Source organism: Glycine max, chromosome 14, assembly GCF_000004515.6.
Source record: "Glycine max cultivar Williams 82 chromosome 14, Glycine_max_v4.0, whole genome shotgun sequence".
Lineage (NCBI taxonomy): Eukaryota > Viridiplantae > Streptophyta > Magnoliopsida > Fabales > Fabaceae > Glycine > Glycine max.
In genome coordinates this window covers 45639801-45711889 of record NC_038250.2, presented here as the reverse complement: position 1 = coordinate 45711889, position 72089 = coordinate 45639801, and the positions used below count along the sequence as shown (strand labels likewise).

Here is a 72089-nt window from a genome sequence, read left to right as displayed (position 1 = left end):
AACTTAAATGTCTTATTGATTGTTCATGGATACTGATTGTTATGTTTTCTCCTGCAACATCTTTTATGACCCTTGACTTGAAACCTATAGAATACAAATATTGGGATAATTAGGGAAACTATCTGAAATTAGTTTTTGAATTTTAACATTGTGTCTGCTGGTCTATTGATGCGTGTATTTCTTATTTCTCTACTCCTGTTATTGTAATGTCTTTCAAGTACTACTTTAGTTTAAATCATGATCACACTATGGCTTTTAAGAAGTGGTTTCTAATATCCTTTTAAATTTTGAAAAGGGAAGAAAAGTTGGAAATAGTATCAACCATGTTTTTTATGTTTAATGTGAGGATTATTAAGTATTGATAATGAGATAGAATCAGACCTTAGTTGGTGATAGGAATTATTTGAACTTGATCTTGTAGACCATGATATTGCCGGTATGTGTGAAGAAATCATTTTTAAATGTCTTTCATTTAGTGAGAAAATAAGAGTCCTTATGTGTTAGGAGCTATTGTTAGTTGAAATTGTTAATAATTACATCACAAGACCATGCAAACATCAGTTGGAGTCTTTGGTGGTGAAGCATACACTGATGGGATTAGTGAACCTCTTATGATGGAAAATGTCAGATACAGTGATCATCCTGCAGTTTCTAGTCTGAACTGCCCTCTATTCATAGCAGTGGAGCTTTGCCGAGAGCAAATAGTACGTAATTTTGTAATGATGACGAACAAATGTTACATGATAAGTATTGTTTTGCTTTGGAGTTTGGATGACTGAATCAACTAATTTACATGAATCTTTCCCTTGGTTTCTTAAACTCTCCTAGTTCCTAAAATTCTTGAGATGGCCCTGCATCTGTATACTGTCATCTTGAGCTGTAACACTGCTAAAGTAAACTGATATAAGTAACGTGTTCCAGTCTCATTTTTGTGCATTATTTGTCTGTGACCTTAACGGAATTAACTTCAAATCGTTGTTGTATCAGCTTTCTGTGGGCTTAGAATGGCTATAAGACAATACTTGCTAGTCCAAACATTGCCCAGTACTGTTCTTTCTCACATTGTGATTATTACATGTTTAACTGAGATATCTGAATCCTTTTAAACTGTCCAAAGTTGGTTGGTGCATTGTAGTATGCTGTGGGTATAGCTTCTTTTGAATTATTTTATATTTTGCTGTTTGCACTGCATAAGCTTTTTCAATATCCCTTTCTCTTCACTAAACAATTATTAGAGGCTACTTGTTTATGTACGTGTGTGTGTGTCCTATGAACTTGTAGCTAGCGACAAGATTAAATTAACATGAGGAGGAACAAAATTTGAATATCTCCCTTTGTGGTGTGTGACTCAAAATCACAATTGGCACAAGTGAGAAGGCTTTAAAGTGGTGTTGTCATAACTGTTTTCAGTTATTATAACTGAATTGGTTTTGGCATCAAAGTATAGTCTTTGTTCCTAGGACTAGCTTTTAGAGTGTATATATACTCTTGATCATGTAATATAGAAAGAGAGTTTTAGAGACTACAAAACAGAGGACTAACAGAAAATTCAGAGAGTTCATAAAGGAGGTAGTGAGCTAGGTGATTGAGAGAGATAGAGAAACCAAGAAAGATCAAAGCTAGTTGCTGCTTGTATTGAACTTGTAATTTCATGATCAATGTGATGATGATGAGCTGCACTTTCCCGTGGATGTAGGCACATTGCCGAACCACATAGATCTTTGGGTCTTGCTCTGCTGTGCTTGTTTGCTGTGTTTTCTTGTTTGTTTTTTTTTTATCTTGTGCAGGTTTAAGAGTAGCAAAACTTATACAAAGAACCAGCAAGTGGCGTTGTCTGTGGGAACTGGGAAGCTTGGAGTGGTGAACCACCTGATTATTTGGGATTAAAGGTGTTTGGATCGCTGACCTTTGCTCATGTTAAACAAGGAAAGCTGGATGCAAGGGCTGTAAAGTGTGTGTTCATTGGCTATCCTGAAGGAGTTAAAGGGTACAAGCTGTGAAAATTTGAACCTGGTGAGACAAGATGCATCATCAGCAGGGATGTAACCTTTGATGAGAGCAGAATGACAATGCTAAATAAGGAGCAGAAGGATAATAGCTAAAGTGGTGAGAGTACCAATTTTGAGGTGGAGCATTCTGAGATTTTAGATCATGGCAGTGGAGATGCTATTGATCTCACTGATCAAGGAGAAACTGGAGATAATGAAGAGCTGGCTACTCAGCATGACTTGTCCAATTATCAATTGACTAGAGATAGAGAAAAAAGGGTGATAAAGCCCACAAAGAGGTATGGTCATGCTGATATTATCTGCTATGCCTTGAGTGTTCTTGAGGAGATTCAAAATTCAGAACCAAAGATCTGGAGGGAAGCAATTAAAAGTGAAGACAACCAGCTATGGCTTCAGGCAATGAGTGAAGAAATGGAATCTTTGAGAAAGAACAAGACCTAGATACTTGTGGATCAACCCAAGAAGCAGAAGGCTGTTGGATGTAAGTGGATTTTCAAGACGAAAGAAGGCATTTCAGGAGTAGAAAGGCCTAGATTCAAGGAAAGATTGGTAGCAAAAGGCTTTACACAGGTTGAAGGAATTGATTACAGTGAGATTTTTTCACCAGTTGTGAAGCATTGTTCAATTAGAATCATACTTGGTCTGGTAAATCAGTATGATTTGGAACTTGAACAGCTAGATGTTAAAACAACTTTTCTCCATGGAAATCTGAAGGAAACCATTTACATGAACCAGCCTGAAGGTTTTGAAGAAGGGGAGAACAAGGTGTTCTTGCTGAAAAAATCTTTGTATGGACTGAAACAAAGCCCTCGAATATAGTACCTAAAATTTGATAAGCTGTGTATATATCCTGAAAAATGGGAAAGTGTGTGTTTTTTACCTTCTCTTGTATGTGGATGACACCCTCATAGCGAGTGCTAATAAAGAAGAGATTGGGAAACTCAAAGAAAGCTTGAACACAAAATTTGAGATGAAAGATCTAGGGTCAGCTAGAAGGATACTCGGGATTGATATTCATAGGGATAGGGCAAAGGGTGAACTATTCTTGTCCCAAAGCAATTACCTCAAGAAAGTGGTGGAAAGGTTAAGGATGCATCTAAGCAAACTTGTTAGCACACCACTTGGCCATCATACAAAGTTATATGTTATTCAAGCACCAGAAACAGCTGAAGAAAGGTCTAAAATGGATCAAACACCCTATGTCAGTGGTGTTGGAAGCATAATGTATGGAATGGTTTGCAGCAGACCTAACTTGGCTCATGTTGTAAGTATTATAAGCAGATTCATGGGAGATCCTGGCAGTGCACATTGGGAAGCTGTGAAGTGGACACTAAGGTATCTAAATGGATCTTTGAAAGCTGGATTAAGGTACAAGCAAACAACACACGAGGCAGCAATCACAGGCTATGTAGATGCAGATTTTGCAGGAAATGTAGACACAAGGAAATCCTTAATAGGATATGTGTTTACTTTGTTTGGTACAACAATCAGTTGGAAAGCAAATCAACAATCAGTTGTTGTTCTTTAAACAACTGAAGCAGAATACATGGCCCTAGCTGAAGGAGTGAAGGAAGCAATCTGGCTTAAAGGTATGGTAAATGAACTTGGAATAGCATAGTCATGTGTCACAATTCATTGTGACAGTCAAAGTGTCATTCACTTAGCAAATCATCAAATGTACCATGAGAGGACAAAGTACATAGATGTGAAACTACACTTCATCAGAGATGTGATTGAATCTGAGAAGGTGAAGGTGGAGAATGTTTCAACAGAAGAAAACCCGGCTGGTATGTTCACAAAGTCCCTCTCTAGTGTCAAGTTCAAGCACTGCCTAGACTTGATCAATTTCGAAGATGCCTAAAGCAGATTGGTAGAAATGCAGCCCTGAATCACAAGGTAGACACTTGCTGATTTGGAGTCAAGGTGGAGATTTGTGGTGTGTGACTCAAAATCACAATTGGCACAAGTGAGAAGGCTTTAAAGTGGTGTTGTCATAACTGTTTTCAGTTATTATAACTGAATTGGTTTTGGCACCAAAGTATAGCCTTTGTTCCTAGGACTAGCTTTTAGAGTGTATATATACTCTTGATCATGTAAAGCAGAAAGAGAGTTTTATAGACTATAAAACAGACGAGTAGCAGAAAATTCAGAGAGTTCATAAAGGAGGTAGTGAGCTAGGTGATTGAGAGAGGTTTTGAAAAGAGAAAACAAGAAAGATCAAAGCTAGCTGTTGTTTGTATTGAACTTGTAATTTCATGATCAATATGATGATGATGATGAGCTGCACTTTCCCATGGATGTAGGCACATTGCCGAACCACGTAAATCTTTGGGTCTTGCTCTATTGTGCTTGTTTGTTTTTTTTATCTTGTGCAGGTTTAAGAGTAACAGAACTTATACAAAGAACCAACACCCTCCTATTGTTTTAAATTTCATTAGCTATAAAATGAATATGCTTTTATGTAATGCTTTATTTTTTTAATGTAGGGAGTTCATCCTGTTGATAAGAGAAGAACTGTCAGCGAGTACCGAAATATTTTTCCAGCAATTGATTTTTCACTGGTAAGTGATTCTTTTACTGTCATCTCATAATATGGTCTAGCAGCTACTGTAATCAAGTTTGTTCTAATGAACTGGTTGCCAGAAGATAACTAGAATTTGGTTGAATGAGATTCATTCTTAATATAAAATCTGTTTAAATTGAAAGTGATGAGGACATTTCATGGGAAGCTGATGTCAAAGAAAAGACAAATGAAGTTTCTACAAGGGGCATGAAGTTTTTGGAATGGTGAGTGATATTAAATAATATTATCTATATTTCTTGCCAATGACTATGCATATTTAGCATGTAGAAAAATCATGTTAAACAAAAAAGTAGGCATAGCCAAAGAGGCCTGAGCATACTGAAATTAAGCTTCATATTTGCATAAATTGAAGTTCAAAAAGAAAAACTTTAATGGATTTAATCACTTCAAGTTTTTGCACATATTTTTGCCGGTGTTTTTGCATTGCATTTGAAGCACTAATTTCCGGTTTCTGTGGCTTTAGATTCTAAAAAATGTAAGGTAACTTTGACAATAATGCCATTTAGACTATGCCTTGCAAATGTTATCTAGTGGCCGAATGGCTACAGCCAAAGATCTGACATATTTTCCCCAAATATTGCTGTTGGTCAGGTTATGGACATGTAAAGAGAAGGTGATATTGAAATTTTAAAGGATCCTTATAAAATACCAATATAAGCACCAGGAACACATTACGTTAGATTGTCAAGAAGAGTTTTAGCAATATTTACATTCATAATAATTGATCAAACAAATGTCGTGGAATCTGAATCTGTACATGATTTTTGATCTATGTATTCTTTTTAGGATATATTACAAAAATAATTAATATTATTATCTTATAATATTAACCTACATTTATTATTAGAATTAGGATCTGTTACAAAAATAATTAATATAATTATCTTATAATATTAGTTCACATTAATTATTAAAATAGAAAATTTCAACTGGAGATAATTGTTTTTACCCACATCAGTTTTCTTTTTAATAGGCTCCGTGCTTTTGGAAATGATTGTCACCCAGATGTAAAGAGTGAAGCACACAGTAAACATTTCTCCTGAAAGATTGCCTTGTATAATGCTTGAAATTATAAATAATGAGATTATTAGTATTTGGACTTAACCTCAAAAGCTGCTTTTTGAAAATGTCTCCCGAACACTAAGGATCAATCTCAACGAATCCTTCAAGGTAAAAAAAAAAAAAAAAAACCTTCATGACTTCATCTTATGTTGTTTTACAATAGTTTAAATAAAGTACTCATAGATACCTTGTAACTTCTGATATCTTATCAGATCTTCAAATATGTACCTTTTTCTTCTGCATTTATTATTTAACTTGAATTTTCTGACTTCATCGTGAAGTTAATTTGACGATTACCTTCACCCTTATAGAATATTATTCTGTTACATAGAACAAATGGAAACAAGTCGAAAGACTTTGGATGTTCAGGAAAAACTCTTGTATGTAATAATAATATGGTGTAAATGTGCTAACTATAAACTAATTGTTGTGTTACTCTTTCATAAGACTAATTGACAAAATTTTGTTCTACAGCTTTGCTAATTGTGAGCTGCGTTCTATCGTCATCATTGATAGAGGGTGAGAATTTTACACTCAGAACACAACTTATATTCAATGTTATGCAGAAAATTCATTTGAGCTTTATTATATATGCAGTATGATTGGATCAAGTGAATCAACTACCAACTATTCTGCTGACTAAAAACATTCAGGGATTAGGCTGACCAAATAATAGCTCCTCCTCATGATCATTGGTCGTATATTGGAATTTTCATTGGTACAATAGGGTTATTTCTTAATTAGGCAAGGGTTCAATTTTTTGTTTTACCCAAACACACTACATCCATAGGAGCAGTTTCAAAATTCCTGTTAGTAGCATAAAGTAGATTGGAAACATATGTAGCTGCCAAATTTTAAATGGTAAAAAGGATGCCAACAATGATTATATATACCAAGTTTAGTTAATTCCAAATTCATGCATGAATTGACATTTGTCTTTCCACTTTAACCAAGTATATTATAAACATGTATTCTATGTTTGCCAGAGTAATGCTATGTAGTTGAGTTAATTAAATCAAATTTATCCTGTCTAGGAGCTGTGATGAGAATGAACAGAACAAGAGTTCAAATATCACTTTCATTTTCTCCACGTATCTTTATTTATTGATATCAAATTATCAATTTCACATACCACCACGGCCCACAGTGCCACGCATCACCACGCCATAAGCCATATCACTTGGTGAATGTATACACTTATATATGTATCAGGTTAGATGCAGGTATCCTATTTGACCTTATCGAATTATTTACTTATCTAGTTTACCATTCCTTTATTTATTTTGCTGAGAGGAACTATTGCATCAAGAACCAATTTGAGACTTCATCCATTTTAAATTTATGGTTATGACAGTTTTAAAATTTGAATCACATTAGACTGACTAGTTGTTTTGGGACTAATCATGTTAATTTAGACGATTTAAACCATTTTTAGAGTTTTTGGTTTATTTTATAAATTTAAAGGAAATGCAGACTGTGTTTATAAAGGTTATTTTTTAGAACAAAAGTTTTAGGATTTATAAATACTATGTTTTGCATCGTCAGATACTCTCTATGACAAAGTTTCGTCTTGTTCCAACGAACACCTTGTGTTTTTTGCTCATGTGCCTCAAAATTTTTTGTTTTGAAAAACATTTGCGAATAGATTTTCGAAATACAACTCATCACCCTTCTTGCGTTTTCGCTTTTGTCTTTACACTTTAATATTATCACTAAGTTTTTATCTCATCCTTTATGTTACAGTTTTACCATTTTTAGGTATTGAATAGAAAGGTGGTTGCGGATTAAACTAAAGGAAACTCCACATGAAATTGTGGTTGTCAATAATTTAAATTAATTTTATTTAATAAAAAAAATATTTGATTACATTTTTTATTTCTATGGTATTATAAATAATTGATTTTTCCATGAGTCTTTCGTTAAATCTTTAATACATTTTATTGACGTAATGTTAAATGAAGATGTAATAATTAATACATTAATTGAAATATATGTTAAAATAATTTAATTACATTTTTAGTTACTTATAATTTTAATGAAAAAAATTATAATTAAATCACATCAGAATATGTGATAGCATTAGATATGTCTATCTTTACATTATAGATATATCATCAATCTGTTACAAATGTCACATCAATATAATATGTTAAGTAAAAATTAGTTGGAAAATTAAAATAATATAATTGTAATATTTGAAGGATCTAATTCTTATAGTTGGGAGACCAAAATAATATAATTGTAATATTTCAAGGATCTAATTCTTATGATCACAATAGTGGAGAAATCAAATGTGAAATTAAAACTATTATTAGTAAAAATCTCTATGTCATCAACTTGAATTTGTACTTAAGATAGAAGTAATGATTTTGTTGTTGAGTGTTTATATGTAATATTAAAGTGTTCTTTGAGATATCTGATATTTGAAAAATATTTATAGTAAAAGTTATAAAAATTTCTTTAAAGCAAATTTCTTTAATAGCATGTCCAACTCCTTCCCGGTAAAGTAACATGCTATTTTCGTAGATTCTCAATAATTTTATATTAAAGTTAATCAGGAAGTTTCATAAATTACTATTATAATTTTTAATTAAGATACTACATATTGAAAATTGATAAAAATTATAATTTATATATATACATGTATTTTATTTCTTATTTTAGAATAGTCATATTTATAAATATGTAATATTTTTTAAAGATAACAAGGAGTTTACGAAATAGAAAATCTTTAATATCTATATTTTTATACTTCAGTTTCCATCTATCATAATCAACATGGATTAACATAAGTCGAATTTGTATCTTTTAATCAAGTGATTCAAAATTTAAATCATGATTGATCTTTGGATATAGAATAATTTGTGTTGAGAAAAGCATATTTATCTTCTATATGTTCATAATTCACAATGAAGATTTATCATTACTTTTGACAGAAACAATCTCGTACCAATACGATAATAAGAAAAAAAAAAAAGGTCAATCACTAGTATTTTTTTGAATATAATATTTCTAATTTTAAAAATTTAATAAGTTATATTCTGTTCGAACTAAAATATAAGCAAAATCCAATGTGTATTAGATTAAAATATAAATAAATTTTAACTAATTTTCTCCTATCTAATGATACTATCTCCAAAATAACTTTTATTTAATTAGAATTTTATTTCCAATAATTTTTTTTTGTCTTATGCAATTAATATAAATGATATTTAAAAAAATAAATTATTTTTTTTATTGAGAGTATGAAAATTAAATTATGTTAACTAATTTTTTTAATGAATGTGATTCGGTTTTTTTTTGTCTCTCTTATATTTCAGTTAAGACAGAGTATTAAGTTATCCCTTTCAAGCTATTCATAAAGTTGTTGAAAGAAACTCCCGCTCCTTCTACTATAAGTTCCTTATGAAAACACAAATGGCCCACTCTAATTCTATTCCATATCTTAAATTTCTTATTAAAAGACAGATTCTATTTTGAACTTTGTGACATGAGAGTTGTATTTGTGATGTGTGGCATGGAAGCATCTGAAGTGTCTGCTGAGAGTTGTTAGTTTTAGTTGTCTTCAGAGAATATCCACTAGAGCCTCCATGCCTTTTTATTATGTGGGAGCCTCTCTAGTGGAGAACAATTACGTTGTGTATGAAAAATGTAAACCACAAAGGCCCACTTATTAGGCATAAAAATTTTGTGTGGAAGGCAGCAATATTTTTTTATCCCTTAAGAAATCAAAGGCATGTGATAGATCGAGTTTACAATAATTCATCCAAATTATTCAATCAATTGAATTAAATTTTTTCGGTGAAAGTCAGCAAAATAATTTCCTAAAAATTTGTCAACAAAAAAAATGAATTCTAAGGAATCAAAATGTACCCAACTTTCTCATGAAACTTGATTATTAACTGTTTAAAAAGTTATATGAATCTCATTGAATAATTTGGATTTATTCTTTATTAGTGGAATTATAAGAAACTTCGATGATAATAAAAAACATAAAAAGCGTACTATTATTGTATTATTATGCGTTAATGACTTTTTTTTTTGTATAGATGCATTTTACGGCGATTATAAAAGAATTGGAAACTATTCCATCGAATTAATAAGTATAAAATTAATATTTTAACAAATAAAACTTGAAATTTATTATAAATCCCCTCGACGCAGCTCCATAATATCTAGTGGTTAAATGTTCGATGTATATTTGGTACAAGTACTTTTTGGGTTGTTTTTAAAAACTTCTATTTCTCTAAAAAAAATGATATTTTTTAGATTCAATCATTTACATATACAAAGTTACATTATTTAACTATTTTAATTATAATGTATTCAGTATATTATTTTAATGAATCAAATTGATACAAAAATAAAATTTATCTTATTTAAATTTATAAATAACAGTAATAATTATCAATTAAAAATGTAATTTATATTCTATATCTATAACTATTTACTATCATAAAACAAGGTCCTCCTTGAATACATGTTACCTTTTGGTGAAAAAAATTTCCTCCAAAAACTTTCTCTTTCATTTTGTCTCTTATTTCCACTTTTCTTTTGTAACTTTTTTGTTTTTTTTTTTTGTCTTCCTTTTTTATCATCTATCTATTCTATATAGGAAAAAAAATTATTACCTATCCTACTCAATTTTTTTTATTTCTTCATTTTCAATTATTTTCTTTTAACATTTATTATTTCCTTCTTTTTGTTTTCTTTTTTATTTTACATTTTTTTCTATCCTTTTTATTTCTTTTTGTGTTATTTTTTCTTTTAATGTTTTCTCTTTCATTTTTCCTTCCTATTTATCTATAATTTCTATAATAAAAAAATATATTTCTGAATTCAATATATATATATATATATATAATGTACTACATAAAACATTGTCCTCGTTGGACACAAGTAAACATTTTGTAAGAAGTTTTCCAGCAAACACTATCTTTCTATTCAACTTTTTCTTTTTACTTTTTGTATTTATTTTTCAGTTTTATTACTACTAGATATCTATTTTATATAGAAAAAAATGTTTTATTATCTATTTTACTATTTTTTGTCTTTTTTTTTAGATATTTTTTGAACATTTTTTCTTTTATGTTTTTTCTTTCTTTCTTTTCTTTCCTTTCCTCTATATTTCCTTCTCTCTTTTAATATATTTATTCCATTTTCATTTTCTATTTGTTATTTTTTAAGTTATTTTCTTTCTTTTTTATATTTTTCTTGTATTCTTTTTATGTCATTTTCTAAGCTTAAAATTAATTTTATTTATTCATTTCTGAGCTTAATTTTATTTATCCATTGGAATCGAAGAGAGTATCTCAAAACTAACAATAACTTCTATTATCTACCTATTATCTATGACTTTTATTATTTTTTATCAATAAAAGAAGATTTGGCTAGCAAACCATGTAATTTTCTTTAAAAAAATCCACCAAAACTTCTCTCTTTTCAATTTTTCTCTCTCTTAAAAAATAATGTTAATTTTTTTATAAATATACAAAAAATTGTTTTAAATTACTTACCAAATAATATCATAAATTAAATTAATTTTAATTTTAGTTATAATGTATAAACTACAAATAGTATAAAAATCAATATCTTTTTTAAAGTATAACTATTAAATAAATCAATGCTTTTATTTTTTTACATTTAAAATTCAAAAAAATATTTAAATTTAGCGTAAGTTAAATATTAAAAAAAAAACAATTCTCATGCAGTAAAAAAACTTTAATTTCTCATACTATTATATAAATATTTTAAATAAAATAAGAAATAATTGTGTGACGATAATGAAATATATTTTGTCTATTTAAATACTCATACTCTTTTTGTATGAGAACATAATATGTATACCTAACCTAAACGACGAGAAAGGGAGTGAGTACAAATTTTTATCCCTCATAGAGATTAGGGATGAGAATAGGAGTGAGAATGGAGGCGAGCAACAACATTTCAATCCTCATCTTGTCATGTTTTCATGTCTATTCATAAATATCACTTATATAATTATAAATTTGGATAAGACTAAAATACCTTTTAATATTTGAATTATTCATTTTTTGGTTATTTATTTTGTTAAGTGGCGATGAGGATGGATATAGAGAACAACATACATATCTCTGCCTTGTCCTATTGTCATGTTTATTTACTATCGTTACTTACATATTTTTTATTTTAAATAGTTATAGATTTAGATAAGATTTAAATATTTTTTAGTCTTGTATTTATTTTATTTTTGGATTTTAATTTTATTTTCTAAATTAAAATACTTTGATCCATTATTGCTATGTGTGTGCTGGCCACAAAAAGTATATAGTTTATACTTTTGTAAACAATATACTTACCACATAAATATTGATTCCTTTACAATAATGACCTTAATAAATTGAATGTGTATTAAATTATTTATTTCCTATTATACATGCAAAAGCATTGAGTCATCCGTGCAAAGACACGGGTGCTAGTTCAATTTAAATTTGAAGACCATCATAAGTAGTAATGTCATTTTAAAAACTCTAAGTTATGTGTGTAGATCACCGTGAAATGAGTCTTATTAACGAAGAAAAAATAGTTGAGAAAGAAGAAAAAGCTATACTATAAGAGTAAATTAATAGAATAAAAAAATAATCAATCAATGATAAATAAGAATAGAAAAAGTGTATTATTTTTTTTTAGGAATCAACGTATCAAGAAATTTATCACACTCATACATATCTCATTCAACTTAGCTAGATTACTTTGATAGAAAAAAGTGTATTGTTAATATGCATCAATGAATATAAAAGAATTAGAAACTATTCAATAAATTTAACAAGTATATAATAAATATTTTGATAAATAAAATGTAGAATTTATTATAATCCCGTTCGATGCACCTTTATTTAGAGTGTATATCTTGTATACGCGTTGCATCCACGTTCAACAAGAAAATTACAGTTTCCAAAGCAAAAACACCAAAACAAGTATATTGAGTGTGTGTTTGCGAAAACGTTGAATGGTACATAACAGATGTTCATTCTAAAGCTTCCCTCACATAGAGTTGTCTCGAAAAGTGTGAAATGTCATTGACGAATGTTGAAACGCTCATACAAACATTCTATGAAGCTTTGGTCTGAATGCGGTTGCGTTGGATTCAACTCCTATGCAAACACAATACTAGTGTTTAAATGTTCAATGTATGTTTCATGTAATCATACATTACATTTTGGGCTGTTTTACTGGTTTGATTTTTTCCTACCTAATGCTACAAATTTGAAGATCTCATATAAATTATTATTATTATTATTATTATTATTATTATTATTATTATTATTATATTTTACAAAATATGTGATAATATTTCTATGCTATTTTAAAACATGTATTTTTTATAATATTATGTTAATTTATTACTCTATATGACATAATATTAAAACATATATTTAATTTAAATATAATTAAATGGTGACCGGTGATTAATTCCTCCATTGATTCAATCTTCTATATTTACTTCTCTCTTCTTGAAACTGGATCCTTTCAGTGTATAAAAGACATGTGGTTCAATACATAAAGTGTGTATCCTCTCTTGTTCAGGATAGAGAGGTAGATATAAAGGAGAGATGAGAGTAATGTACTAATTTTTTTACTTAAAAAAAGTGTCCGACACTTCAAATATATTTATTTAATCTCATGATGCACGTTCTAATTCATGATGCAACAGTTGAAAAATTTAAATAATATTTACTTTAACATGCTATTATATTTACTTTTACATTATAAATTAGAATACATAATTTAGATTCAATACGTATGATACATAATTTAGATTCAATACGTATGTTTGTGATAAATAGTCAAAAATTTGGTGCGAACTCTCACATTCTTTACCGCTGTGGATTCGAATCTTCCTAATTTCACCTTTTTTGTTAGACAATTCTTTATAATGAGATCCTCTAATGCCTAAGACTAATTGAATAGCTATAATTGGGGGAAATTGTTTGTAGTTTAGGTTTATACATTAATTCTCTTGACTTAGGTGGGGCTTTGCTAACAAATGCAACATGTAATTGACACTATTTTTTTTATCAACATAAAATATATTGATGATGGAAGGGTACCATAACCATTATACAAGTAAACCAACATATACAGCATCTATCAATTAACATTGGTTAGACTCTATTTAAGGGCTTTATTGCAACCATGCATAAATAGAAAACTAACCAAGCCAACAAATCTGACATATCACAATAAGTTTATATCTAAAAAAAAACTAGTATCCTCCACCCTCCGAAACCAATATGTCATCTATCCTTCATTGATGTAATCCTACCCTCCAAGGATATTAGATAGAAGACTCCTAAAAGATTGGTCCAAAGATACAAGAGAAGGCGTTAGGGTTCTTATGAGTCTTAGGGTAAATTTCGAGCTCATGGGCTAAGTATGAACCCATTCATCTTTGTACATATTAGATTAAAGTTTTATTATTTTTCGACCTTGTATTTAGGGCTTCATAATGTAGGTAGGGTACTCTAGAAATGTAGGATTTTTCAGCCCTTGTATTTTAGGACACCTAGACTAGTTTTTGTATTAGGGGTAGTTTTGTAATTTCACATGCATTAAGTGAATATTTGATGTGTGTTGGGAAATAAATTTAATTGAATTGGGAGAAGCCCAATCCAATTAAATTTTAGAGGGGGAGGTGAACATTTGCTTGCTACACCCCATTGTCACATCATATAGTCATACTTTGTGCATGTCATTTATGTTTTACATGCCTCATGACACTTAAACACACTTAGTGGAGAATCTTGGATTTGATCTTGGATTAGTGGGCTAAACCATAACTAAAATTCACTAATCATAATTAGTGAAATTTTGGCTCCAAAATTTGTCTCCACAAATTCAATTTCAAATTCAAGTGAAATTTGAATAGAAATTCAAATTCAAGACACCCTTTGATCCACTTTATCCATCTCGCATTAAAACTCAATCTTCCCAACATATAGAGCAAGAATTCCAAATTTGCAAAATCATATGCTTTCTTGTAGTCCACCTTAAATACCAAACATTTCATCTTTTTTTCTCACCTCATCCACCACCTCATTGGTTGTCATAACATTATGAAGCAAATTCCTACCTCCCAAAAAAGTACTTTGGCGTTGATCAATAACACCTACAAAACTTTTGGAGTCTTTTGGCCAACAATTGGGCGATGATTTTATACATGCACCGCCACCAAGGATATAGGTCTATATTCACCTAACCCTTGGGGTTCATCCACCTTTGGAATGAAGGAGACGAAAGACGCATTGGTGCCTTTAGGAAACACACCATTAGCATAAAATCCTTGGACAAATCCGAGTATGTCACCTTTCAAAGTACCCCAAAAAGCTTTTAAGAAATTGAAGTTGCATCCGTTTGATCTCGGGCTTTTTGATCCTCCACTATCCCAAGTAGCCTCCTTAAATTCCAATTCCTCGAAAGGTGAAGTCAACATTAGGTTATCCTCCATAGAAATTCGAGAGAATTCAATCCCATCAAAGTTAAGCTTCACCTCCTCCCCCTCCATAAATCAGTTAAGGAAGAATTTTCTCACTTTCTCCTTAACAAGAGTAGGGTTCTCCTCCCAAACCCCATCAACAACCACCCCTCTAAGCATACTTTTCCTCCTTTTCAAGTTCACTACCGAATTAAAGAACTTTGAATTTGAGTCACCTTCCTTGATCCATTTCAATCTAGCTTTTTGTCTCAACAAAGACTCTCTATGCATGGCCACTTCCCACAAACTTTGTTGGATTATTATTCTATGAAGCCTTTCCTCCTTCACTAATCCTTGCTCCTCACCTTTTTTTTTTATCAAGATAGTTCATTTCCTTCTCAAGGTTTAGGTGCTTTTGATCAAGGTCATCAAAAGAAATTTTGTTCCATTCTTTTAGTTTCCCTTTCAATCCCTTTAATTTCTCCTTCAAGTTGAACGCTCCCCAACCCTCCACATGTAGTCCTCCCCAAGCTTCTTCCACAACACGTGCAATGTTATGGTCTTTGAAGTCAACAATCCAACACCCTAAAAGGCTTTGGTCCTCAATCTTGTGTGGATGTCTTCAATAATATTGGGCAATGATTGGAAAATTTTCGCTCCAAGATGAATAAAGTGCTTTTATTCCATGTGTCAAATCACTCCTTAGAGACCAATGCTTTATCCAACCTACTCATAGCTCTCTCATTAGAACCGAGTGAATTTCCTACCCATAATTGGAACTTCCTCTATCTCCACATCCAACGCAAAATTATTGAATTCTCTATATTGGCTTGCTCCATTATACAAATCACTTTCTCCTTTTCTTTCATTGAAATTTCTAGTGCTATTAAAATCTCCAATAAAACACCAAAGATCAATGAGGTTTCCTTGTTTTTAGCTTTCAACTCCTCCCATAGTCTTCTGTTGAGTGCAATGTCACATGGTGAATATACATTAACAAAATGATAGGCTAGCATGCCTCTTTCCAAATTCCATTGACACTTATATCTTGTCATACTTTGAGTGTCACTTCTTTCTATCACTTTTAATACATGATTTTGAAAGTATCTTAATTAAACATTTTTAATATTTTATTTCTTTGTTTTCTTTAAAGATATATTTCATATACTCTCCCATACTAGTTAAAAATCTCTCCCAAAGTCTAAGCCATCTCCATCATGAATTACCTTTCCTCTGTCTTTATTTGTATACTTAATTTTCTTAATCAAATATATCTTTTAATTTATCATCTTTTATCTTTTCTAAATTAAAATTCAATTTCATTTTAAAAAATAATAATTAAAAATAATCTTATATATGTTAAAATTTTAATTGTAGCATAAATCTAAAATATAAGGAATATATTTAATGATTAATTTTTTGTATATAAAAAATAGTTATTATATGGGATGTACAAACTAAAATATTAATATAATATATTTCTTTAAGGAACGGATTATATATAGTTTAATTAATTTTTGGCTCTTACCCTAAGACCACACCTGGTTTCGTGTATCTAGTATATATATTATACCATTGCTTTTAATGATTTGAATTATACTTCATAATTTTAAAATATAAACTGTAAAATATTAAATTTATTGTATATTATGACAAAATATTATCATTCAAATATGAAACGAATAATATGATAACATATTATTAAATGTAAACATAGTTTTTAAAATACTTAAAACTAAAGTCCTTTTATATTACGGTAAACAAATAGTTAAAATTAAAGTCCTTTTCTATTCGTGCTAGACCACTACAATATTACCGTGTGTAGTACATTATTAATATGTCGTTTTAATTTAATTACCTTAAGCGTGCAATATTTACGCATAGCTAGCATGGTTCTCTAATACTACAAAAGTATGAATGTGTTTCAGGGTAGCATTTCTATTAACAATAGTTCCTCTTAATTTGTATTAAAATACAACATCAACAAAATTTTCAATAAGGTAGCCTTATCTAACTGGATGGGGCCTGCTACATGTATGACGCCTTTTGGATCGACCAAGAACCAAATTTTCAATAAAACCATTTAGAATACAGAATTTTTTTTTATGGTTTCTTCTAATTTCTAAAGTTTTCTTAAGTCTTCTTTGCGTTGAATTATTATTATTATTATTCAATAAATAATGGATATTATTAGAAGTCTTTCATTTTTTTTTCTTTTTACTGTTAGAAAAACAGTCTTTCATATTTTCATTCATGAATCATGATGCATGAAAAATTTGTTTATCTTTATAACAATTATTCAAAAGTCATATATGATTAATTTTTACTGATTTAGAATATAAAAAATTTATACTGTTAATATATGCTTATTAAACTTTCATTTATTACTTAACTTTCTTTTTTATTTTTTTTTATAAAAAATCTATAATTTCTTAAATAGCTGACCTCTTATCCCACTGTCAATACAAATCTCTTATATTTTATTTTGTTGTTGTTTAATAGCAATGACATAACTCAAAGATTGACAATATGTGATATAATAAGGAAATTCATTTTTTGTGATATGCGAATTGAAATAAGCCTTACTTTAAATTATCTTAAATATGACTTTTAATACATGATAAATTATAATTCATTAAATGATAATATTTTTTATGGATAGATATCATAGTTCATAGATATCAAAGCCAAGTATCAATAAGTTATAATAAATCACGCATCCAATTCACTTTTTTCTAGTAATTAAATAATAATATAAAAAAATATTTTAAATTCATCTATGTGATCAATTAAAAAAGGTTGTGATTAAAGTAGATGGAGTGTTATTAAAATGTGAAAATAGTGATTTAAATGTTAATATATCATTGAAAATATTTAATTTCTTTAATCCTTTTGTTAACTTCTGTCTTGCATGCTTTGGAATGAATCACGGTGAAGGAATGTCATATATTATGTGGATATTTTCACAAATGCCGTTGATTTTGAAAGTAACCACTAACCTCATCTTAAAATAGCTAGTTTTTTTTCTATAAAAAAGATTTTAATTTTTATTAAATAAAATTGTTTCAAGATGTATAACTCATGAACATCATATTTATTTTGATTTTTTTTTCATTTTACTTGAAGTTACTCCGCCTTCAAAAATTTCCACCCCCGACGGCAAAGGATCAGAATGATTTCCTAGGTGGGGTTGTAAGAATCTAGTGTAACATAACCTATGATAATAAGATAAATCTAGTCATTAAAATTAATGGTCCTCGTGAACCACTTGTTAAGGTGCTAGTTATGTCATCATGACTTGTATGTATATCTTTGACATAACCAATGAATAATATTTTGGACGGAGAACAAAGATAGAAATCTTCACGAAACTTTTGAAGTTTAAAAAAAAATTAGAAACTAATTACAAACTTTGAATATATTTTAGAGATTTTAAACATATTTAACTATTTTAACTATAAATACGAAATTTTAATATTAATAATTTAAATTAATTTTATCAAAATTTTAAATCAAATACATTTTAAACTAATTTTTTACATGAGTATACAAAATAAGTCTTTCAATACATTTCTTAAATCTTTTATAGTTTTTTATTTTACGGAAACAAACTCAAGAAATTTTATTCATAATCAAATCAACCATACGTAATTCAACAATACATAGAGCACTTTGATCAAACGTAACTTAGATAAGATGGAGCCACCTTCCAAGAACATGAGCAACTCATTTAGTTTTTTATCGGTAAAAATTAAAATAATATCAAAAAATTTACAATAATTCATATCAATTGAACTAAATCCATTCAGAGAACTGATTTGTCTCCCCCACAAAACCTATCTTAAAGGATGAATTAGATAGGGATGGCTTGCGATTTCTGCCCACAACATTTTTATTGTCCAGGTACCTTTTTTCTTATGCATAGATACTAGGCTAATGAGTTAAAAATGAAAACGTTTTATTATATTGAAATTACAAATTAACTCGCATAGGATCATTATAACTTTGTCACAAAAAAAGACCATTATACCATAATTAGTATTGTCAAATTTAAATCTTTAAAATGCATTTATGCTGCAACTTAAAAGGATTTTTTATTTTATTTTCTAAATAAGTTTACTCCGCCTAAATAAAATGAATCAAATCTAAAATAAAACCTTTTTATTTTTTTTAATAAAAAGCACTCTATGTTTTTAGGTCATTAACTTATACACCTAATGTATTGGGTAGAAACGTATTATTATATCCGTAAAAAAGTATTATTATAGAATTTGCATTATCAGTGTAAGTTTTATTAATTAATTAATTAATTAAAAAATATTTTATTTTTAATATGCTTATTAAAAATTCATAAATTTATTATACACAATAATTTATAAATAGTAAAAATATAAAAAAAATATTATCATCTAATCATAAGTTAACTTATATGATAAATTTATTGACTTTTAAATTAATTATTACTTTAAAAGTCATACCATAATTGATTTTTGATGAAATAATAAAAAAAATTACACTATTGTATACACCTATTAAACTCAAACTAAATTATGTATTTTTACTTTTATATTATTAACTAATTAAATGATTTAAGATAATTATTAAAAACATAGCAAACTTATGACTTTAAAATTAAATAATAATATAAAAATTTTATATGTTGTATATCCGTACCAATCGAAGACACGTATAGATTTACAACAGCTTACTCATTATGCTAAACAAACTAAATTATATCTTTATATGATCATTTAATGACAAATCAACATAACTAAAGAAAAGAAATCAACATATATGATAAATTTGTTAATTTTTACTAACTTACCTTTTTTTTACTACTTTAATACAATTATTTTAAGGACTCATTTAATGGATGAAATATGATATGATCAAATAAAAAGGTATATGATTAGAGTATGATAAGTTATAACCTATTCAATATTTGGTGCACATTACAATAAAATAATATAATATAAAGACTTAAATATATTTTTAATCTTATAATATATATATTCATTTTATACTTTTAGTTCTCACAACTTTTGATTTTGGTCCTTATAAAATTTTATTTCAAAATTTTAGTCCTTATTACTATTCATTGTTGACTTGTCAACAATATATTAGAAAATAAACTTGACATTTCTTAAATATTAATAGAGAGTAGAATAAATATACTCTAAAGGAGACCAATATCAAAAGTTTACGACCTTATGGAACTAAATTATTTCATAAAAAATCCTAATATTTAAATTTTACAGTTTTACAAGGAATAAAATAACTTTAATAGGAATTAAAAAAAACAAATATATTATACATGTTTGTATTCATTTTCCATTATTAATTAATATGATACGATAAAGAGTTCATATTTTTTTCATTTATATTTTTTTCAAATAACATAAAATAAAAGTTTTGTTAACCTGTGTCATACGCCATTTTTTAATACATTTATATATAAGACAAATCATGACTAATGTTATAAAAGTATTGATGAAGAAATTTAAATTAAAAATACTTTTACTAAGAGAAAAAAAAATACTATTCATGATATTTCTTTTTTCACTCTTATAATTTATAAAGTAAATATTTTTGTGTTTTAATTCCTAAACCATATCTTTAAGAACACAACTAGCAAGACTTTAGACTTATATAAAGATGGAGAACAAATATAGATATAAGCATTAAAGTAGCTCACGCGGAACATAATTAATGGGCATCCAACTCAGGTGATTGGGTGAATCTATCACTTTTTTTTTTTTTTTCTTTTTTTCTTTCTTCGTCCCCCTTGCTCCCCACCACCCCCACCATAATATATAAACCTACACTCTTCCAACCACTCTCCACACTGAGTCCACTCCCACACTCTTCAAATTCAATTCCCTCCCAAACCCTAACACCTCCATCTCCATGGATTCTCGCGACTCCTCCCCTTGCTCCCGCGACCCCGACGCCGCCGACAACCACCACCACCACCGCCGCCCTTCCTTCGACGACGCCCCTCCCAAGGTCAAGCTCATGTGCAGCTTCGGCGGCCGCATCCAGCCCCGCCCCCACGACAACCACCTCACCTACGTCGCCGGCGACACCAAGATCCTCTCCGTCGACCGCCACGTCAAGTTCCCCTCCCTCATCGCCAAGCTTTCCTCCCTCGCCAACAACGCCCTCTCCAACCATTCCTTCTTCAAGTACCAGCTCCCCGGCGAAGACCTTGACGCCTTAATCTCCGTCACCAACGACGACGACCTCCACCACATGATGATCGAGTACGATCGCCTCTCCCGCTCCTCATCTAGACCTGCGCGCCTCCGCCTCTTCCTCTTCCCCCTCCACAACAACAACAACAACAATTTCGCTCCAACCGAATTGAAATCCGAGCGCCAGTGGTTCGTCGACGCTCTCAATTCCGTTCACGTTCCAGAAGATTCTCCGGCTCCGCCGCCGACGGCGAATCCGGATTTTCTGTTCGGCCTCGAGAAGCCACCGGCGGAGGATGCTCCGGCGAAGGATTCGGAGTGTTTTCCCGAGGATCGTGAAGCCGAACCTGAGATTCAGAATGAGAATAACAATGAGCAACGGAAAATGAAGACAGAGGAAGATAATGATAACGGTAGGGTTTACGGTGTTAACGGCGGGGACTGTTTTGTTCAGAAGAACGCGGAGAAAGTGACGCCGTTAGTGGCGCATTCGCATGCACACGCACACGCGCAATTCGTTCATCCTGGTTCGGTTACTGGAACTGGAACAGGAACGGTGTCGTTTATGCAGGAGAGGAATAATAACGCGGGTTATTCGTTGGCGGTTCCTACTACGGGGAATGAGATTTATCTCATTCACACGCCTTCTGGAATGTTTCAAGCGGTTCGGCCCATGACTGGACCGGTTGGGCAGCCGGTTTATCTGGTTCACGCGCCCGGTCCGGTTTCGCATTCGGAGCTTGGAGCGGCGGTGGGACGCGGCGGCGCGCGGTGGTGACGGGAGGATATAAAGGTCGTTTGATTTGTTCGTTTTTGTGGCATAGTGCGGGGTGGTATTGGTTTTTCAGTTTTTTTTTTTTTTTTACTTGTTTGGAAATATTGGTTGGGCATTGTGTCTTGTGCATAGGTGGTGAAGTGAAGGGATTCAGTTGAGGAATTGTTTGTAGAAGTGTAATTACTTTCAAATCAGTAACATTGCTGCTTTTCGTATCAGTGATTGATTAACTAATTGTCTCCATTATTCTTGCAATTTTCATTCTGTGTTCCATCATGTTTGTCACTAGTTGTTTACTGTGCTCTTTTTTTATTGATATTAAATTAAGAGAAAAAAAGTTATATATTGATTGTATAAAATATTTTATAATTAATTTAATTATAATTTATCACTTATAGTAAATTAGATAACTTTTAAAATAAGTTTTTAAAAATAATTTAAATGATAATCTATGATCGAATGATTTAGGAAAATTATTCTTATATAGAACTTAAACTCTTAACTTAAAACTAAGAAACTTGTAAAAGTATGATATTCTGTGTCTGACTAGCTCAATGTTTTTTACGTAATGCTTGTTTGCCATTGACAGGCAACAGATATTTTGTATTTTTTTGAATCCAAGTTCTCGTTTAAATTTTGATATAACTTAATAGGAGAATAAATAAATAAAAATTATAATAGTTTGGCGAACCCATAAACAGCACAAGCTTCGGGATTGAAATTACTTTTGTCCTGTCCTTTGTTAATTTTTCTGAAGTATTATTATTTCTTTAATTGAAAGGATAGGAAAGAGGCAGAAAACATAAAATAATTTGAATTCCAACTGGAATTGATAAAATATTACTAGTTGTTTAGGATACATATATCTTTGTGCTGTGCAGCGGGCAATGCGCCTTCTAGCAAAAAAAAAGAGAATAATATTATCTTTATTTAAAATTCTGGCGACACTTTTTAGTTTTTACGGGTACATAATTGGGTGACTAAACTAGGTATTTTATATGCTAGATTAGTTGGTTTTGTTCTTGTATCCTGTAGAGTACATTACAAATGGTTTGTGTCAAGCTAAAACTAAAACTGATTACACCAAGGTGTCAGCACCTTAAAAGGTGACCCTACTCACACGTATGAACTTCCAAGAATTTTTATTGTACAAAGTGTATAATGAAGTACAAGTGAAGTTTCATATCCAATAAAATAAAAAATTTAAACATCATAAATAAATAAGGAGAAGATTCATAAATTTTAACCTTAAGGTGTTGAGTTAAAGTATGGTATCAAATTTTTTGTTGTGATTTTTAATGACCATTAATCATGGTTCAGTAGAGGAAAGGGAAGTAGAGGAAAGGGATGTAACATTTGCCAGCTGTATTTTTAGTGGGGGTGTAGTTTTCTTGGAATGGGTTTGAGTGTATGCGGGAAAAAAAAAGAATTTTGGAATAGGAAGAAGAGAGAACAAATTTGGGAGAAAGAGAGAGCATGTCATAAATGTAAAAATCTGACCTAATATGTCTCAGTTAGGCTCTTTTGAGTTTATTATTTACTCTATTTTTCTTTATTTTATTATTTTATAAAAAATGAACTTTATTTTACTCCCTATCAAATGAATAAATAAAACACCTTTTTTATTTTATAAAAATACATATTTATTTTATTTACCTTAAAACCATTATTTTAATCAATAAAACTATTTCTCCTTATTTATTTAATTACAAAAGTCTCATTATTTTTCTAAAACTATTTATTTTTTAAATAAAAACATTTTAAATTTATTTTACGAAAAACGGGATGTTACAGTCGTCACCACTTAGAACCAACGGCGACGACACCACCGCAACTATCACAACGACATCATCGTCATCAAAGGAAGCCAACTATGGCAGCAACGACGCCATGGAAAATGACTCTTCCTTCCAAGCCAAAGACAACAACACATCTGTAACTTTTGTGAAAGCGATGATGACGACAACGGCTACAGTGGCCATGACACCTCCACCGCAACAACGCATCCACCCCTTCCAAGCCAACAAAGGCGACACCATCTACACCATCATAATCATCCTTCCTTTCTCAAATATGAAAATCGCAAATTACCCTCCCTTACTCAAATTGAAAAAAAAATGCAACCCACTTTTCTCAAATACAAAGAAAAAACAGTACCACCCTAAGCTAGGACATACAAAAAAAAATGCAACCCAGATTCAAGAAACAGAACCAAATCAAAATTAAAAAAAAACAAATAGGAGCCTCTATCCCTTCCTCTTCATGCTCTGCATCTTTGACGCCAACTGTCACATCATCATCTAGGTTGGCACCAATGCCATCGTCGTTAAGGTCATGCCCGAGATCTATGAGGTAGTCGTCAAACGTGTAGATCTACAAGGTAGCCATTGGAACCAAGGAATCCATTTAGACTTGTTTCAATTGAACCAAATATGGTGTTGCGAAACATATCTAAATGGATTCCTTTGTTCCGATGAAGGTAATCAACCAATGAGGTCAGCGATGACGTGGTCCATTGTCTGGGAAAGGAGGTGAAGAAAAAGAGGCAGAGGCCTTCATCATGGCGATGTTATAGTGGAGAGGTGGTGATAGTAACGTGGTGTGGTTGCCTGCGGTAGAGAAATAGTGGTGCACAATGGTGGCAAATAGAAGGAGAGGGGAATAAGATCTGGTTTGGGGAACAAAGAAGAGGAAAGTAGAATAAAGGGGGCAATTAAGGAAAGATGAGCAAAAACAGAGAAAAAAAGAATAGCAAAAATGAAAAAAAAATTGAGCCATCAGATGAAAATTAAAAAAATTCAAACCATGAAGGTTTCTTTTGTACTGTGTGAAAAATGTTTTACTTTTCACATAGTAAAATCCATCTAATTGGAATGCACCGGTCAATAGAAACTTCCTTGATTCTGGGTCAGAAATAACTAACGTGGTTTTTTTTGGGAGGAGGATGACTGATACAGTTTTTAGTTATGTTTATTTTTTCTATGCGCCAACAAATATTCTTTGAGTTGTTCCATGTTATGCATTTCCTTGGGGTTTTTTTCCCACATGTCTCTTGGGAGACAATATTGTCTAAGACACAATAAGGTATTAAATGTGAGCACCTCTTTTAGTAAAGATTTTAACTTTAATTAATTACATTGTGAGAGACTAGTTACTTCCGCTAGACCCAATCCTTATTGGTTCATTTCCTTGGGTTTGACATGATTGATCAAGCCTATATCATAAGTTGGAAATTTGATACTTGATTTTTGAAAGGACCAATGATCAATGATACAAATAAATTTTGGACCATGGAATGAAAGCACCAAATTCTTTTTTGTGTCTAAAATTAATTATTTAGAGCATCTTCAACGCTCTTTGCTTAATGAATTGTTTATTTTTAGATAAGGCTACTTAATTTTTTTTTTACCATTGGAATGATCTACGTGCCATATTGAGTTGCTTAAAATTAAGTTTTGGTTACTTATATAAGCAACAATTGCTTATGAGTAAAAAAAAATATTTTCTTGTCATTTAAGTATTATTTAAGGGGGTAATATAAAAGTTTCTAAAAATTATACCATTGGAGCAAAATATATAGGGGTGGGAAACGAGCTCAGGTCCATGGACCGGCTCGTGGTCCACGCGGGCCACATACCAAATTTTTTTAAAAAATATATGGCTATGCAAGATTTTGGGTCCGCCACGTATAATCTACGAGCTGTGCAAGTTTGGTCTGCATATCTGCATATTGGCCCGTAAATCCACAACCACCCGCCAAGCTCAACCCAAACCTAATCAATCGTAAAAGCCTAATCCAAAATTGCTTTGCATTTATGTTGAAAATTTATTTGGTTGTGTTAAAACTTTTGTCAGCGAGGGATTGGTTTTAACATTTATACATAATTATATATATATATATATATATATATATATATATATATATATATATATATATATATAATTGAGTGTGGTTGACTATTTTTTTAAGAGAAAAAAATATTTATTTTGAGATTGTAATTTTTTAAAAAAAATTAGGCCCGTGAACCAATCCATTAGGCTCGTAGGGTCCGCAGGGCGAGGGTAGACCAATGTATTAAGTCCATGTAAGAGTGCGGGACAGGTTGGCTTAGTCTACTGGCAATGGGGGCTTACATAGGCGGGCCTTATGCGGGGCGGGCCAGCCTGCTTACTCACTCCTAAAAATATATGAGTTGCGTAGTTATGATGTGATATTGTAGAAACCAATTAATATAAGATAAAGAACTTAAAATGGGTTGCTTAAGTTGCACTCATTGGAGATGCTCTTACAAATTAACTCATGAATGTTAGTAATACTCCATTTGGACTCATATATAAGCAAAAAAGTTATCTTGTTTTTTGTTCTCAAATATAAACAGATCTAACTAATTTCACCCCTAATTAATGATATTATTCCTAAAACACCCTTCATTTAATTGCAACTCTATTTTCAAGGAGTCTATTTTATTCATGGTATCAAATTTCAATGAAGAACATTTTAGGAATAACTTTATTTTTTTACTTGAGATTAATAAAATTAAATTATTTCAACTAACTTACTTAATCTATGTGAAAGTAGTTATTTTTATTTGTATATGAGTTCAAAGGTAGTATGTTTTTTTAATATATTTAGTATTTAACAATTTTTTATTATCGATAAAAAATGTGCATAATCTTATCATTTTTATGGGCTAAAGTATGTCTGTGATCCCCCAATAAATACCTAAATAATATGTTTGCTCACTAATAAAAAAATTCTTTATTTTTTCTCCTTGATAAAACAAAAAAAAATATTTTTGGTTCTTGACACTTTTTTTAGTCATTGATATATTAGTGATTTTGTGTTTGCTCCATGATAATTTTTTTTCATTTGTTATTAGTCCCTTGAAAAAAGATAAATAACAAAGGAATGTTAGAGACTAATTAAGAATGGAATCTCTGCCACAGCAGAAGGAATGAAGCTTACTTAAGCCAGGAGAAGGTCATGAATTTGTTGAACAATAGCTAAAATGCTCGAAAATTAAGAATTATTCATTTTAGGCCATTGATCAAACCATTTTGAAGACCATCCTTAATGAGAATAGTTCCAAAATATATGAGATTTTATGAAGCAAAAGTATCAAAGTTTAACAAAGCTCAAAAGAGCACAACTTTAAGCCCTTCGAAAAGAGTTTATAAGGTCTTACACATAAAAGAAGGTGAAAATGAGTATTTTTTGCCCTTGTCATAGAAAATAAGATGAATATTCATGGAGAAAACATGGGGTAAGTGGTGATTGTACTTGAAAATATAATCAATGAGACCTAATTTGAAAAGGTAGGAGTGGCATGAGTGAGTGTGGACTGATCAATCAAAGTATCTTTATCACACACTTCTTAATTTTACATATCATTATTTAACATGATATGTCAGGAAGAAATTGACTAGGCAATCAAAATTTATAATAATAATAATAAAATAATATATATATATATATATATATATATATATATATATATATATATATATATATATGATATTTTTATTTGTGAATGTGTAAACTAATGAGAATTTAGCTTGTAAAAGAACAAAAAATTAGCTTGATTTTTTATAATTTAATGTCAAATTAATTCTTAAATATTATAACTTAATAATAAAATGATCTCATAAAATTAATAATAAAAATAATTATCACATTTTTTATCTATCATAGTATTCACCAATTTATACATTTAATGACTAAAATAGTCATTTACTATTTTTACCCTAAACAAGAGAGAAATTTAAGCAGCTTGAAAAAAAAAATACAAAGATAAAAGTATTTAGACTTCTGAATTTCATTTGTCAAATCCTTCTTATTTTGTATTTAAAAAATATTATACTACAAATAATGAAATTTTATTTACACTTATATAGAATACCCTCCAACCTAATCTTACACTTATATAAAAATATTAATAATACATTTATTTAAAAATTATTTTCAACTGTACTTTTATAAATAAAAAATTAATATATTTGATTTTAATTTATTTTTTGACAAGTTTCAAAGTGCCTTAAAAATTAAATCTTAGTAATATAAAAATCAATAAATAATTTTTTTATCAAACGTCATATAACATATATTGAAAATTTCAATAAAAATATATTTACAACATTTTCTGTGAAAAAAATCATTTTAATTTTTTAATTAGTATCTTAAAAGCATTAATTAAGGTTAGCAAATCATCATTGATATGTTTCATTAGGTCAAAAGAAAGTAAGAAATAAGATAATAGTTTGAAACTTGAATTACTCAGACAGTGAAAAAAAAAGATTTTTTTAAATTTATTTTTTGTTTATTGTTTATTTTTTTTCTCTCGTCCAAACATTTCATATATGTCATGATATTAGAAATGATCTAATATTTCCTTTTAGTTTTCTATGTGTATTCTTCATTAGAAAGCATCCTTTTTAGGCATGGTTAAACACTTCAATATTATATTTGTTTTATTTTTCATACTTAAGATGCTTTAAATAATATATTTTTTATTGGTTAAAATATTATCTAAAAGACTTTAAGGACTAAAAATAAAAAAAATTACAAGGATAAAAATAAAAAATACTAAATTGTAAAGACTAAAAATATATTTAAACCTTAATTATAGTTATATTTTAGTCTAAATATCTTTAATCATTAAGAAGGTTGCTATCAAGTATCAAACACACTTTTTAACATACCATTCCCAAATCCTTTTTTTGAAGGAAACTACTCCTAATTCCTAACACAATGGTTATGTTCGGTAGAATTAACTAAAAAACTAGTTAGGAATTAAAAACTAACTAATAACTAAAAGTTGAAAAAATAACTTATTAAATTATAATAAAAGATATACTATTCCTTTTGTTCTTTTTTTATAAAAAAAAAAAAAAAAAACTGATTTTACACTACTTCCTTAGAAATTATACATAGCAAAACAATTATTTGATGTCTTGAACTTAAATATAAATAAATCTAACTAATTTCATCCTTATTTAATAATATCATTCCTAAAATACTATTTAATTGTAACTCTCTTTTCAATGACTCTTTTTTATTCATAATAACAAGTTTTGAGCTCTATGGAATATGAAACGCTCTTCATCAGTCAAAAGCCACCAAAGGTGATTTTATCAAGTATGAAAGTTGTGGCACAATCAATGGGATTTAAGACGCATATTCGCAACTACATGCTTAGTAAATTGCATTGGTTTGCTGCTCTTACGCCCTCCACTTTGTTGTTCTAAATTATTTTGTATCACTTATTTGCTTGTCTGTTCTAAAAAATTAACTGAGAACACTAATTGAACAGTATTATTAAATCACGTAAAATGCTTAGAATACAACAGTATTTGCTGTCCAGTGTCATAGACCCCTGCAGAGATGAGTTCTGTGTCCAAATTATAAGACAACATATATATTTCTATTCACCCCATTACACATTTAAAAATATGTAAAACTTTCTTCCCTAAACTGTCAACATGACAGATTGAACACATAATAATACATAACTGCTAATGACGATTATTATTGCACATATTTTTGATAGAAAAATACTACTACTTTTTACAATTAACTGTCATAATTGCCCCTAACTCTTGGTTTCCATCACCAACCTAAATAACTTACGAGTTAATTCTTCTGAAAACAAAACTTGCCGCAATTTCTTAGTTTTATTAGTCTGAACTGATATTGGTCTACATTTCCAGTTATCTCCGTTTTATGGGACACACACATATCTAAAAATGTAAAATGACATAAAAAAACTTATTTGTAGAAAAAAAAATCTTTTTCTGTATGTAGAAAATGTAAGAAGTGATCTAATGGAAAAATAGGAAGAAAAAGTGGTGCATACATCTTTTTCCCCCCACAAATTAAACGATTTTAAATTATTTAATTGAAAACCAGTGTTGGATTATTTCTGAACATGTAACAGTAATACAAAAATTTGAGTCAAACTCAAGAAATCCAATGTCTCATGTTCTGCGCAGCTAAGATCATTAAGCCATCTTAGACAGGCAAGCTTTTTGCCATTTTTACATTGTTTAATACATGTTAACAGTTTCATGTATGATCTAGTAATACATGCTCTAAACTTTTGGGAAGCTATAATCACAATAATTTGAAACTAATCAATGTAGTGTGCCGTGTTATATTAATAAGTGTAGTGATGTGTAAAAAACTCTTATCAGATTTTGATGGTCAGCTTTTGATTGCCAACACATGAACTTTTAGCTGCTGCTTTTAGAGAAAACCGCCAAAATTTCCACATGAGCATTCTCCATTGGCAAATTTGTGAAGCCGCTTACTATCTTTAACGATGATTTCCCTACCGGCTAGTGTTGAGACATACTTAATAAAGTTATGGCTATCCCTGCATATTAAGGTGCTCTTGACAACTCTTATTGGAGAAGAATTTGGCAAGTTCTCCAACCCAAATGTAATGGCCAGCTTCTCGCTGTGATAAATGTTAGGGGATGATGTCTTTTCCTCCTCCTCCTCTTCATCACTTATTTCCACACTTTCTAGCATCTCATATCCTACATTCTTTACTTTGGCAAGTAAATCCTCCAATGATTTACATATTAGAGAACTCTGTGGGTGTGTTTTTCCATTGGTTTTGAAGGAATACACTTTGTCTTTAATGCTAATCCAGCTCCAATCCTTCAACTTTCCAACTTTCTCCTCTTCCATCATCTTCCTCACCCTTGAAACATCCTCAAAACGCTCAGCTGAGAGGTACATATTCAACAACAATACATAAGTCTCTGGATCTTTTGGTTTGAGACTTAGTAACTGTTCAGCAGCATAAAACCCCAATTCCAGATTCCCGTGGCTTTTACAACCAGCAATAAAGTTTGACCAAATAAACTCACTAGGCTCATAATTCATTTTCTTAATGAAATTCAGAGCTTGCTCCAGCCGACCTAACCTCACAAACATATCAACCATGCATTCATAGTGGTCCATAGCAGGCTTAATTTTATATTTCTTTTGCATAATCTCAAAGTAGTTGAGTGCTTGACTGACCATGCCAGCATGGCTACATGCTGATAAAACACCCACAAAAGTGACCGCATTTGGTCTAACTCCTGCTAGGCTCATATCCTCAAAAATATGCAATGCTTGTTGTGACATACCATGCTGTGAAAAACCTGTAATCATAGAAGTCCATGCTATCATAGTTCTAGTAGACATCTCCAGAAATGCTTTGCTAGCCCTCTCAATGCTTCCACACTTACTGTACATACTAATCAGTGAAGTACTTACAATCACATCCGATAAGAATCCAGTTTTGATAGTCTGCGCATGAATTTGTTCCCCCTGCTCTATAGCCAGCATTCTACTACATACACTTAAGACACTAGATAAGGTAAACAGATCAGGTTTCATGCCTGATAGATTCAACTTGGAGAAAAGTTTCAGTGCTTCACTTCCTCTATGGCATGCAGAAAGATTATCCTTTGTGAGTTCCATCATCTGCGCATGCCCGGCAATCATTGCATTCCATGTAACCATACTGGCATCATCCATTCTATTAAACAACCTATGAGCCTCAACAATACAACCACTTTTGAGGTACAAATACAACAAAGAATTTCTAACACGTAGGTTTGATTCATAGCCAAATTTAATGCACAACGAATAAACCTGAGTTCCAAGTTCCAAAGACAGGATTTCACAACACTGGCTCAAGGCACTGGTCAAAGTGAACTCATTAGGCTTTATGTCCACAGCAATCATCTCAACAAAAAGTCTCAACCCCTTCACAGGTGCACCATTGTCCGCACAAGCAGAAACAGCTGAAGTCCATGAAATAACATTCTTTTCTCTGATTCTACTAAATGTTTTAAGAGCATCCTCCAACCTGCCACATTTGGAGTATAAACTACAAAGTGCACTGCCAACACTGGCGTCAAAGTCAACATGGTATTTGATTATGTAAGCATGGAATTGATCTCCTAACTTGAGAGACTGCAAAGAACTACAAGCATGTAGAACAGCAGAAAGAGTATAAACTGAAGGGTAACTTCCTGCATACAACATCTCTTGAAACACATGAATGGCGTGCTTTGGCTGTGAGTTCTGCACAAAACCCACCATTAACGTGGTCCATGCCACCACGTTTCTTCTAAGCATGTTGTCAAACACCCTGCGAGCATCCTCCATGTTCCCACATTTGGCATAAACATTGACCAGAAATGACATGACAAAAAAATTATCATGGCAACCTGTTTTCATGACATGACCATGAACAATTTGTGTTTCTGAATAGGAGCGCGTGTCTAAGCATTGTTGCAACAAGGGAACATAGAACAATTTTTCCTCCTCCTCTGTCCCCTCTTTGGTCAACAAAAGTGTTTCCCCAAAATCCAAATGTGTGAATCTGTGGCTTTTCTGGAAAGAAATGCTTTGACCCTGAAAACATAAGCTGCAGTTAAAGTAGTTGTATATGTGATGCGAGTAATTTTTGTGTGAGCACTGCTTATGCATTGCATACAACCAATTAAAGGTTTTGAAAACGATATCGAAATAATTTCATTACAGATTGCAACATGATTTTAATATAAGAACTGTATTAAATTAAGATATGTTCCTTGAAGTAACAGTCCGTAGAAAATGGCTGCACTATAGACCAAAATATAAAATTGTATGCGATGTGAGTAATTTATTTGTGAGCATTGCTTATGCATGCAGCCAATTAAAGTTTATAAAATGATACTGAAATAGCTTCAGTACAGACTTCAATAAGTAAACAACCATTTTGGTTTTGCATTAGTCTTTGAAACTAAGGAAATTTCAAATAAGTTCTTCAATTTGCAGTTGCTTCATCTAAATCCCAAAAGTAAACCACTTATTATCATTTCAGTCTCGAAACATGTCTTAATATTTTATCATTTAAGTCACAATTTTTTAAAAAATTTAGACTAATATGTTTGACGATTCAGATACTTATTTGAATTTTTCTTAATTTCAAGAACCAATATAACAGCGCTGTATCAGGAACTTTACATGATTTCAGCACGAGCTTTATTATTATTTTAATATAAATACTGTATTCATTTAAGAACTGTTTGATTAAGTTTAGAAAAATAAAAATGGCTGAATAATAGACCAAAATGTAAAAGTGAGTTAACATAAGGCCCAAAGAGAGAGAGAGAGAGAGAGAGAGAGAGAGAGAACCTTCTCTGGGGGATAGGAGCTTGGTGGGTATATTGGGTATTTTGGGAATTGTGGGTGGAGCTTGAGAGTTGCAGTGACAACAGAGGAAAGGAAAGAAGCCATGGTAGTTATGAGTGTGAAGGAAAGAAGGGGGAATTATAATAATGGCATGAGTTTCCTAGTGTGTCTGCATGATTGATATCCATATCCCCTTCTTTCTTCCTCGGATAAAAATTGTGGGAAGGAGGGGAACGGATATCTGATGACAACCACTCCCTGAGCATGGGAACGTAAGTAGAAAATAAGATTTAAAATAGGTTTGAATATATATAAAATAATTTTTAAATGTTTTTTTTAAATTCTATTAACCTGTGTTTTTAGAATGAGTTAAAAAATTAAAAGAAGAAAATATTTATTGTAAAAATTATAAGAAAATATAAAAAAAAATATATTATGAATAGTATAATTTTATGCATTTTAGTATTTTTTTTAATTTCTTAACAATGCCTAAAGATATTAATTAGTATTTTCAAAAAAATTCTTAATTCATTTTCATCCTTATTTATAATATGCAGATATAAAAATTTTATTCTTATTAAATATTTTTCAAGGGGATTAATTCATAATAAATAAAATATTATAGAGACTAAAATAAAAATAAATAAATATATTTAAAAAGATTAAAATAAAATAATAAGGAAAAAAATTTAAAAATAATATAAGGATCATTTAAAAATTAATTTTATATTAATAAAAAGTCTATTGCATTCCTAACAAAAAAAAGTATATAAAAAACATTAAAAATATATTTAAGTCTAAAAAATCAAAGAATCAAATATATTATTTGAACTCCACTTAGATTTTGGTCCGTTTTTATTTATTTATTTAGAGTTTAGTTTTTATAAAGTTTCCTCGTTAATAATTTATTGTTTCTATAAGATATGGCTTTTATTAGGATTATGATATTTAAGGGAGGAAATTTAAATAAATAATATATTAAGAATTAACAATAAAAATAATAAATTATTTGATCCGAACTTTAAATTAAATAAAACTATAAGAACTATTTCAACCATAAATTTATAAAAATTGATTTTGGTCGAAGCTTTTATTATTTTAATTTGATTAAAATATACCAATAGAGTAAAAGATTTATATTCTTATCCAAGTTTTATGATAAGTTTGTTGAGTTTTATAATAATCATTTTAAGAATTATATCTATGATTATTGCTTATTGATTGATAATGTAAAAATATTTACAATGACAATTAATAAAAACTAAACTTTTTGTTTTATTTTTCCACAAGATTGTTATATATGGTATGGTTAATTGACATTCATTGTGTAAAATCAAGTTTAAATATTCAGTTTTTTTATATTATTATTATTCAAATGTTATTTTTTACGCTCAACATGACAATAGGAACTAAGACACATTATGTTATTTTCATGTTTTTGATGTCAAACAACCTTTTCTTTCTTAAGAACCTATGCTAATTACTCAAAATTCTTATCATTAGACCAACCCTAATGTGCTAAGTGCTAATTCATCAATTGAAAGATTATGTAACCTACCTATATAGGGTGACATCAAACTTTATCCATTTAATTGGGTGTTAGCCCAAGATAAACTTGTGATTGTAGAGCAATCCAAAGGTGAAGAAAGCAATTCTTGAATAGTAGTATTGTTTTGGACTAATTGCCTTGTCGGCTTCCACCTTATTGGCCTTGTCAGCTTCTCAAGCCTAATTGGATTTATATTATATTCTATTTGGTATTCTTGAATTTAAGTTTAAGAAATCTTATTAGTCTTGTGGTCACTTGTGTGGCCTACCTCTTAGTAGACATGTGTCTTGACGAGATCCTCAAACCAACATTGTGTTAGAGATCTCATATCGACTAGTGATATGGCCAAACTAAAATATATAGGTGTGAAGAAAACCATTACCTTCTAAAACGATTTTATAGGATTGAGTTAAGTCAAAAATCAAATTCTAAGATGATATCAGGGTCTATCCCAGCAATTGTTGTCGGGTCTATCTAACCACCTACAAAGCTCTAATCCTACAAATTTCATGCTTGAGATGTCTAGTCTTCAATGTGTCAAGTTCTAAGATATTGACCTCCTATGATCTACTTGTGTGGTCGTCTTTGCAGGTAACTAATTCATCACACACCCCACGTGCATCATAATTATCTTGCCATATGTTTCACATGCTCTATAATCTCTTAAACAACTTGTATATAAGACATCTTCGTCTATGGGGTATGCATTTGACCCTAACCTTTTGTTTACTTCTCTCAAATATTGACTTGAGCATTATAGTCTTTACAAGTGATCACCACTAGATTTCTCCTTTGTTATTGTACTTGTACCCATTCAAGCTTTGACAATAAAAAAAATTATCACCAACGTTCAACATTTCAAACAAGTTGTTTTTTTTTTATTGAATTATTCATTTGGTTCCTATAAATTTTTATTTAAAGTTTGAATTCTTATACAGAAAAAAAAGTTCTTATACAATTTTATGTGGGTATTTATCTTTACCTGAAAACTTTTTGTGATAATTTTATATCATCAAAAAGTATTATCTAATGTTCTCAACACAAACCAAAACTTAAATTCTATGATGTGCGAAAACGCGTCCAACACATTTATATCACATGTCGGACACCCCCAACACATCCTTTAGCCGGCATGTCCATGCTTCATAGGTAGGTACTTACAAGGAGCATGTTAGACTATTATAAGAAAACTTGGGGAGAAAAATGAGTGAGGAATTAACTAACTAGAGAGAAAATGATTGTTCTTTATAAGATAATACAGAATATAACTCATCAAATTTTAGAATTATTGTGATTGCTCTAATTTGAATATCCACATGTTACATTAAGTGCGTGTTTTTTTATTTTACATTGAAGAATTGATTCTAGATTCAAAAATGAAACAACTTTGGCTTATGTTAGATTAGAAAATTTTAATCCTAACTTGAATGGGCAATGAAAATAACTAACCATAAATCACATTACTTCAAATTCAATTTTAACCAAAATCAATTTTATAAAATCAATTCCATTTAAAATTAATTTTACCAATATTCATCCAAACATGCAATAAATAACTTTAGGGTTGATGCCGTAATAAAATTTATGGGGAATTTTTGTAAATTAGATAGACGTAGAGAGATGGGATTTGTAAATTGAGGAGGAATTAAGGTAATTTATTTCAAATACCAGCACAAATTCACAAAATAGCAAAATTTATGGAAATTAGATAGACGTAGAGAGATGGGGTTTGTAAATTGAGGAGGAATTAAGGTAATTTATTTCAAATACTAGTACAAATTCACCAAATAGCAAAATCCACATGCTCGACCTCCTTTTTGCTACATCAGCAGTACGATCACAAGGAATTTTCACCATGAAATCAATAATATATTTGAAAAGCTGAAGGGAAATTTCTCCCTTTTCTCTTTCATTTAAACCATTGATAATATCATTCTCATTTTCATCCAAGACTCCGGTACTATCCATTGAGCAACGTGTTGTTATTAATTCCAAAAGCTTCCAAATAATACTCCAGAAGAAGTTCCATCTGTCGCCTTTCACTTACCATACTTCATTGTTTCTATGTTAAAACCAATAGTGGGAAACTTCTTAGCATAATCCTCAACTTCATGACAGAGATTAGCAATCTTAGATTGAATTTGTTCATCTGATTGCATAGCTGCCACAAAATCTTTCAACTTTGTACCTGAAGTTGATGTAACCATCAAGAAGAAAAGTGATTTACGTAACGTTAAGACACTGGCTATGCTTTTAAAACTGCAAATATAACAATTCAGATGTACGAAGGTAAGGTAGGATCAACCATTGGTATTTTCCTTAATCTGCAAGGCTAACTTGACAGCCGCATCAAAGTATTCAGCTACTTTTTCAAAATCTTCCTCAACAAATCCCCTAGATGTGAGAGCAGGGGTTCCTGAATCACAAGAAAATAATCTTTATTAACATGTAATTATAGATCCACTAATAAAAGCATAAAAAAAAGATGAGCAACAGACTGTACCCATTCGAATGCCTCCAGGAACCATAGCAGACACATCCCCTGGAACGGTATTTTTATTGGCAGCTATATGAACTGCTTCCAGTACCTTCTCAACCCTAGAACCATCAATACCCTGTCAAACAGCACATCATTGAAACCTGCTCTCCCCTTGATGCTATAAAATATAAATACTACTCATGAAATCAAACCCAACAAAAATATTAACATCTTTCACAATCTTGGGTTACCAAATAAATACCTTAATTACCAAACCTCAACACTGGAAACATTCCATAAAATAATTCGGTCACTTCACAAACATTGAAGAAGGTGTTGATTTGTTTGCCTACAATAACTAATAAAATGCTCTTAAAAGGTTTTGAGATGTTTCTAGCAGTTTGGGATGGTAGAATAACTATATGATACATGTTAGATGCCAATTTCTAACTACTTACTTGGCAATAAGTACTAAGATAGCATCACTATCATATTAAATCTATCAATGTCTATTGGGTTTTATCTTCCAGTGAGCTCTCAATATAATTTTCTTTACATAACATAATTATTTAAAAATAACATCCCGGCCATGTATCTATACGTTACAACATTCCAAGTTCCGTACTAAAATCTTAACGAAGGAGGCTTGACACAATAAATATCTTTTGAAGCCAATTTATCCATACTAATAGCTGATTTTCCATTCTCACCAAGTACTCAATGTATGATTTAAACCAAGCATAGAAAGGCTGCTCTGAACAGGTCTATTTGACATGTAAACACAATTTGGCACTATCTGGGTTTCTTTATGAGACAAATATAACCAAGAAATTTTCAGAGAAAAGGATCACATCATTTACCTTGTTTCTTAAGTTCACCAACACTAAATGGTTGTCAGTTCCACCAGATACAAGTTCGTAGCCTTTTTCTAACAAACTCTGAAGTTCAAAAACACAGTAGGGTCAGTTAAAACTGAAAAAATGTCTGGCTAAACATTTAGTAGAAGATACAACTACTAAGTAATAACTAGTTTCTGATGGCTTTATACAGCATTTGTGTGCATCATACAAATGGCATTCATTTTACCTGTGCAAATGCTGAGCAGTTGCTAAGTACTTGCTTTTGGTAATTCTTGAATTCTGGTGTCATAGCCTACATTTACAGAAATGAAGAAAGAACTGGACTTACATAAGCCTGGCAACAGATTTACAAGAATGACCATTATGTTTTTATAGAGAAAAAAATGTTTACTAGGAGAAACTATAATAACTACAGTTTCTTTGCCTAGTCAATTAAAGAACCTGCTTCAGTGCAACTGCTAAGCCTGAAATAGTGTGATTGTGTGGACCACCTTGAAGTCCAGGAAAAACAGCCTGGTTTATTTTGTCTTCATAGTCATACAACACCTGTAAGATGGATTCAGAAAATAAAGAATTTTTTCAGGTTACCCAACTTTGAAATGGTTACAAATGAAAACAAAATGAGCCTAACTCAACCCTCAAAGCAAGCTCAAGTGAAGAGTATAGCTGAAGTCATTATATGGGGTACTTTGACTATATACCCAACCAATGTAGATCATTCTCACACCCAAGCCGTCTCAAGAGCATAAAGTTTGCTGGACTGGAAATCTCTAGGTGGCCCAACATAAAGTTTTACATAGGCTTCGAAAAGATGTTAAAATTGAGAACAGACAGGGCATAACTCAAAGCTAGCTTAATGAGAAACGATTGCTCAAGTCATATCTGTTACCCAAATATTTCAGCCGATGTGGGATATACTAACATTGTTTTAAGAAACAAACATATCAATAAACATTATTTATGAACACAGTCTACAACTACTACAAATGGGAAACTTATATTTTTAGGAAAAAATGTATTTTACATCCTTTAAGTATAGCCCCTTTCTCAACACCATCTCCACACAAAAAATGGAAGAGAGAAAAGGTCGGTTTTCATTTGATCACATAAACCCCTTGACGGTTAATTTTAAGTGAAAATGTTTACTTCTTAACTCAAAGGAAGACAAGGCACATGCACACAATGTGACCTCACCAATACAAAAACGAAATTTAATTTTATTACTTAAAGCCCCCTGAAGTTGGTTTACTTATCACTTCAACCCCTACCCCCATAGAGTATTTTTTTTATCACATAACCCCCTTAGAGTTTGGCTTCAAGTGTGGGAAGGTTAACTTCTGTTTGATTTATCTGAAAAAGTAATGTTTTGACTTAAAACTTCAAGGGACTGGGGGAGTAAGTCATGAAAGTGCTATAATTCAGGCAGTTAAAGTGTATTTTACCCTATTTTTGAATTCCTTATCTCCGTAAAACATTAAATTTATAATTTTAAACTCACTTCCTTCCCTTGTTTGTTTATCTCTTTCACACCCTTCCTGAAGAAAATCATAGCCCCACGTGGTCCACGAAGTGACTTATGTGTCGTGGTTGTTACAACATCTGCATAATCAAAAGGAGAAGGAATAACACCGGCAGCAACCAATCCACTGATATGTGCCATATCAGCCAACAGAACTGCCTTCTGCTTATCACAGACCTATACAAATTCAAGCATAAAAGATTCAATACCATCATGACTGAATTGTTCTAAACATTAAATACCTAAGTTTCTGTATCAGATATAAATTACCTTGCGAACACGTGCATAATCATAAAGGCGAGCATAAGCACTAGCACCAGCAACTATTAATTTTGGCCTAAAAAGTGCTGCACTTTTCTCCAACTGCGGATATTAAATAAGTCAAGCAATTATAGGAAAGTCTCAACCAACAGTATGCATGAAAGGGGGACTTTGCAAAGTGTGAATCTAACCCCTCATCACATTCAGAAAAATGTCTCTTTTCCCATTTGTAAGGAAAAATTTATGCAATAATCAAGAATAGATAGCAGAACAATGAATGCTGCGGCAATCAGCTACTAAGAGGACAAAATATTTTGATCTTGGCCATGAAATGATTAACTTTTGAAAGATTAGAACAAAAATCCTATCTCCTTTGTTTCCTAATCCTTTCCAACTGACCAATTCTGCCCTCTATCCCCACCTAGAAATTAAGCAGGTTGTTACAAAACAAACCCACAACATGCTGACCACACACCTTTCATACAAGTCAACTTGGCCCCAATCCTCTCCTACTACTTCCTCTTCCCCTACCATACACCTTAGTTTTTTTTTATTGGGGGGAGGGCCATGGACCAATGAATATATCTCTAAAATTCGCAATCACTGCAATATTTTATAGGAATAGGATAATAGTTTTAATAACATAATCTCTACCGACACATTCTATAATTAAACATCAAATGAAAAAATACTCAACTCATTGGCAAAATAGATAACAGTGAACAGCAACTGAAATAGAAACAGTCCGACTGCTTAAAAGATTCTCTTTGATAAGAAAGAATATCCACAACACAGAATACAATGGTACCTACCTACCTGGTCATAATCGATATAACCAGTGCTCTCATTCAATCTGTATGGCATTGTTTCAAAGAATATAGATACAGCCGATATCTTCTTGGTGTCAGTCTGCATGATACAAACAAATAATCAAAATCTTGTTACAAAGAATATGGCACACATTGCTACAATTTAAAAGAGGTGCAAGGGGAGTTGCTAATGAAAGGCTGTGACAGGTTAGATAAGGGGTCTTATGGTGATATTGAAGAGTGAGGAAGTTGTTCATTTGCAGTTTCAGACAACACTGTTCTTTTGATTTCATAAGGGGCAGATATTTTTAGAAATGTTCTTGCTGAATTGAAATCTTTCAGATTGCTTCTAGTCTTTGTATTAATCTAACAAGGTAGTTTAGTGAGAATTGATTTCAATCACAGTTTGTGGCTGGAATATGATTCCAAAATTTGTCTATAACTTTTTTCCTCCCTCGCCTTTTTATGTGAAGAGCTTGTTTTCTTAGCTTCCTTGTGGATTTCTGCTCATGGGTTTCTTAACAGTGTTCCTACTCCTAGGTGTGACATGCAAAGGGATTGGGTTTCTCTTCTGAATTAATTTTTTTCTTTTCTTTACTAAATAGAATTTTATAGCCTTAGAAATAATCCCTTTTTAAACTAGTTCCTTCTTAATGGAAACTCCTGTCAGCAAAACGAAACAAAAAATAAAGTCCATATATAGATCACATAAATAACTATTTGGCCAAAAAGGAGGGGAAAAAAACTAAACTAATATGAGCTATTGCTACGACATTCATCCATCATGTCTTATTGCAGACTTAATATGATTATCAACTCGTGGCAGCAGGTAAAATGACCACAATTGATAATCAGAAGCAGAACTTAACCTGATAACCATGCGATAGATGCCCACCATGGGGAAGATCAAGTGCCATAATTCTCTCATGAGGTTTCAATAAAGCAGTGTAAACTTGGAAGTTAGAAGGGGATCCAGATAATGATTGCACATTGACTGTCAAAATGCAGAGAACATAAGATTCTCCAAGAAAGCACATTATCAAAATTTTGTTCCCCCAAGCTGTGGAGGAAAATAATAGAAAAGACATATGAACGATCCAACAAAACAATAACACAAGTTCACCCAAAAAATAACAAACTATTTTTCTAACAAGACAACAAGCATGCTAAAAAATATTATGCATCAAAATTCCAAAGCAGGAGAATTCTATAGATTCTCCAGTAATATTAGTAAATTTCTATCACAAAGAAATGTTAGTTTTCTTTTAACTCCAAACAGTTTTCTATAGGTTAAGTACATGAGGTGTCCAATAAAAATGAATTAAGATAATCCTCCAATATATTCAAAAAATCTCTATGATTATCACTTGATATACAAAGTTCTATGATCAGATATAAAATTGCAGGTAATATGTAAATATAATTCAATAGTTGAATCAATTAAAATCACATTCTATATCATGTCATTAAATGGTGTAATAGTTAAGTTACACCGGTGTAATTTGATCTCTCTCTCTCTCTCTCTCTAAATCAACAAGCTATGAAATGAAGTAAACATCAGTCATGATAGTATACAACATATTTAGAGATGACAACAACAACAACAACAAAAGCATTATCCCATAAGGTGATATACAACGTACAAAGAGAGACAAAAAAAAAAGAATAAAAGGAAATGAAAGAAGAAAACAAGGAATAAAACATCAATGAATCGTGTTGAGTATTTTACTTCAATAATAGATGGCTGTTTCATTACCACAAAAGAAACTGAAAGCTCTTAAAATGTTCATTTGAACACAGTAAAAGATTAATATATCAGGATATACACTCTGGGAATATTTAACACGTACACAAAAAAGGTTTCATTCTGTTTTCCTTGGTTCCTCCCCTTTTAGCAGAACCAAGATATACCATTTTGTAATCTTATGTTTTGCTTTCAAAATGCATGGAACATAAAGTAAAACCTTGTGTCCTGTTCTAAGACATCTACCAAGCACAAACAAATACACTAGTTCCTTGAATCCGTGGTTAACAATCAGAGCAAGATAAGAGCACTACAACCTACGTGATCTCCAATAATATATTGGCAATGCTCGGCAGCTTTCACGCAAATAACAACAAGTCTGAACCATAAAAAGAGAGTAACAACTAAACAAACAAAAACCAAAATGTTCTCAATTTCTTCTCCAAAATACCTTGACACGCACAAAACCATTCTAGATCAGAATAAAGAAACTCAAATTGCACCAAAAATGACTTTGCGCGCTTACTAACCTCCCCATTTTGCTGGATCCAGCTGAAAAGCTTCAAGTGCACGCTTCTGACACAAGGTCTCAGCCATGTCAATGTATCTAAGCGCCGAATTATACACGTAAACCCAAAATCAACACTCACCAACAATCCATAATCTACAGTAAATTTCTAAATTCAAAACAAAACATTCAAAAACAGATGCACATACTCGTTTCCTCCATAGTATCTAGCACCAGGATATCCTTCACTGTATTTATTCGTCATCACCGATCCAACTGCTTGCATCACCGACAGCGACGTGAAATTTTCCGAAGGTATAAGTTCGAACCCCTACAAATTCCGTACAAACAAACTTCCGTAAACAACAATCATGCATAAAATCGGAAAGCTTATTTATTAATTCAAAGCAAAGCAAAGCACTGTAGAATGAAACTCGGATTCACCTTCCATTGACGCGCCTTTTCGAGTTCGATTATGTCGGCGATCTCGGGATCGATGGCCTCGAGAGGATCGTTGAGCTGCTTTATCCACTGGCATTTATAGAAGAAAAAAATTGAATTAGATATGAACGAAACGCGTGAAAGCAACGAGGCATGGTTAGTGAGAGGATCTGAATTGGCTTACATCGGCGCGAGATTTGTGTTTTTCGTGAGCGGAGAGCGAAGAGGACTGCAACAACGAAGCAAGCACAGAGTGTTATGAAGAGAATGAATAAAAAGAAATGTATGTTTATACCTGGCGATAAATGGAAGTGGCGTTGGAGAAAGGTTTGTTGAGTCTGCGAAGAGCCATGGCCATTGCGATCGCGCGTGTTTGGTTGGGTTCAAAAGTGGTATTTATATATGGGTTGCGGTGGAGGGTCGGTGAGTGACAGTGAGACTGGGGTGGGTGCGGAAGAGGTTGGTGGGTGATTTATATGTGTGTGTTTTTTTTTGGGGGAGATATTCTTCGTCCTTCGTGATAAGGTGTTAGTGATGAGTTAATAGTAACATTATTATAAAGTAAAATCTCAAAGGATTTGTGAAAGAATAGTTAAATTGCGTGGACATCTAAAAATAGATAAACCAGTAGAAGAGTTTAGTTTAGAATATTGGTTTAGAGGCAAGAATATTGGTCTAGAGAAATGAAAATTCTAACTTGGAAAGGCAAGAATGCTTGGTGCAAAGGATACAATACTAGATTCAATGACTAATTAGATCTAGCTCCGTCATTATTTTTTTTGTAACAGCGATTGAATGGAACAACTCAATTTAAAAATAAATACAATTTCAAATATCTAATCAATAAAAATAGTTTAAGAACCTAATTAAAAATTGTTAAGTAATTTAAATTTATATATTTATTTTAAAAATAAAAATAAGGGCAAGTTTCTAAATTTAAAAAGTTACCTGTGAGAAAGTAGGCATTACAAGATTGTAAGATGAAAATCTAATTAAAGGTGTCTAAAATGCAACAAATTTAAGCTATTCTTGTAATAATAAATAGGTTGTATTTGTTTTAAAGTAGGTGAAATTATTTTTCAAGAAATTAACTTAAAACTATAACATTTTTTATACTGGATTTTTTTTTTCACATGTCTGGATTTTTTTCACATGTGTGATTTGTGATTTTTTTGGTAATCTTATTTGAAATACGGTCGAATATTAAATATAAGTTTTTTTTAATAGAGATTCTAATTTTAATTTATTATATTGTGGGGTAACTATCTTCTTTTACCAGATTCAACTTCATTAGTTTTCTAGACACTTTTTACTATCACGAATTTAGGCACAACATTGAATATGACTTTACACCAATACTAATTTTGCACTTATGAACCTCTCTTGGAAGGATATGTGTTCATAAGAATTGATCACACCTTAGAAATTGTTGGAGTTAATACTTCAAAATAAAATTATATGACCGTACCATTCTCACAATTCAATATGACACATGAAGGGATTGAAAAAAAATTTATTGTTCACTAGGCAATTAAGTGACCTTGGGTGCAAGATCCATGTTGAAGGTTGAATCTTAAGTATAGAGAGAGACATTCTTGAGGTGGTGAAAGTATAAAAGACCACAACTAATTTATATACACCGTTTGGAATATAAATTTAATTAACAGGGGAATGCAATAGCTGCAGCAATTGGTCCAGAAGAAACAACATTGATATGACATAGCAAACTAGGCCATATGGTAGAACGAGTCTTGGAATGTAAAATGAAATCTCTTACCTGGACCCAAATTGGTAAATTTACCTTTTAGTGATCATTCGGTGATAAACAAGAAGCATAGGTTGAAGTTTGATAGGTAAACTACAAGAAGCAAACACATATTGTACTTGATTTATTTTGATGTGTAAGAGTCACTAGAAATATTTCTAAGAAGCGTAAAGTATTGTGTATCATTGATGTATTTTCAAATATTTAAGGAGTTTAAAGTACAAAACTAGGAAAAGAATTAAGTTCTTGATGATAGGTAATGAAGAAAAATAAGTAATGATCACATTATGACAAGTGTACCAACATTCCATAAGTATTCAAGATCACTTCTTAACACAATGTGGCAGTGAATGATCAAAAGTTTTATCCTGTGTATAAAAAAACTGTTGATATTGCATCGACTAAATCAATAGTCCAAATTGTGTTAATTCAAATGTGTGCACTATTCACACGTTAGTGAACCATTAAAAGCTTTATACTATGCATCCGGGAAAAAAAAAATAGTCAACATTGCACTAATTAAACCAAGGGTCCAAATCTCACTACTTTAAATGTGTCCCTTGTTCACGCGTCAATGAATCATCAAAAGTTTTATCCTATGCGTCAGAAGAAAAAAGAAAGAAAAAAGCTCAAGATTGCTCCGACTAAATCATTAGTCCAAATTACACCGATTCAAATGCATGCCTAATTCATGTGTCAGTAAATCATTACGCGCTTTGCTCACGTGTTAGTGAATCATTGAAAGTTGCCTACATAATTGAATGAATTTTAAAAATATAAACTATTAATTTTGAAATACTTAACCGAAACACATTTTTTTTTTTTTTGCATGAATGTGAAATGTACATGTTTAAAAAATACACAACAAAAATGTTGTATGTATACATGATAAAAAAATATTTTTATTGTGTATTATGCACGATAGAAAAGTGTTTATAGACAATAAAAATACATTTTCTGAAAATAATATACACAATGAAAGTGTGTGTTTTCATTGTTTACTGTGTATGAAGTTTGTATGTCCCCTAACATAAAACATGTTTCTACTCTTTATATTGTCCAATGGAAATGTGCTTTTGTCAAGGATACCTTCATAAATGAAAAATAACAAAGCGAGCTTGGGGGTAGAGCCCATTTTAAAACTACCCAATACAAAACGTCCATGTATTTGGAAATTTTCAAACTGACCCGACCAACTGGATTTAAGAAAAAAATCTCAACTCAAACTACGCAATTAACTAACCTACCGAAGTTGGATTGGTTTGTCAAATTGAGTGTATTCTTTAATTTTACTATTTATGACACTGCCATTGTTTCTTTCTGTATTTACCATGGTTATTTTTATCCTAACCATACACTATCCTCAGCGTGTGTTGGGAATATATTCTGCAGTTCTGCTCCATTTTACAATTACAATAGTAATTTACCATGGTGTACACAAAGCTTGTCCTGGTGGGGGAACAGATACCAGATACTGAGGATGTGCCAAATGTCACATATATAGCAGAAAGCTATAGTGGTTGATGGGTGCCATGTGCATTGATTCTCATATCAGTCATCACATTAATTCTATTTGATATTCAAAACAAGTTAACTCATGTCTATTAAGTAGGCTAGTACATAACATAATAATAAGAAAATAGAAATTAAATTCACTATTGCATAATCTGAAACTGAAATCCTAACGTTTAAGAAAAACCACGACCATTATGGTACATGGAGTAACACACCCCTTAAAAATAGGATAATAACTTAACTACTTAAAATAAATAATTTTTTTTATTTTCTTAACAATCTCTCCCTTAAACTGAACATTGCAGTGCTTCAGTTTAATGTTGCAGCAGAAACATTAACATCCTTCAAAGAGCAGACCCCCATCAACTTTCTCAGATTTTGGAAAGGTGAAATTTTGAGAGATTTTGTGAATATATTAGCTATCTGATCCTTGCTTTTACAATATTGTAGATCAATGGTGCCATCATTGCTTCATTCCCTTAAAAAATAGTTTTTCACATCTATATGCTTGCTTCTTCCATGCAGCATGGGATTCTTGAACAATTTAATAGCTGAATTATTGTCACAGAATATTGTGGTTGCACCCGGTTGTTTGAACTTCAGTTCTTCAAGAATTCTCCTTAACCAAATGGTTGGACAAGCACAAACTGTAGCAGCAACAAATTCAGCTTCTGTGCTTGACAAAGTAACTATTGGTTGCTTCTTAGATAACCATGAAATGGCACTGGTTCCCAACACAAAGACATAACCAGAAGTACTCTTTCTATCATCTTGATCTCCTGCATAATCTATGTCAGTGAAACCCAATAAATTGGATTTTTCACCCTTTTATAGAATAGCCCAAATTCTCTGGTTCCTTGCAGGTAGCGAAGGATCCTTTTAGCAGCCAACAAATTAATTTTGTAGGTTCCTCCATATATTTGCTAATTATACTTACAAAATACATTATGTCGGGTCTCGTTGCAGTTAAATACATCAAACTACCAGCAATTTGTCTGTAAAGTGTGCTGTCAACCTTCTTTCCTTCAAGATCCTTGTGAAGTTTTAAACTAAAATCTGATGGTGTGTTTGCTGGATTGCAATCCTTCATCTGAAACATGTCCAAAACTTCTCCCACATATTTCTTTTGACAAATAAAGATTCCACCAGCTATTTGATTCACTTCTATTCCAAGAAAGTAATGCATCATACCAAGATCAATCATTTCAAACTCATCCATCATGGATTTCTTAAAGTCTTTAAACAAGACATTGCAATATCCAGAAAAAGTAAGATCATCAACATACAAGCAAAAAATGAGCATTTTACCTTTATCTTCGCTTTTAACAAAGAGTGTATGCTCATTAGGACATTTTGTGAAACCAGCTTTAAGAAAATAAGCTTCAATGCAACTATACCATGCACGTGGGGCTTGTTTCAGCCCGCACAAGGCCTTTTTTAATCTGTAAACTTTATGCTCACTTTCAATCTTGACATAACCCGGTGGTTGTTCAATAAAGACTTGCTCCGTCAAGTATCCATGTAAGAATGTTGATTTAACATCTAGTTGGAAAATGGGCCATGAATTTTGTGTTGCTAAAGCAATCATCAATCTGATTGTGTCATGTCTTGCAACTAGAGAAAAAAAATTTGTATAGTCAATCCCATATTGTTGCTTGTATCCCTTCGCCACCTAGCGTTCCTTGTACTTGTCAACTTCACCATTTTCCTTCAACTTTTTTTAAAAACTCATTTTACACCAATGGTTTTGTGTTCTTTAGGAAGATCACACAGCTCCCAAGTATCATTTCTTTCAATGGCATCAATTTCATCATTCATTGTTTTTTGCCACTTCTCTTCTTTGACAACACTCTCAAAAGTTGTAGGATCACAATCTGAAAACAAAGCAAAGTGAGTAATTGAATATGGAATTCCAGTTACAAGAAAGTCATCCATCCAAGCTGGTCTTTTTCTAATACGGGGAGGTAGTTCTTCTTCATTGTCACTGTTTGTTGGAGAAGTTTCAGTGACTATTGGAGCAATTCTTTCAGATGTACCAGAGGCTGAAGTTTGTCCTTTCTCGTCATTTTCATCAAGAAATACTTGGGTAGGTTGTTGCCTATTCCAATGTTTTCTTCATCAAAAACAACATCCTTGCTGGTCATAGTTTTCTTTGTACTGGGATTAAACAATTTGTATGCTTTGGAGGTTTCACTTACACCAATAAACACACATTTTTCAGCTTTGTCATCAAGTTTCTTTTTTTTCTAATCAGGAACATGGGCAAAGGAAATGCATCCAAAATTTTTGAAGTGATTCATATCTGGTTTTCTCCCACTCCAAGCTTTTTCAGGAGTCATGTTTTGAACAGCAAATGTTAGGCTTCTATTCAAAATATGAACACCCCAATTTACGGTTTCTAGCCAAAAATTCTTTGGAACCCTTCCTCGTGTCATTGAGCTCCTTACCATGTTAAGAATTGTCCTATTCTTCCTCTTTGATACACCATTTTGTTGTGGTGTATAGGCTGTTGTGAGTTCTCATGAATCAGCAAAGAACTCTGGAGCTCGTCAAGGGAGAGTGTATCAACATCTTTGGATTCTTCAATGGAACACACAACATAGTTGTACTTTGGTGCCATGGAACGTAAGATCTTCTCGACTATAACAACATCTTCCATATTTCCACCATGGAAACACATTTTATTTGCAATTGTCATGGTTCTTGCAAAATAGTTGGTTACCGATTCATCACTCTTCATGTGTAACATTTCAAATTCCTTTCTCAAGGCTTGAGGTTGTGCACGCTTTGTTCTATTAGAGCCTTGATATTTTTTATTCATTGAATCCCAAATATCTTTGGAAGTTTCTTTGCAAAGAATTGTTTCCAAGATAGAGCGATCAATGGCCTGAAACAAGTAATTTTTTTCCTTTAAACCTTTCAACTTCAGTCCTTCCAACTCCTTTTGTTGTGTTTCTGTGAGTGCTACATCAACATTAGGTGTTTCAACAACACTTTCAACAACATGCCAATACTCTTTAGATCACAGGAAATTCTTCATCAACATGCTCCAATGGTCATAATGACCATCAAAGCGTGCAATAGTAAGCTGCACAAAGTGTCCTTCAGATGACATCTCTTTTTTGTTGTGTTATCAAAAAAGTTGCTGCCTTTGTTTTTTTTTTATATAGGTCATGTTTGGCTCTTGACACCACTATTAACACGTAAAGAAATAAAGAATAAAATATGAGGAATGTGTTTCTCTGTGTTATTGAAAACAAATGAACTCATACTCATGCCTATTAAGTAGGCTAGTACATAACATAATAACAAACAAGAAAATAGGAATCAAATCCATTACTGCATAATCTGAAACTGAAATCCTAACGTTTAAGAAAAACCATAACTATTATGCTACGTGGAGTCACACACTCCTTAAAAATAGGATAATAACTTAACTACTTAAAATAAATAAATTTTATTTTATTTTCTTAACACACATTACAACACTAAGTTTTTTCACTTCCAGCAAATTTTCTGGTAAAATGGTGTGCGACAAAAATGTGGAATATATATATATATATATATATATATATATATATATATATATATATATATATATATATATATATATATATATATATACTTCTTCAAATATTCGTTGGATTAGGTCGTTTAAATTGCTTTCTTTGGATTCTTTTATGTTTCTGATTGGTTTGCAACTTATAAACATAATCGGTTTTAGTTATTATAATGTCGTCCATTTTATTAAACCTCATATCAAGATAGCTTCTTCTTTTTTTGACAGAAATTAAGATAGCTCTCTGATCCTAGTATGTTAAGAATTATATCATGTGGTTGCTTTGTTAGCAAACGTTGGAGTTTCTACATTTTGTAATGCCTTGCCCCTCGTTTAACTATAAATTGGATAAACTTATTAATAAGTATTTATAGGTGAAGTCTTGACTGATATAAGAAGATAAAATAAAATTAATTTTTCTCATAAGTTACAATCAACTCATATATAAGTTAATCCGTAAAAGTTTTATGATTTAGTTTATCCGAAAAAAAATTTAATCATATATAAATTAATATTAACTTATGGATTTTTTTTTAATTTTCTTCTTTTATAAGATATTATTGATAAATTTATTCTAACATCAATTATATCCTATGTAATTATCCATTCTCACTACTAGAAAACGCGCTTTCTACATCGGTCGAAATGAGTATTCAAAGACGGTGGTCAATCATTTTTTATTGTAACATCGTTGAAAGTAAAAAGTTTCAACAACGGTCAACAATAGACCGTTGTAGAAATACAATGCTTTCTACATATGTCATTTCCCAACCACCGATGTAGAAAGGTGACTTTCGACTACGGTGGTGACGTCAACAACGACTTAGAACGTGTGTTTTCAAAGTTGTTGCTTACGTCATGACCAATGTAGTAAGATGAGCTTTCAAAAATGGTGCTAATGTAAGCACCGTCTTAGAAACAACGTCTTTCTACATCGGTGCTTACGTCAGCACCAATGTAAAAAGGGGATGAACCTACAAATAAAATTTTAGGTTAATTAATAATAATTATTTATAAATACAAAATTATCTATATTACTAATAATCAATAAATATAATTATATAATATTAAATTAACTAAAACCTAAGAATCAGTAATAAAAATTATTTATGTTACTAATAATCAATAAATATAATTATATAATATTAAATTAACTAAAACCTAAGAATGAGTAACAAAAATTATCTATGTTACTAATAATCAATAAATATAATTATATAATATTAAATTAACTAAACCTAAGAATGAGTAATAATTTGAAAATTATTATTTTCAAGTATCAATGATAAGTATTACCAAAATAATTGACCTTCTCTATACTCGTATCGAGGATGCGTGTGTGGCCATAGAGGGTGGGCCGGGGGACTCGTGCTTCAGGAACTGGGGATCGAGGTTCTCAAGCTGCCGAAGCTTGGACTTCACAGCCTTGACGGCATGATCATAGATCATGGCGGTGGGGGGAAGAGGGGCGGGAGGCGGAGGGAGCCACAACAGCGGAGGCAAAGAGAGGAGAGGGCGGAGGCCCGCCTATCAGAGCGATGGGCCACAGAGAGGAGGCGGTTGAGGGACATGGCTTGGCTCCGCACTCGCAATTGGGTCTAGGGTTTCATGGTGGAAGAGAAATTGCGAAGAAGTGATGAGAAGAGAGAGAGAGAAAAGAAAATTGGGTTTGTGGATTTTAATTAGGGTGAATGAATACTACTGCTAGAAGACAGAGTAAAAAAGATGCATACGCATTAGGTTTTTGTGTCCTTCAACGACGGTTTTAAATAACTGACGTAAATGTCTACTTTCAAAGATGTTCTCTTGAAAAATGATGTAAAACACTTTTCATTATTTACGAAAATGCCACCGTAATTTATTTTACATCATTTTCTCTTAAATCAACGTGGATATAACGACGTAATAGGAGCTTTTTTTAGTAGTGTCTAGATATATACTAGTTGGCTACTACTTTCAAATTGATCAAAGCAACACAGGGAGACATTGTTTTCTCAAATTGGTTCATCTATCTATGGTTTATTGTTGTATTGAAGAAACCAAAGCTGGCGTTCAATATATGAAAATGATTCTACCAACAATATTGAGTTGCTTCTTTCTGCTGTACCCCAAGTTTCAAAGATGAAAATTAATTTGTACTTTATGTATATCATTGTCGTTTTCTTAAGGTGATTTCTAGTTTTTTAGCAGTCAAAGAAAACTGGCAATCTCCTTTAACAGTCAAAGACTCCATTCAACCAAAAAACAAAATACTAGAAGACTTTGTCTTATTTTTTAAAATAAATTTAGACTTTAATAGACATATATATTAATAAGAAAATTATCATTTCCATAAATTTTAAAATAATTTTTATAAAAGTGAACTAACTTTGTATATACGCGCGACAGTTTTGATTAGATAATAATATTAAAAAAATCTTTATACTGATTTTAAAAAAGAAAATATCTTTATACTAAATTTTATTTTACACTATGAGTTCATATATATATTTTTTTCGATATACATATGATTTCATATATTATTTATTCATAATTTCAAACTACACTAATTCTCTTAATATTAAATATTTTAAATTATTTTCTTTTCCAATATATAACCCACTTCAAAATTTACTTCCAAACTAATTATTGCAGTAAACGTCTCCTAGATGCAGTGCAAAATATAATAAACATGCTCTTTGTTTACTAAAGTTACCTTAAGGGAAGGAGGAATATAATATCAGTGATGAAAGACTTATAATCAGCAATCCACACAAAAAAAAAGGAAAATCAATAAGCTCAAAAAGAATGAAAATTAATGATGAATAGCTCTCAAACTCTTGTAGTAGTTTTCTGTTAGAACAGATAAAACCCCCTCGATCATCTCGTAGAGCCAACCACTTTCACATAGCGTTTAAACTAAGGAATATATTTAGTTTCACTACATAGTACAAATAACCATAAATAGTAAGCTAACAAAAGTTTCCAGTTATTCCAAGGAATACCCAATCTCTTCTTGAAGTTGTTGGATACAAGAGTCACGCAGCAAATTAGTGCCCTTTTGTACGCTGTATCAACCAATAAGTTGTATAAACATGATTAGTATATAAACATATATATACATATGGCACACGCACATTGTATATTCTTATGCACACATTGTATATAATTAGCGTACCTTCAAAGCTTCAACCTTATCGCTATTTGAGAGTTTTAGTTGAACTTGATGAGGGAGCAGCAAATCTATCTGAGAATCTACGGCGCGAAGTAGATTCTTCCTCGTCGTCCATGCAACCCTCATCGAAGTTTTGAGCATAGCTTAAAGGGTCATACCCAAAGCCACCAACGGGTTTGTAAGTGCTTGTTCTCCTTGTCCAAGGAAGCTTCAATTTGAGACACCCCAAACACGAAAGCAAGCCTGTTCTAGGAGATGATGAACTTTTCTCCATCACTTCGAGAGTGCTTCATGGAATGAAAGTACGAAAAATCAGTATCAAATGCTTTTCGATGCCTTTCTTATTCACTACTTTTCTCTCTTATGCCAGTGATTTTAAGTGTGTGGTAGAGAATATTATAAAAAAATAGACTATACTTATATAATAGTTTTATAGTATTATTGATAAATATTATTTAGGATAAATTTGTTAATTTTTATAATAATCATATTAAAAATATATTTTCTAATATATTTTTTAAAACAGTCTCTCTTTTAATTAAAAATAATAAATTTTGTAGTCGCACATCTTAATTAATTTTTATATCTCTTTTTTTGGTATCTTTTAATAAATTTAAACTAATAAAAAATATATTAAAGAGTGTTTCTGACACTTTTTATTATTTTACAAGTCAATTTTCTTTTCTCTCAAGGCGTTATAAGTCATAGTAAGAATGAATTCTACTTAGTTGAAGGTGTAAAAATTTTGCACTAGCAATATGCAGTAATTAAACTCATAATTCACAAAATCTAATGGTCAAGAAGTTAAGGCCTTAGGGGTTGAAATGAAAGTGGAAGAATATGAAAATTTGTCGTTTTGAATTGATTAGTTGTATGTAAAGAGAATCTAATGGTACAGTAAGGTTTTCATTCAGGGAGTAAACTAAACATGGTGGGGCCAGGACAGTTTGGTCATGAATCAGGAAGTGAAAAAAATAGTCGACCCGAAACAGATAATTTTCCACATTCAATCATAGGTTAATAATAGAGGACTGAGGATAGTAAATAATAATTCCTAAAAAGTATGCATGCAACTAGGTATCTGCATGGCTAGTTGTTATATTAAGTGTGATGATTATTAAAATTAAAGCTCCAATCCAGCGTGGGGCAAAGATCTAGAGTAGATTTGGGTAGAGAATATTTGCAGGAGACACAACTTGTCCCTTAATCCTTGTGGGCATACAGAATTGTGACGTTCATGAATTATCTTGTTCATATGAATATGAATGGCATTTCCTTTTTTCGGTTCTGTGGGATGGTGAACAATTCATTAGTCCCACCATTTCAATCTGTGGCCCAGCTATCCTGGACGGTAAGTTGGGACTGTTTCTACTATTCAAAGATCCATCCAGGCACAATATTTAAATAACAAAGAATTAAAAAAAAAATAAGAATTTAGATTATCTAAAGGATTATTCGAGCATCAAATGCTAAAGTACGAGGTTCAAAACTATTTGGTATCGAAAATAGGTCAATTTTATCTCAATAAAATCATATTGAGCTCCAGGTGTTTATTTGTATAGAACTAGGCAGCTAAGTTTTCGTTCATCAAATTTTTATTTTCTTCTGCACAACTAAGTTTAGGTTGATTGAAAGGGATATAATGAAGTGGATATATTGGAGATCTTAGGTCGACAACAAGTGGGTGATAACAAATTTTAAAATAATATTAGAATCTATCATAACAAATATTATTAGATCAATTGGACAACCACCATCAAATCACTATTGAACTACATGCAGATGTTTAATAACAAAATTCACACTTAAGATGTTAAATCGTCATGAAGGAAATTGAATTGAATTGGACCTGAACTCAAATTCTAAGAAGATATGAAATGAAATGATATTAAGTCTCGTTGTTAACAATGTTTAAAATAATATGGAATGATTTAGATCATAATGTATTGTTTCATTCCGTTCAATACCTTTTTTTTCTTCCCCTTCAATTTGGGTTGTGTGTGTGGCTGGGGGGATCGGATGGACCTAGTCTTTTTCACATTATCATAAAAAAGCTCGACTTAAAATTCACCATATGCTGTCCCTCAAAATTAAAAATCTATAATCTAGACCAAGTGACATGTGGACACTAAAATAGCGGACGACAAAATCTAAGTTCATAAATGGGAAGAGCCACTTAGTAGTGCAATGTAAAAATGCATTGTATCCTACATATAGATTGCTTTATAGAAATATCACAAATCATTTTATTGAAATTTTGGTTCTTGATAGAACTGAATAGGGATCAGCCAAACCATGTAGCCAAATAATCGACACATCCTAACGGTATAAGATTGGGCTGTTGTCGTTGATGTTTTCTTCTACATCTTGACTTTGATTTTTTCAACCAAACTTTTCTTTACAGGTCCTTTGGAATACAATTCACTCCACAACTTCGAAGCCTCCTTTGGTATCCTTCAGAAGTAATGCCTTTTACAAGAATATTATAGGTAGCCTCAGTAGGTTTACATCCACGACTGGTTTGTTGAGTTTTACATAGTCCCATTATTATTAAGTTATAAGCAAATGCATTGGGTCTCTAATACCTAACCCTTCCAAGAAATGGAAAATTTTTATTGCTTCATGAACCTTTCCTTTACGACTTATGCCCCCTACTACGGAAGTGAAAGTAATTAAATTAGGCTTCAGACCCTTGGTGCAAGCCTCTTCCAAGAGTTCTAGAGCAAGGTCGGTTTTTCCCACCTTTAAAAGCCCATCTATGATTATACTGTAAGTAATTACATCTGGTTTAAGACCTTTTCTGCACATATCTTCGAAGAGTTCCACAACACGCTCTGTTTTTTCAATCTTCAAAGGCTCATCAATCACTATAAGTAATTAGAACTGGAGGGCACCCTTGAAACTTAGTTGCTTTAGTATCTCAACTGCATCATCCACCTTCCTATCTTTGCATAATGCAGCTAGCAGAATATTATAGGTCACTATATCTGGGTAACAACCCCTAGATACCATTATTTCCAAGTAACACTTTTTTCATTACAAAACCCTCCAATCGATGGATTGTAACTTATGGAATTAGGAGTACAGACATGCTTTGTATCATCTCCAAGACATTAAAGGCTTTACCTAGTAAGCCTTTCTGGCACAAGAAATTGATCAAGGTATTGAAAGTAACAACATTCAGGGAACACCCCTTACAAAGCATGCTAGCCAATAGTTTCATAGCATCCGTCCATCTTCCACCACTAGACAAGCTATGCAAGACAATAGTATAGGAAATAACATCGGGCTGATAACCATAGGATGGCAAATTCTTTAAAAATCTAATTACTTCATCCAACCTACACCTTCATTGCAAATCCCTTTTATAAGAGCATTATATGTAACCACATTAGGTTTGCATTCTTTGCTCACCATCTCAATCAACAGCTTCATTGCCTGACCAACTCTACTATCTTTACAAGCTGCATCAATCAATTCAGTGTATGTAACTACATCTGGGTAACACTTAATTTGCAGTTGTCTGTCAAGTACTTCCATGCCTTGCTTCAATTTACATCTATCACACAAGCTCCGCAAAATTGTATCATAATTAATGCCATTTGGAGAAACACTCATGCAATCCAAAACTCTCAAAGCTTCCTCTACCTCCCCTGATTAGCAATAACCACCAATCAAAACATTGTTTTTTTTTGGAAGGCAAAAAAACTTATATTAATAATAAAAAAGAAGCACAATCTCAGTCACAAGATATGAAAGAAGATCAGCAGTACAGAATAAGGGACATACAAAAAATCCATCCCCTCTAGTCCCTCATGAATGTGTGTAGCCTACTATACATCATTCCACTCCAAAAAGTATACCATATAACGGTTCCCATCAGGGGTAAAGTCCCCAGAATAGGACTTCACCTACGAGAAAAACCCCACCCCCTAATCAAGTCACAGTTCTAAGACTAATGACCGGATTCAATAACTAATCAGAAAAAGAAAATGTGTCCCTAGCATAATATGCCTTCACCCAGCTCCACGTTTTGAACACAACCGAATCAACAACCTCCTGCACACAAGCCTGCTTCCCGCGGAAAATGATGGTGTTCCTCTGCAACCAGATCAACCAAATAACCACTAACCAAAATGTCATCCAGTGACCGTAACCTTGATGATGCCAGAAGTATGCACAAGAACTACCTGGTAGCACCTGCTCAAACCCAAGCCGCTGGTAACATCTTTGCCATACTGAATAGCCAAACCTGCAGGAGAAGAGGTGAGTGGTTGTTACATCGTCGCCGTGGCACATGGGGCAACTCAGATCAGCATCTACCCCACCAATGTTCCTTCAGAACAGAGCTTCTCTGGTCTGAGTTCTATTAAGGATCACCTGCCACCCAAAAACAATGACCTTCAAAGGTGCTTTCGCTCTCCACAACACATCAAAGAGCTTCATGATAACACCAATCAAAAACATTGTAAATTGTTATATCAATAACTGCTCCAGACTCCTCCAGAATTCCCATGATTCGAGTTGCATTCTTAGTCCTGCCAATCTTGCAAAACTCACTGATTAAAGCAGTGCAAGCAATGACACAAGGCATATATATTGCCTTTGTTAGTCATATACTCAAGAAACCTAGATGCTTCATCCAATTCCCCATTTTTAATCAACACATGGAGATGATGAATCTCAGATTCTTCAAAATTCAGGGAAGTATTGACCCCATTTGCCGAGGAAGATTCCACACCATTTAAAGCACCTTTCGGTAATCTTTCAAAACGTTGCAAAATACCTTTCGAACCAGAATTTTCATATTTTGAAACAGCAAACACGCAATTGCCCAAATGCTTTGTAGACCACGTGCCATTGGGTTTTCTAAAATCAATAACCCTAATATGATCAGGCAGAACAAATATTTGAGATTTGCAGGCCATATTGCATACCCTCACCGAATTGAATGCAGAACCAGTGCTATAGCTTTCTGGGTAGAAGTGTTTATATGAGCAAAACTGTATATGGGGTACCACCAAGTCCATTGCTTCAGCAACTTCCAAGTTCCAACACTTGCTACACAAACTCTAATGCCACCAAATCCATTTTAACTATATTTCTTTTCCTGATAAAAAAAATATTATAAGATTTATAATAACTCATTTGAGGAACTTAAATACCTATTTTTGATTTTTTATACCAATAATATAGTTGTCCAAAAAATACATATTTTAAGTTTAAGTTAAGTTAAATTATCTATAGTTTCCTGAACTATTTGATAACTTTTAAATTAGGTTTTTGATCTATTTTTTAAATTAGGTTTCTGAAAACTAAAAAATAAATATAAATTTAAGGATCCAATTGGAAAGATAATAATTCAGAACCTGCAAAAATTAATTTAACCTTTAGTTTACTGTGTGAGTCACATGATTATATAGATAGGCTCACGCAGTTAGACATTCCAATGAAATGTACATATAAGAGAAGAAAGATTTGCGAATGATATTTTGGTATTTTTATTTTTTTTACTTCATTTTAGTAGTATTTTTTTATTTATAAAACTTGAAAACAGTATTAAAAAATTTATAATAACTCACACATATGTTAAATCAACTGAAATAGACTTTCTTAATATTTTAGTAGTATTTTGTATCTCATGTTTACTTATTTTATAATGTTCTATCTTTATTATTTTGATTATATAATCTCATATTGACTTATTTCTCCTTTATATAAATTAGAATAATAATCTTAAATAAAAAAAATTTAAGAGCTATTATTCATCGAGACCGTCTTTAGGAGTTTTTCTTCAATTAGAATGCTTTTAGAAATTTTTCTTAACAATTTATCTCTTTCAGTTTATAGTTTTCATCTTTATTTCTATATTGAATTTTAATACTTTTTTTAAAAAATTATCAATAGTTCAAAATAACATTATATTATAACATAAACTGTTCATCATAAATCTAAAATATAACGTACATGTTCAAAAATATTTATTTATTATGAATTTTAATTAATTTATATATTTAAAAAACATTTATTGTAAACTTAGTTATAAAAAAAAACATCTATCATGTGCCTTGGACAAGTTAAAATACTAGTTTTGTACAAGTATTTGATTAGTTCCACATTTTTGCCTCATTTTTTTTTCATTTATCAAGTTATTCAACTATTAAAATCATTCAAAACAAATAAAAATGAAGCACCAAAACTAACTAAATAAATTATTATATTATATAATCAAATAATAATCATTACATACAAAAAAAAAATTACCTACACAACGAAAACTAGTTTTTTGGTATCTTTGGTCCATCCACAAAACGGAAAGTAATCTCCGTTTTGTAGTCATACACAATGAAAACTAATTTTTGACAAGGATATTTTGTAAAAAAAAATAATAAATAAAAAAGCAGGAAATGCAAAGATCAAACAACAGAGTATCAATATCATTGACCCAAAGAAAAACGCAACAACCCAATAATGGCCAGCTAGTCAATTGCATAGAGCAGCTTCTTTCTCCTTCAAGAGCACGACAACACTAATGCTGCCCCCCTCTGTCTTCCTGCTCTCTAATGTCCCACTGTGTTCCCAAACCACAATCGTTTCTCTTCACCCATATATAACAATTTTGAGAAGAAACCCCACAATCATACCCAACTCTCTCTCACATACCATATAGCCCAAGTCATGGTTTCTCACAAGTATAGCCGTATAGGGGAGCAGGAGAACACAATTTTTTTGCCAAAATTTCACATGACCAACGACTAATGTGTTTGAATTTTCTATTCCAATAATTAATGTGAGCTAATATTATAAGATAATTATATTATCTATTTATCATGAGTGAATTTTATGTTATGTGATCAAATTAAGTGAATCAGGTAGACAATTAAATCAGATGATATAGATTTAAATTAGCAGATGTCAATAAGAACCCTATTAGGTTAACAGAAGGTCCAATATACTGAGTCGTCAAATATATGCTATGTGAGAGAGAGAGAGTTGACTATGATTGTGGGTCTCTTCTCCCCATGTGAAGAGTTACGAAGGTCAAATAAAGAGATTCCAGTCGAAGAAAAACCATGAAACCACCGGTTATCTCCGGATTCAAATTCCGTTGTGTTTGTTTGATTAAACATTATGGATTCAGGTATTCCTAAAATTCTTCTTGATAATCTAACTTAATGTGTTCCAGGTATGATTATTGATATTTTATAAAGATGCTCTAAAATTCCAACAAGTGAAATATTTTATAAGGATCTCCTAAAATTCCAACATGCATACAGTTCCTACACTTTCATAGTTTAAACAATCAATGATATAAAATAATTCATCATAGTCATAGAGAATTCCAGTATTAAAAACGAAAATCTGTAAACTAGACCAAGAGACCAGTGGCAACTAAGATAGGGGGACAACAAATTCTAAGTGCATTAATAGGAAGAGCCATTTAGTAATGCAATGTAAAAAAAATGCACTTATACTACATCTCGATTACTTTATCGAAATATCACAAAAATGGTCCTGTTGAAATTTTGGTTCTACATAGAATTTGATGGGGATCAACCAAACCATGTAGCCGAGAAGCTGACCCAACTTTATAGGATAAGATTTGGCTATTGTTGTTGGTGTTTTATTCTACTTCTAGACTAACTTTTTCAACCAAACTTCTCTTCACAAGTCCTCTGGAGTACAATTCATTCGACAACTTCGAAGCATCCTCTGCTAATCCTTCATAAGTAATGCCTTTTATGAGAGTAGTATAGGTAGCCTCAGTAGGTTTACATCCTTTTGCCACCATATCAGCCAGAAAATCTATGGCAAGACTGGTCTGCTGAGATTTACACAGTCCCGTAATTATTGAGTTATAAATGAATGCATTGGGTCTAATAGCAAACCTTTTCAAGTAATGGAAAAATTTCATTGCTTCACGAACCTTTCCTTCACGACTTAGGCCCCCTACTACTGAAGTGCAAGTAATTAGATCAGGCTTAAGACCCTTATAGCACATCTCTTCCAAGAGCTCTACAGCCAGTTCAGCTTTTCCCACCTTTAAAAGCCCATTAATTATTATATTGTAAGTAATTATATCTGCTTCAAGACCTTTTCTGCACATCTCTTCAAAAAGTTCAATAGCACACTCAGTTTTTCCAACCTTCAAAAGCCCATCAATCACTGTATTATAACTAATTAGAGAAGGAGAGCATCCCTTGGAACTTAGCTGGCTCAGTATCACAACTGCATCATCCACCTTCCCATCTTTGCATAATGCAGTTAGCAAAATATTATAGGTCACTATATCTGGGTAACAACCCCTAGATACCATTATTTCCAAGTACTCAATTGCTCTATCAATACCTTTTCCATTACAAAACCCTTGAATCAATGGATTGAAACTTCTGGAATTAGGAGTATGGCCATGCTTTGGCATCATCTCCAAGACATTAAGGGCTTTACCTAGTAAGCCTTTCTGGCACAAGAAATTGATCAAGATATTGAAAGTAACAACACTTGGGAGACACCCCTTACGAAGCATGGTAGCCAGTAGTTTCATAGCATCCATCCATCTTCCACCACTACACAAGCTACGCAAGATCATATTGTGGGAAATCACATCAGGCTGACAACCATATGATGGCAATTTCTTTAAAAATCTAATTGCTTCATCCAACCTACCTCCTTTACAAAACCCTTTTATAAGAACATTATATGTAACCACATCAGGTTTGCAGCCTTTATTCCTCATCTCATTGAACAGCTTCATTGCCTGACCAACTCCACTTTCTTTACAAGTTGCATCAATCAATACAGTGCATGTAACTACATCTGGGTAACACTTGCTTTGCAGCTGCCTGCCAAGTACTTGCATGGCTTGCTTCAATTTCCCTCTATCACACAAACTACACAAAACTGCATCATATGTAGCAGCATTTGGAGAAACACCCATGCGATCCAGAACCCGCAAGGCTTCCTCTATCTCCCCTGATTTGCAATAACCACTAATTAAAACATTGTAACTGGTTACATCAATAACAGCTCCAGACTCCTCCAGAATCCCCATGATTTGACTTGCATTCTTAGTCCTGCCAATCTTGCAAAACTCACGGATTAAAGCAGTGCAAGCAATGACATCAGGACTTTTGCCTTTGTTAGTCATATACTCAAGAAACCTAGAACCTTCTTCCAATTCCCCATTTCTAATCAACCTGCGGAGATGACGAATCTCAGACTCCTCAAAATTCAGGGAAGTATTGACCCTATCTGGTGAGGATTCCACCCCATTTAAAGCCCCTTTAGAGAATCTTTCAGAATGTTGCAGATTACCTTTCAAACCAGAATTTTCATATTTTGAAACAGCAAAAACGCAATTGCCCAAATGCTTTCTAGACCAAGTGCCCTTAGGTTTTCTAAAGTCAATAACCCCATCATACAGACCAAATACGTGAAATTTGCAGGCCACATTATACATTATCACCAAATTGAATGCAGAAACAGTGTTATAACTTTCTCAGAGGAAGTGTTTATATGAGCAAAATTGTGTATGGGGTACCACCAAGTCCATTGCTTCACGGACTTCCAACACTTGCTAAACAAACTCTCATGCCACCAAATCCATTTTCACCAACACTCTTAACCTGAAAGGCCAAAATCACACATTCCATAAGTGCACAAGTTAATATACTTAAATGGTTAAGTATGCTATAAAAATGAAGCAGTCCAATAATGAAACCTGCAATAACTGCCTTATTGATAGTCAAAATCTAAGCATCCACGACAACAACACAACACCAAAGGCAAACTTTCACATAGTAGTTACTTCCCTAGTCATTCATCAAATCTGAACCTATAACAGTAAACAATCCTACAAATCAAGCAAAAACAAAGCACACAAAGTTATACAGCAGAGAAATCATAATTCATGGTTTTCTAGAGGAAAACCTCAAAGTTTCAGAAACAGAAATCCACACTAATCCCTGCCTGTATTCCCCCACGGTATCACTCAGCCTACGTCATACTTGCCATAAACTCAATCACATTGATGATGCCAAAAGAATCACTAAACCTTCTCTAAACGGGAAAATGAGAAGGAGGGAAAAGGGTTGAGCGAAAAAGAGAAAAATAACTAATAACTAAGTGAAGAAAAGAGGCGAACTTGTAAATAGAGAAAGGTGAGGGGCAAGGGTTTGACTTACCCGGTGGGCGAAAAAGTTACTCTACGGCAAACAGAACGGAGGTATCTGTGGCAACGCAACGGTCTGCGTACTAGGCTACTAGGTTGTCCGCAGTAATGCAATTGTGTAAATATCATATCTTTCTGTTGCACCAATTTTTATTTAGCTTAAATACTACTACTTCCTATTCCTATTCTTACATGCGTGATTAGATTGATTTAAGGACTTAATAAAAATAATTAATTTAATTAATAATATTAAATATATTAATTATTTATACTTTCATTTTAAAATTATTTTTTCTTATTTTTCATTTACTTAATTATTTTTTATTAGTATTTAGAGAGAGAATAATTAAGAAAAAATATATTGAGAAAAAAATTAACTTGTGCATTTAAAAATTACTAGAAAGAGTCATAAAAAAGGATAAACAAATTTCAGAAAAAAGTATAATAATTAGAGATGAAATAAGTACTATTTAAGCATTAGTACTATTTTTTAAATCTTCTAGTTATGTCAATAATTAATTGTGATATAAAAAATTCTCATTTACGAATGAATTATTATTGTTCGAGGAGAACTGAGATGAAAGTGGTAGCTAAGTTACTATGAATGGTGAGAGTAAAATGGACTTTAGACAAATAAGAAAAAAAAGCTAGGGGTTCACGGGTGAACGACCTATTTGGTAACATTAAAGAAAACTAAACAAGACACAGATGTTGTTGTTAGAAATAGAAAGTCTATCGATCATTATACATGTGTTCCAAAATGTAAATTTAGATGGCCAGTGTCAAGAAGTTTATGAACTTTATTAAAAGGATAATTCCTCTTGATAAATCCCAAAAACATTGCCGTATATTAAAAAGTGAAAAGCCAGTGATACTTTCTCTAGCATTACCTTTTTAACACTCACTATACAATTTGATAAAATTTAATAAAATCATCAATTTTGGTATATGATAATTCTAAATCACGAGAGTCATGATATCAAAAGCGTGTCTCATCAAAATTGATATTCCTTTCATCTTAAAATGACTTCAATTTTAACATTTGAAAAAAATTCTAGACTGACCGATAAAACATATTGGCATAAATGTAATTTAATCCATCTATTTTATTTGTAATCCCTCTAATTAAAATATTTAATCCTCATATTTTAAAAATCTATAATTTTGATTCATTATTTCAAAATACAAACATTTGATCCTCATATTTTTAAAAATTTACAATTTTAGTCTCCGTATTTTAAAAAATCTATACTTTTAGTTTAATCTTTAATTTTATATATTTTTTATTTCTTTTATTTCTTATTTTATAATTAATTAAATCATTTGTTGATGATACCTAAATGAATATGTTAAATTTAGAGTTTAATTAGACAAAAAAAAAAGAAATAAAAACATAAAAAATTTGAAAATTTGACCAAAATTATAAATTTTCTAAAATAAAAAAACTAAAATTGTGGATTTTTTAAAATAAAAGAATTAAATATCTATATTTTAAATTGAATAGACTAAAATTACATATTTTTAAAAATAAATCAATCAATTGTTTCGATTTTAAAATAAAGGGATCAAAATTGTGGAATGAACAAAATAGGAGGATTGGAATTACATTTAAATCAAACATCTATTCTAATTTTTTCTTGTAATAAATAATATTATCTTGAAAAACTTAATAATATATTTATTAAAATTAAGAGAAAAAATAATGATACTTTAATAAAATTATTTTCTAATAAATATTAATTTTTTTAAAATATTTATTTTCTTGATCTATATAAAAAAATCTTAAGCATCATTTATGATGAGAAAGAGGAAGTAATTTCAGATGAATTATAACTAATTGAAAAAATATGTGAAAGAGAGTGATCAAACAGAGTGCTGTTATATTTTTCGTTACTAGGTCTTAAAAACATCGTCCATTTATAGAAGGAGAAAAAAAGTCATAATGAAATAAATGAAGTAACTTTTCAAAATATTCTAACTGTAACCCAAGAAAATATCTTTATCTTTCGTAATTATAAAAGGAAAAAAAAAACTTTAACATGAGTTTGACGACAGGTGTCCTCCCTGGCTGGACTCATCAGACAAATGTCCATGTGACTGGTTTTCAGTAGGTGTCTTTTTTATTTTGTTGTTGTTAGTGTTATTATTATAAGAGTATTTTTAGTAGCAGATTTTAAATTTGGGTCTTAGATTATTTTTTGGTAGATTTCATATTATTATATAGGATTGGAGATTTCTTAAAAAAAATATTTTTTCTTTAATGATAAATCTCATTTTGAAATCTTATATAAGTTTTAATAGATTTTACATAGATCCTACTTTTAAATATTTTATTAGAATATTTATTAAATTAAACATAATTAATTAAGTTATTAATTTTAATCAATAAAACATGTAAGAAAAAAAATTATAAATATTAAGAAATAGGAAGATGGACATAAATTTAATTTTTATTTATGATTAAATGTTAGACAAATGAAAAAATACATAAATTTGATAATAAAAAAATGCAACACTTTAATGCTAAAGAAAAATTAAATTTCATTATTGTCATGACTGTAACATTTCCAAATATGATTCACCAAGTATGTTTAAAGTTGTTGATGAATTCTCCTTGAATTCATAGTGCATCTTGCTTTCAAGTATGTAGTAAAGTCAAGCGGAGCATCACGAGATACTTCAACATTTGAAATGTCATTGTCTACGTGATTATAATCAACATCAACATTATCATTGAATGTATCTCGTTTGTCTTCGACAATAATGTTATGTAATATAAAGCATGCCAACATTATAGCCTTCATTGTATTCATGTATCAGGCACACGATGGACTACATATAATTACGAATCGATATCTGAGCACACCTAATGTTCATTTCACATCCTTTATTGCTGCTTCTTGATATTTTACAAATAATTTTCTTCTAGGATCTTGTGGCATTGCTATGGTAATCACAAATGTGCCGTAATTAGGATAAATACCATTTGGAAGATAGTACCTCATATTATATGGAGTTCCATTAATTATAAATTATACTAAAGGAGCTCAACCTTGCAAAATGTCATCAAATATAGGCAATTGATTTGACATATTAATGTCATTGTTTGAACTTGAACTCCAAAATATGCATGCCAAATTCACAAGTCTTGTTAAGCAACGACTCCAAGTATTATTGTGGGTTTGTGATGATCACCTCTACGATATTGACTCTACCATGCAACTAGAAAATTTTTCCTCTCCCAATGCATGCAATCAATAGAACCTACAATACTTGGAAACCCTCGTGCATCCCCAATTTGTAGTAGATGATTAATGTCATTGTTGTTGGGTCTTCTCAAGTACTCTTATCCAAATATCTCATTAATACCCCTTACAAATTTTTGTAAGCATTGGGTTGTAGTGCATTTGTCAATTATAATATACTCATCCACACAATTGACAAGTGATCCGCATGCAAGCATATGAATAGCTGTGGTGCATTTTTGCAATGGCAAGAGACCCATTCTACCAACAACATCAGGTCTCATTTGGAAATACTCATCGTGATTACTAGGAGTGTTGGCAATTCCAATGAACAATTATTGTTGCATTCAGAACCTACATCGGAATTGAGTTTTTGTGTATACCAAATTTTTGAGAAGTAGTTATTCATCAATTGTAGATGTCCATCTTCATAATTGCGATTAATTACTCTTCTAGGCCTTCTGTGTTACTTGTTGTTGCCTTTTTGTTGTTGCATCGCACCTAAGTAGCTCATGATTTGTTCATTACTATTGTCGTCAAGTGTTTCATAAACAAATTGTTTCCAAACTCCGTCGAAGTCATTATTTGGATCCATTGAATGAATGATTGATTGCATAAATGAGTGAAAAAAGAAGATTGTTTGAAGAAGACATACAAGAATGAATGAGAATTCAACAATTAAACAGTAAATTATACAACAACTAGTTTTATAACGGTTGGTTTTATAACAATTAGTTTTATAACGATTACTTATGCAACGACTAGTTCATAAATAATGGTCAAGTTTCACAAAGAACAAAAATGAACAAATTAAAAGATGGTTACAAATTAAAAAAAGACAAATCACACACAATTCATAAAAATAAAAATTAAAAAATGATTACAACAAATTAAAACTACCTAACAAATTAATGTTACATACCTAGTTTACGCTCAATTATTTCACAAAAGGCTTGATGGTTTTGGAGTTGAATTTCGAACATTGTAGATGTGTCCTTCATTAGAATGTCGTAATACTCCTTTTTTAATTCTTTCTCCCTTACAACTGCTAGTTTGACATTGAGAACATTTCTTTCCCTTCCTCCACACCAGTCAAGTCCACAGGATTGGTAGATGTTCCTACTCTTTTCCCCTTGCTCTTTCTTTTGGCTTCCTTTTGACCCATTGGATAAACAATTCGAGACAATGTGTCAACTTCAGAATCTTCTACTGGTGTTTTGGACTAGATGACAATGAATATGCCCCAAATGCAGAATTTTTCGTCCTTTTAGAGTCATTTTCAGTAAATTGGTCTAACCATTTCGATTAATCATTTAGAAATCTCCAAGCATGCTCCAAACCAAAATCGCTTCCTTCCAAATGGTATATGCATGAAGCATGACATCATTATTCGTGCAACCACTTTTCTTCAATGATATCGCTTACTTGTAATGACCCTTAAATTTTTGCACGCCCAGATTAATTTTGTGTCATCATGATTTCAGTTGATTCACTACTCTTTCTCATAGTTCACCTCGAAAATTGTTATAATTTATTGTTACTCTCATCCAAAAATGGTCTCTTGCTTGACCATCACCAACAATTGGATCCATTGAGACATTAAGCCACAGACCAACAAGATGTGTATCCTTTTCAATAGAAAAGAAAACTCGCAACTTTTTTTTTTTTTGCAGAATGTTTTCCTCGTTCCACTAGTGTGATGTTTTCTAGCCCAATTTGAGTAAAAAATTGTGGAAATTGCATTTCAAAGTCATCATTGGAAGGAGTTTGCAGACCACTATAACTATTGGAAGGCTTACAAAACATGGAAGAATTTGTCTTGTGGCATTGAAAGAAAAATTTGAGAACTTTGAGAATTTTAAGTGGAAAGTGTTTGATTATTTTGCATAAAATTCATTGATGGTGGTGGTGGCAAGTAGAAAAAAAAAAACGAAGGAGGATTTTGAGAATTTTTTATGAAAGGGGATTGATTATTTTGCATAAAATTTATTGATGGTGATGGTAGCAAGTAGGGAAAAAATGAATGAGGATTTTGAGAATTTTTTATTGAATGAGGAAGTTGATAATTTTGCAAAAAGTTATAATAAACTTGTCAATTATACTGATTTAGATCCATTAAGAATGAAATTAAAGCAAGAGATTGAGATTGCAAATAAGAGATTGAGAAATAAAGGATGATAAAGGGGTTTGGTGTGCAAAATATGAGCAAGTATGTGCTCAATTTATAGGTTGTAAAATATTTGATTTAAAAAAAAAATACAACCTATTATAAGTAGATTGAAAAAATTACCAACAATACTGGTTGAAAGGCAACAATAACTTTTTAGACATTTTAAATGACAACGTTGAATTTGCATAGTTACAAAGCGTTCATTTTTTTAATCTTTTTCTTTTTTTTCTTTTCACCCTCACCAACCCCCACCCTTAGATTAATTTTTTTCCTCAATCCGCATGCCTTCTCCACCTTCCCCATTTTTGTACACCACTTCCTTTCCCCTTCCCCTCCAACCCTCCCTTCCCTATTACCCCTTTCCCTCTAACTTCGTCTCTTCCCTTTCCTTTTTCCTCTCCCTTCTCCTTCACAGAAAGCACTAGAGGATATCCACGCACAACGACAGGAGTGATCATGTCGAATGGTCATTCATCAATGAAGAAACATTTTTTTTATCACTATTTTTGTTTTTAATTTGTAATTTTTGCTTAATATTCATCTTTCTTTTCACCTCCTTCATTGTGCAAAATAAGGTGTTTATTTTACCTCTAAAATCTATTAATATGAGAAAAAAAATGATTTTTTAATGTTATTATTGGTATGTTCACGATTCTTGTGGAGGAACTGATCTTGCAACGTGAAGATCTTCCATTTCTTTGTAGTGAGAGATATTCAAAGAAAGAATATTTCACATCAGATTTGAGATGAGGTTTCACAATAAAATTGCTCCAATGTATTACCTTCTTTTAATTATATTAATTTTTGAGATATGAATAATTAATTTTATGGAGTACTTTCTCCCAATACGTTCCTGAAGCTCCGGGAACACTAGTTAGGGCAGCTAATGAACTAGTTAGATTCTAAATAATTAGATTATACTCTATATAATATTTATTATTTATAATTAAAAACGAAAAACGAGGTTTGGCGTTTGGTCTCATGCAAGTACGTGCCTAATTCACATTTGCTAGAAGAGAGCCACGGTAATTTTTATAAATGTTCTGGAGCAGTTGTACTATATGCAAGACAAAGTCATATTCAGATATTATTAACCCATGTTTCGATTAATTATTTTTTTAAACTTGGTAAACAGATAAGTTATATTTATAATTACTCAACCGCCGAGTTTTCAAAATATAAGCGTTACCTGTGTGTTTCATTCCATGTTCACAAATTAATTTTGAATCTAAAATTAAGTTTAGATAACACTTCACATGTTTAGTTCCACCGCAAGAGAAAAGTCTAAAATTAATTTTAAATAAAAAATTAATTATGAGTTGAAACAATTTTAAATAATTTTATATTAAGTTTTATTTTTATTATTTTTATAATAAAAACATTTAAATATAAATCACATCACTTTAAAATACTCATTCAAACACACACTTATATTAGATATGGATAGGAGTGCAAATGAGTAAAGGTATTCATGAACCATTCAAGCTTGATAAATATTTCATCAAGCAAGTTTGTTTAATTGCTCAAACATGAGATTAAACTCGATTATTTAAATGAGTCAAATTTAAGTTTTACAAGCTCTTTATTTTTAGATTATTATCTAATATTAACATGTTTTATTAAATACTAAATTGATTAAGTCAAATAATTTAATAATTTTTTTGCAAATTAAAAAAAGTTATAAGTGAATTAAACAAGTTAAACCAAGTCAAACTCAAGTTTTATTTTTTTAAACCAAGTTAAACCCAAACTTTTAATTAAACTCATTTAAATAAATGAGTCAAGTTTCAGCTACCTATGTTTCACAAGCCAAACCTAAATATTCAATCTCTGCTCGGTTCGACTAATTTACATACCTAAATATGGATAAGCATTCTTCGATTAGATGAATCACTGTTATTTTCAATTTTTGAGATTTTTGCTAAAATGTATTATATTAGATTAGACAAGTGAATATTAAAAATGGTGAGTTGATTAGTTGACTTTAAAAGACAGGAAGAATAATATTAAAAAATACCAGTTTTTATTTAACAGATGACTTATTTTAACTAGCTTCATTTTCAACTTGTGAATCGACAGCACTTTCTCATTTGTAATAGTTGATTCTATCTTTTTTTTTTTTTATTGAAGCTGATTCTATCTTTTCTTGCATGCATCCATGTTAGGACGAAACATAACTGCCTTCTAACTCGAACTGTAAAACTAATTTATTAATGAATTTAATGAGTTGAGTCACCTTAGCATGGGTTCATGTCTCTTCTAACTAACATGTACGGTAAGTTTATACAAAGAGTTCAACTCACTTAACCATTTGCAATAGTTGATTCTATCTTTTCTTGCATACATGCTAAGATGAAACATAATTGTCTTCTAATTTAATCAATAAAAGTGGTTTAATAAAAATACTTTGATATCTAACAACCAATTAATATTAGTAATATTATATCACTCTACGATAAAAAAAATATTAAATAAAAAAGAAATGTATTTAATCTTGAAAATATAAAATATATTTAATATTAATACCACTTACTATTAAAAAGAAGAAAAATCATTAGAAGTATATACAATATAGTAAAAAGATTTAAATAATAAAAAATTAACCAAAAATTGTCAACCATACCGATATCAAAAGTACCTTTTTTTTAAGGTTAAATTTCTCATTTCGTCTTTTTAGTTTCATGATTTTTACTTTTTTAGTCCTATAGTTTGAAAGTGATCTTTTTAGTCTATATAATTTACATTTTAATTCTTTTTTAGTCCCTGTAATTTTAAAAGTAATTTTTTTAGTCCTTATAATTTCATGATTCCTACTTTTTAGTCCCTCTAGTTTTTAAAGTACAGAAAATAAAAAAGAATTAAAATGTAAACTATAAAGATTAAAAAAAATATTTTTAAACTACAGGAACAAAAAGAGAATTAAAATATAAATTATAGGAACTAAAAATACTACTTTCAAACTATATGGACTAAAGGTAAAAACCATGAAATTATAAGGATTAAATGAGTAACTTTTTTTAAATATAATTAGATGATGAGAAATACCGATAACATATTTTCTTACACATTTCTTATAATACATT

The 72089-nt window shown here is 31.3% G+C and overlaps 4 protein-coding genes and 2 pseudogenes across 7 annotated transcripts; 2 read left to right on the top strand and 4 right to left on the bottom strand.

The window, feature by feature from the left end:
* The window catches only part of LOC100792920 (phosphoglycerate mutase-like protein 1), an 8384-nt pseudogene extending 2086 nt beyond the window's left edge, over window positions 1-6298 (top strand).
* Window positions 6299-20863: 14565 nt separating this feature from the next.
* LOC100792391 (uncharacterized) lies at window positions 20864-22296 on the top strand. The gene has a single exon (XM_003544209.5). The coding sequence runs from the start codon at window positions 21017-21019 to the stop codon at window positions 22079-22081; it is 1065 nt and encodes a 354-aa protein (XP_003544257.1). The 5' UTR covers window positions 20864-21016; the 3' UTR covers window positions 22082-22296.
* A 7672-nt stretch (window positions 22297-29968) lies between these two features.
* Window positions 29969-33514, bottom strand: LOC100791867 (pentatricopeptide repeat-containing protein At3g24000, mitochondrial). Its single transcript, XM_003544208.4, has 2 exons — window positions 33261-33514; window positions 29969-32495 (listed from the first exon to the last, which is right to left on the bottom strand). The coding sequence occupies exons 1-2, from the start codon at window positions 33360-33362 to the stop codon at window positions 30321-30323; spliced, it is 2277 nt and encodes a 758-aa protein (XP_003544256.1). The 5' UTR covers window positions 33363-33514; the 3' UTR covers window positions 29969-30320.
* A 3028-nt stretch (window positions 33515-36542) lies between these two features.
* On the bottom strand, window positions 36543-44149 carry LOC100812952 (serine hydroxymethyltransferase, mitochondrial). 2 transcript variants are annotated; one of them, XM_003544791.5, is made up of 15 exons: window positions 43723-44149; window positions 43612-43656; window positions 43431-43517; window positions 43196-43317; window positions 43009-43085; window positions 41604-41728; window positions 40742-40834; window positions 39935-40027; window positions 39644-39841; window positions 38587-38691; window positions 38372-38437; window positions 38146-38223; window positions 37310-37421; window positions 37112-37222; window positions 36543-36994 (listed from the first exon to the last, which is right to left on the bottom strand). In XM_003544791.5, exons 1-15 carry the CDS (start codon window positions 43783-43785, stop codon window positions 36846-36848), a joined length of 1524 nt encoding a protein of 507 aa, XP_003544839.1. In that variant the 5' UTR covers window positions 43786-44149; the 3' UTR covers window positions 36543-36845. The 2 variants fall into 2 exon arrangements, with proteins under 2 accessions (XP_003544839.1, XP_040864880.1); XM_041008946.1 differs by lacking the exons at window positions 36543-36994; window positions 37112-37222 and having other exon boundaries at window positions 37366-37404; window positions 43723-43950.
* Window positions 44150-55780: 11631 nt separating this feature from the next.
* Window positions 55781-58487, bottom strand: LOC106795918 (pentatricopeptide repeat-containing protein At1g09900-like; annotated as a pseudogene).
* Window positions 58488-60711: 2224 nt separating this feature from the next.
* Window positions 60712-63741, bottom strand: LOC100790288 (pentatricopeptide repeat-containing protein At1g09900). 3 transcript variants are annotated; one of them, XM_026125539.2, is made up of 3 exons: window positions 63351-63551; window positions 63142-63255; window positions 60712-63046 (listed from the first exon to the last, which is right to left on the bottom strand). In XM_026125539.2, exon 3 carries the CDS (start codon window positions 62878-62880, stop codon window positions 61045-61047), a length of 1836 nt encoding a protein of 611 aa, XP_025981324.1. In that variant the 5' UTR covers window positions 62881-63046; window positions 63142-63255; window positions 63351-63551; the 3' UTR covers window positions 60712-61044. The 3 variants fall into 3 exon arrangements, with proteins under 3 accessions (XP_025981324.1, XP_006596392.1, XP_006596393.1); XM_006596329.3 differs by lacking the exons at window positions 63142-63255; window positions 63351-63551 and adding an exon at window positions 63605-63741; XM_006596330.4 differs by lacking the exon at window positions 63142-63255.
* Window positions 63742-72089: the final 8348 nt, after the last annotated feature.

Bases quoted from the DNA above. Each gene is read 5' to 3' on its own strand.
- LOC100792391 (XM_003544209.5), top strand. From the start codon at position 21,017: ATGGATTCTCGCGACTCCTCCCCTTGCTCCCGCGACCCCGACGCCGCC.
- LOC100791867 (XM_003544208.4), bottom strand. From the start codon at position 33,362: ATGGCTTCTTTCCTTTCCTCTGTTGTCACTGCAACTCTCAAGCTCCAC. The intron at 32,496-33,260 runs GTTCTCTCTCTC...TTATGTTTTCAG, and splicing joins GCTCCTATCCCCCAGAGAAG to GGTCAAAGCATTTCTTTCCA.
- LOC100812952 (XM_003544791.5), bottom strand. From the start codon at position 43,785: ATGGCCATGGCTCTTCGCAGACTCAACAAACCTTTCTCCAACGCCACT. The intron at 39,842-39,934 runs GTAATTTATATC...GAATTTGTATAG, and splicing joins ATTATGCACGTGTTCGCAAG to GTCTGTGATAAGCAGAAGGC. The intron at 38,692-39,643 runs GTGAGTTTAAAA...TCCATCTTACAG, and splicing joins TAAACAAACAAGGGAAGGAA to GTGTTGTATGACTATGAAGA.
- LOC100790288 (XM_006596329.3), bottom strand. From the start codon at position 62,880: ATGTATAATGTGGCCTGCAAATTTCACGTATTTGGTCTGTATGATGGG.